Source organism: Pinus tabuliformis, chromosome J (genome assembly GCF_031772625.1).
Source record: "Pinus tabuliformis cultivar Carrire ecotype Pingquan chromosome J, CPIR1, whole genome shotgun sequence".
In the NCBI taxonomy this organism is placed as follows: Eukaryota; Viridiplantae; Streptophyta; class Pinopsida; order Pinales; family Pinaceae; genus Pinus; species Pinus tabuliformis.
The window spans coordinates 628721203-628793291 of NC_142295.1; the positions used below are offsets into that span (position 1 = coordinate 628721203).

The 72089-nt window shown below is 37.7% G+C and overlaps 1 protein-coding gene across 1 annotated transcript; it reads left to right on the forward strand.

The window, feature by feature from the left end:
• Window positions 1–880: 880 nt before the first annotated feature.
• On the forward strand, window positions 881–15904 carry LOC149228521 (ATP-dependent DNA helicase Q-like 5). The gene is made up of 4 exons (XM_089375696.1): window positions 881–945; window positions 15267–15291; window positions 15436–15551; window positions 15689–15904. Exons 1-4 carry the CDS (start codon window positions 893–895, stop codon window positions 15789–15791), a joined length of 297 nt encoding a protein of 98 aa, XP_089231822.1. The 5' UTR covers window positions 881–892; the 3' UTR covers window positions 15792–15904.
• Window positions 15905–72089: the final 56185 nt, after the last annotated feature.

Below are 72089 nucleotides of genomic sequence, written 5' to 3' on the forward strand. Positions count from 1 at the left end.
ACTCTTGCTAAATAAGTTATTGATGTATTTGGGTTATTAGCTATGAGATATACTCTCTGTTATAATGACAATTGGGATTTTTCATTATAAATATACTCCAATTATAATGATAATTGAAAAGTTTCATTGTAAACTTAGTAAATTACTTAAACAATTTACCAATTCATCATAATAAAAAATAAAATCCCTCTTTCAACTCATTTTTAAATCAATTTAAAATAAAATCCCCCTTTCAACTGATTTGTAAATCAATTTAAATTGAAATTTAAGATACAACTCATTTGTAAATTAATTTAAATTGAATTTTAAGATACAACTCATTTGTAAATCACCTTAAGTTTATAAATTTAAATTGAAGATATAAGGAAGGATTTATCAATTTGGGATGGAGTGCTAATCACATTAACGTGCATATAACATTCCTCTCTATCTGATTCAAGTTACAAATTCCAGGGCCTCCACCATGTGACCCTGCTCTTATTACCCTCCATCTCAATGCATTCACTAAAATCTCTCAGCATTTTGGCAGGATTTTTTTCCGCGGAGCCTCTGCGCTTGTTCGCTAAAAGCCATTCTTCCTGCAGTAAGAGTGAAGGCCAAAATGGTAGGCACAAATTCATCGAATTCTCATTCAAATAAAGCTACTCAGGAAGAGAACGAAGAGCTGATGAAACGCATCAGAAAGGAGCTTAAAGACTGGGAACGTAGCTTCCACAAAAGCAATGGTCTGCCGGCTCAAAAAGAAGATATCAGGGCCTTGCCTACAATTCGTGAGTGTGTTGCCCCAATAGATAATTTTCTTCCGTGGATGCCTAAATTGGATCTTTAATTATTGTTCTGTTTTTGTGTTTTTTGTCTTTGATTTCTTAATCAGATGTTCTGTACAAAGAATATGCAAGCCTCAAGACACAACAGAGTACACAGTGCCACATCCAACACAATGAAGTAAGATATTCATCCTTTCATTTCAATGAAGTAAGATATTCATCCTTTCATTTCAGTTCAAATGTATTATACACTCCAATTTTCTTTTACTCCTGTAAATGCGCCAGATATTCTACATTTCATTACCATACAAGAGAAAATTTTATCACAAATGACGCATCATTGAGCAAAAGCAAGGTCAAATATGTATCCCTTTATATAGGCGAATAGGTCAAGCATGACTGCTTTGGTACGTTTTTTCCTCTCTGGATTGTTATGGACAATTTGACATACCATACATGTATCCCGGGCTGATCTAGCGTGGGCTGAAGATTGATCTTTATCTTCATTAGGCAAACTTAAAAGCAAAACTATACACTATAACTTCATGCCATTATGCAATAAAAAATTGGTAATTTGTGTGCATGATTATTCTTTTAATTTTTTTCTCTTGGATATGTGCTTTGAATTTCGACGAGCTAATTGATCAATCAACTTGCTTTTGTTTCTTCAAATATGCTCTAGATCTGTTTTCTCAAGCTGAGTAAAGAGGCCTGTAATTTCCTAGAAAAGCTTTCAATTTCCATTATTTTTTTGTCCAGGTGCCTTTCATCAAGTTGACAAATATAAGGGGATTCCTCCACCACCAACTTTTTGATCCCCCAACAACAAGGCTCATTTCATTAAAGCAAGTTTTGTAATCTTTGCCTCATTGCCGGAGGCATTATTCAATCCTTCTCTACAGGCAATCACACTCCCTCCAAAATCTTAGTACTTGCAAATTTTTGAAAATTATTATTATTATTATTATTTTTATTTTTATTTATTTTTATTTTATTTTTTATATTTTATATTTTATATTTTTTTATTATTATTATTATTATTATTTTATTTTTTATTTTTTATTTTTTTATTATTTATTATTTATTTGATTTATTTTTTAATTTTTAATTTTTTTATTTTAATTTTTAATTTTTAATTTTAATTTTAATTTTATTTTTAATTTAATTTTAATTTTAATTTTAATTTTTTTTTAATTTTTTATTATATCTATCTATATATATATAATTTTATTTTATTATTTTATTTTTATTTTTATTTATTTTATTTTATTTTTATTTTTATTTATTTATTTATTTATTTATAATATTTTATTTTATTTATTATTATTATTATTATTATTTATTATATATATATTATTTATTTTTTTTTTATTTTTTTTTTTATTATTTTTTTGTAAGGCACAATTTGTGTTTAAACACTTTTCAATTCATGAAATTATGATTTTCATGGTTGTCACCCTCCATATACATTGGGACCTGGGTAACTATTAATTTTAGGTATGTTCTATGCTGAGAGTAAATTTACTTCAATTTTCCATATTAGCTCAATATCAATTCCAGATTAGCGATCACATTTAACATGATAGTAAAATGCAGATAGAACATAAACATAAATCGCAAAAAACGAGCCAAGACAAGAGGACACAAGATGTGGTGCCAGCCAAGGACAAACCCCAATGCGGGGAAACCCTTGATCAAATGTTCTTCAATAGTTCAACAGAGAGAGAGATAGTACATATACATCAGAAGTCAACATTTTGACTTGTCATAATAAGAGCAGAGATCTTCTCTAAGAAGATGACACATGAGGTCGCTGATCTGAACTCAGGTGAAGGCGAACTACTTCAATACTCCAACAACTAAGCTAACTAATTACAACTCAAATTACAACTCATCCTCATCTCCTTAACTAAGGGATAAATTCCTCAATCAATGGAGAAACTGTTGCATGTCTTCACATAGACTTCATGTTTGATTTTCTCCAATTAATTAACTCAAGATGAATTAATTAATTATTAATCAGACAACTCCTAAGAACAAATTCGAATTTTACTTCTCAATTTTAGTTCACAGAATAACTAAAATAGGAATCCATCCCGAGATTCTATTTATAGCAATGTTATTTTTAGCGCTTCCATTTTTTAATTCCTTGTTGCTATGTCCAACACTAGTACCCGAACTGCTATTTATAGCAATGCTATTTATAACATTCTTGTTGCCATTTTCAACACTCCCTCTCAACAAGAAAGGCATTCAACTCGAACCCGATCCTAAACCTTTGGAATGTTCTACATGCAACACTTCTCCCAAGTGTTATTGCTCCAGCAACTCTAGAAACAAAAAAAACTCCCAACTGACCTCTCTGTTGGGCTAGAAACATCCTCTGATGCTGAAGCTCCCTCTGCCGCTGACAAGTGCTCCCTCTCTGACCTCTGAGCTGCTGCAACACTCCATGCATCTTGCACTATTGCACACCTCTCTGTGCCATCTTGCACTGGTGCAACACTCCTGTGCCTCTCGCATTGCTGCAGCTTGCTAGCTCTGCACAGTCTTGGGACTCCTGCACTGTAGCTCTCTTTGCCGCTCCATCTGCATCTGTCTCTACCCACTCAGCCAGTCCTACTACTCCTCGTCGGGGCTCCCGTAGCAAGGTCTAATCCAAGAGGTTGGGTACCTTGAGGATCCTGCCCCTATTTCAGCCTTCATGAGACTATCTCGTCACATCACCCCACGTCACACCTAGAGGTATGGCTGCATTTCATCCCTCTGCCCACATGGCTTGAAATTTCCCCCTACTGGAGGTCTCTGCATGAGTGGATGCCTCCACTCTGTCTCCTCTCAGCTTCCCCAATTGTGGCTGCTCTACAACCTCCTAAAGCTGCTTCACCAATCATGGCTCCTCCACAATTGTCTGAGACTTCTTCTAGCGCTGCATGTTGAGAGGTAGTGTACTCTCCCTCTCAACCAACAAGTCTCTAACAGTTGCCTTGCTCCTCAAGGCTTTGCATGCATCTTGAACCTCAAGAGCATACAGGTTCTTGACTCGTGAACCGATCTGCTTCACTTGTCTAGTGGTGATTTGTCTAAGGAAAAACTTTCCCTTACTGAAGACTCCATCATAGCCCTTGTCTTCCAGCATTGCGATCGACACCAAATTTTTCCTCAGTCCTGGTACATGAGCTCCATGCTCCCTTTGAAAAACAACCGTGCCTACACCTAAGACACTATATCTTTCATCATTACCCATCACTATGAGCATCTGGAGATCTTTCTCCTCCAAGGTACTGAATAATCATGGAGAATATTTTTTAAATTAAAAAATTGTTTCTGGTTTTCATAATTAAACAAATAATAATTGATATATTAAATTTAAGCTATTTATTCTATTTTTTTTAATGTTTTTAAAATTTTATATATCTCCAAATCTTTTTGTATATCTTTATACTCATTTATGTTGATTTCTCAAGGTAACTAGATAATTATCTGATCTTTTTACTTAATTTACATATTATCTTTGCAAAACATAAATATAATTCTGGTTGCACAAAAAAGTGGGTTGACAAGCATTGTTGGAAGTAGTCGGGTTTGGCCTGAGTACAACAAGAACCAATATAGATTAAACATAATGTTGAACCTAAGTTTCAATTCTTGAAGTGGTGCATAATTGAAGGAAATAAGGAAATTTCTTAGCCTAAAAAAATATGGTCAAGAGATGGATCATGCTTCATAATTTAAAAGGGGGAAATAATTTTCATCCGATAAAAATATGAGAAAATTTTAAGTAATTTAGTTAATTATTATTATTATTTTAAGTAATTTAGTTAATAAATATTATTATTATCTATTTTTACGATCACGGTCAAGCCAACACCAAATTCAAATGGTGGCTCAGCTTTTGAGCCTGTGACCTCTTAGGAGGAAACACATGCTCTTAAGTATAAGGCCCAATAACATGTATTGTTTTCTTGACGCGATATTTCTACTTTTGATATTTTAAATGAATATATAAAAATGTATATTGGTTTAATAAATATTTAGAAGTGTATTAATATTTTTGAATGATATTGTTTTAATTGCGATTGATTAGAAAGTTTTTTTTTTTTTTAATGAAAAAAATAGATATTTATTTATTATTTTGTAAAATTGATAATAGTGTTAATAATATTTTTATATTATTTATAAAATTTAAAATTAAATATCATATTGAGAAATAGTATTAATAGCATGTCATTTATTTTTTTAAATTAAAATTAAAATTACTTATTATAACACAAGTCTATTTTCAAAATTAAAATTTGAGTTGTCTTTAGTGAAGACATTTTGGAAGCTTTTCCGGTGGGTAACTCTGGTTCCCCATCACTGCCATCAAACTCTTCGTTTATCTGGCCCCTTCATTGTGTGTAGTTCACTTCCTCGCTAAATCTTCTATCTAGGCCAATTCCCCTGCTCCTTTGACCATTGTATTCCTTGTTATTGTCACTAAGTCTTCCATCTCTATCAAACCCCTTGTTCCTTATTTGATCAATGAATTCCTCAATTGTAGATTTGAGGCTTCTGCGATCTTCATTTTGTGTAGTGTTATTTTTCGGAGTCATCACATTCATGATTTTATTGTATCGACGTTTCAAACCAACCTCTGTGGTTCATCATTAGGATCAAATGTGTGAAAAAGTCAGTGAATAATGGACAAATAAATAGAGGATAGGGTAGGGAAGATAATGAATGGAGTCGACAGGTTTGCTAATGCTCAGAAATAAATTTATTCTACTTTATTATTATTTTTTTAATTAAAATTATTTGAATGTAATTTTAATAAATTTATTTATTTTATTTTATTTTATTTATTTTTTTTTCGTTTTCAAATCTTTTATCTCTGGAGAATCCCCTGTTCCTTCTCTAACCACTGTAATCCTCAAAAGCGTTGCCAAATCTCTGGTCCTTCGCTGGTCCCCTGCTCCTCCGATCACTGGATTGCTCTTTAATGTTGCTAATTTTTCCTTCTCTGTCAAATCCCCTTCTCCTTCTTCGATCACTAGATTGATCCTTATTGTTGCTAATTTTTTCTTCTCTGTCAAATGTCCTACTATTTCTTCCGTCGTTGTATTCCTCCTTATTGTTAATAAATTTTCGATCTCTGTCGAATCCCCTGCTCCTTCTCCCATCACTGTATTCCTCCTTATCGTTACTAAATTTTCAGTCTCTGTCATTTCCCCCGCTCCTTTTCTTATCACTATATTCATCGTTAACGCTACTAAATCTTTGCTCCCTCCCAAATTCTCTGCTCCTCCTCTGACCACTGTATTCCTCGTCGCTAAACCTCCTACCTCTGTCCACTCCCGTGCTCCTTCCAGAGTGGGCTGTGAAACCTCTGGAAAATAAAATCGACCCTGAGCCATACTTTCTCTGACTGTATTTAAGGCTCCCCTTCAAAGAATCTTTCTCCTTATTCCATCTATGAACTTCTGCACTGTTTTTAGCTCCATCTCCATGAGAAGATGGTGGTGGTGGGGATGGATCGCTAGTCAGCGGTCCATCGTCTTCATTCCACAGATCTTCTGCACAAATCTTCATAAATCTATCAGAAAGTGCAGCAATTTGATCCTTGGGGGTCATGGGACCATGTGAAGGATCTTGTTTGGCAACGTTAATATTACGAGCGTTATCATCATCGTTTTCGAGTATCTTACCTTTAAGCTGGGACCTGATTCGAGCCAAGTAAACCTACCTATCTTGCTGCAAGAGCATTTTTTCTTTTTGTCTAGCCTTCTTCTCGTGCAATCTCTTGCATTCCCATTTGTTGAGCCCTCCCGGGAACGCCCTCGGTCCGCCTCCCATGTTCCGACATTGCTCCAATTGTCCACAAGTCAATGACAGAATACTAGAAGTGAGATAGATGGAGTCAAACTCGTGACCAAATCCATATGCATTTGGGCTTTTTATTAAACTGTGAGTCGATGATAAACAATTTCTAACCAAACATAGTGCCAGAAGACTTCCTGACATAGCAGGATTTCGATGAAATCTGCTACGAAAATATCAAACCGGAACAAAAATAACTAGGAATAAGGATTCTACAATCAGGTAGTGGCGGATTTAAAATGTAGGTTTTAGGGTTTAAGAAAGAATGTTGCATGGTGAACAAGAGTAGACGTGGTCTGTATTGAGCATTTCGGCTTTTCGATTATTAAGAATACGAGGGGAGGGAGCCGATTATAGATTAAACGCAAAAAGAGCTAACATTAAGAGACATATTTATCAGAGCCTTCCATCCTCTCCTTTTGAGGGATGGGACAACCTTAATTTTGATGGTGTGGCTTCTACTTTGGGCATTAGTTAATTGTGATGGTGTCATTAATTTGGAAAATTGGGAGATGTGCGTTAAATTGGTAGATTTTAATAATTTAAAAGGGAGTTTTTAAGATATTTATCTGAAAAAAAAATTGTTATTAATATAGTTCGCAAAAGTCTAAGATCTAACATATTTATTTTTACAAATGAAATGAGAAAAGACAAAATTACAAAGTGAGTATTACTTTTATATTACAAATTAATTTTATTATTTTTGCTCATATTTATGTGAGAATATCTATCCCTGAAGTTGTATGCCATTGTTCTACATAGGAAGCTCTCTAGTGACTTTGAGAAAAAATAACTTAGAGCTAGGGGATAGGCAGGTTTTCGTTCGACTCATCAGACCATTGACCACATCTTCACCCTTTGCGTCGTGATTGAGGAGGCACAACACCACTCTTCGAAAGTCTCTTGTTGTTTCGTAGATTTTCAAAACGCTTTCGACTTTGTTATGAGGGAAGCCTTACTCTAGAGACTCGAAGATATTGGCATCTTTGCTACCATAATAACAACTATTATGTGCATATATGAGTTTGTCCTTGCTCGTCTTCGCGTGGCTCATTGGATGTCTGATTTCATCCACAACACTATTGGGGTTAAACAGGGTTGTCCATTGTCCCCTACACTATTTGGGATCTATATTGATGAGTCGGAGGCATTTCTACACCGGCATATCCAGGACGTTGATGGCTGCCTTCTTCTCCAGGTTTCGATATCTATTCTACTCTTTGTTGACGATGTGGTCCTCCTCTCCTCATCCTCAGAAGGATTACAGAGACAGTTGAATGCCTTAGCTCTGTTTTGTGATCTTCGACAATTGATGGTCAACTTGGGTAAAACCAACTTACGATCTTCAATGGGGTGAAGAAAATATCAAACCTTCACTTCCTATTTAAAGGGGAGGATATTGAGGTCACCAACACGTATACTTACTTGGGGGTGCAATTCTCAGGTCCCTGCTTCAGTTTGCGACCAACAATTTAGCCTTAGATCAACAAAGGATATGGATCCTTAGCCCTTCTCAAGACACAGTGCTTTCGACGTCACTTCCAGGACATCTCTTCCAAGATGAACCTCATGGACACCTTGATATGTCCCATTGTTCTATATGGCTCAGAGATTTGGGGACTGTCTTTACTTGAGTCAGATTGGGCTTTAGCTGAGAGAGTCTAGATTCTTCTTCTCTGCCACGTCATTAGATGCAAACAGACAGTACCACAGCACATCATCCTTGTAGAGTTTGGAGCTCAGTGCTTTCGGCTTGAGACAGTCTTTGTTATGCTCTTAATCCTACAAAAAGATACCCAAATACAGAATATGCGAAGAAAGATACCCAGAACATAGAATAGTGAGAGACAATAGCAAATATTTTATTATTCAGAAAGCAATGTTCACTGGCCTCTTCGAGGGGGCAACCTCCAATAGAGCAGAGCTCGATACAAAAATAAGACATGATGCTCCTCCCAGGGAGTCTCTATCTCATACATGCAATACCATGGGTTTTATTAATACCATCTATCTAATACCATGGCCCATTTGCAACTAACTGTGGTCCCATCATTAATTGCGGGTTAACCACTTACAATTATTAATATGGGCTTTATTGACTCTTTACTATGACTCGATCCCACTACATAAATAAGGGGGTTAGGGTGGGACCCTAACATGCCCTCCCCCTTAAGAATAGCCTTGTCCTCAAGGCTGAAGCTGCGGAAACTGCTGAAGAATAGTGGCTAGTTCCCAAGTTGCATCTTTCAGCAAGGTGTCTTTCCACTTGACGAGAACTTCCCTAATCATGCGGCCATGCAGATGCCTTTCTCGTGTGTCTAGGACCTGTTCAGCTTGGAGCCAGATTGACCCTTCCTCGTCCAATTTAGGTAGACTGGTTTGAATTCTGCACATGTTCCCAATCACTTTCTTGAGGCATGAGACATGGAAAACTGGATGGATTTTTGCAGTAGGCGGCAAAGCCAGCTTGTAGGCGACTTCTCCAATGCGCAGAAGTACTTGATATGGTCCGTAGAATTTTGGAGATAGTTTTTGACAACCCTTGTCTTTGAGTGATGTTTGCTTATATGGTTGTAGCCTCAAAAAGACTTGATCCCCTTATTGAAATTGGCACTCTGAGCGATGCTGGTCTACCTGTTGCTTCATGCGGTTTTGAGCTTGATGAAGATTCTCTCTAAGATGGGCGAGCATGGTTGCGCGGTTTTGTAGGAGTTGATCCACTGCTTGTACCTTTGAGCCCCCTTTGATATAAGAAGTAGGGGAAGGAGGGAGTTGACCATATACTGCTTCATAGGGAGTCATTTTGGTGGTGGCATGATAGTTGGTGTTATACCACCATTCAGCCAGAGGTAACCATTGTACCCAAAGATGTTGCTTTTCTGAAGTGAAACACCTAAGGTAGGTTTCCAGACATTTGTTGACAGCTTTCGTTTGACCATCCGTTTGTGGATGATAAGAAGTACTGAGTTTTAGCTGGGTGCCTTGTAGCTTGAAGAGTTCCTGCCAAAAATTACTGGTGAAGATCGGGTCGCGATTGGACACAATAGAAGTGGGCATGCCATGCAATTTGAAGATCTGATCCATGAAAGATTGAGCAACCAAAGTCGGTGTAAACGGGTGGGGTAGGGTGCAGAAATGAGCATACTTCGAAAGTCTGTCCACAACCACCATGATGACTGACTTGTTTCCTGACTTTGTAAGACCTGTAATGAAATCCATAGAAACCTCCATCCATATTGCTGCCGGAATGGGCAACGATTGTAATGTGCCTGGTGCTTTGACAGTCTCCCCTTTGTGGCGTTGACAGACATCGCATTCTGCTACAAAAGTGTGGATGTCCTTTTTCATGCCTGTCCAAATAAATGATCTTCTGGTGCAAGGATACGTCTTCTGAAAGCCTGAATGTCTTGCAATGGGGGATGAGTGCAATTATGCCAAAATGCGACTTTTGAGGGTGGATGTTGGTGATATTACGACTCTATCCCTGTAGCGAAGAATCTCGTCCTACCACGAGTAGCCCTTGGTGGAATTTGGATCCACTTGCAATTGAGAAATGAGTTGAGAGAGCCCTGGATGTGAAAACCATTCCCTGCGAGCTTCTTCAATCCATTCTGGAATGGGAAGGGAAATTGCTAGCAGGGTAATTCCCTCCTCAAATTGGCGAGATAATGCATCTGCTACACTATTTTCTTGCCCTTTCTTGTAAATGATCTCATAATCATATCCCAACATTTTGGCGAGCCATTTATTTTGTTGTGGGGAGGATAGGCGTTGCTCCAAAAAATATTTAAGACTGTGATGGTCTGTGCGGATTTGGAAACGTTGCCCCAATAAGTAAGGTCGCCAGGTCTCTACTGCATGTAAAATGGCCATCATTTCCTTCTCATAGGTAGATTGGCCCAGATTATTCCCACTTAGTTGTTGGCTTGTGAAGGCCAAAGGTCGCCCTTCCTGCATTAAGACCGCCCCAATACCCGTACTCGAAGCATCACATTCAATGACAAAAGATTTGGTGAAGTTAGGTAGTGCTAAGACTGGAGTGGAACACATGGCATTTTTGAGAGCTGTAAATGCTTGTTGTGCGTCCTCATTCCAGAAGAATGAATTTTTCTTCAGGAGTTGAGTGAGGGGCTTCGCTATGCGACCATAATTGTGGACAAATTTGTGATAATAGCTTTTGAGACCCAAAAATCCTCTCAAGCTCTTCAAGGTCTTAGGTTGAGGCCAATCCTGCATTGCCTAGATATCTTTGGCGTCCACCTTGACACCTTCACGCCCCACAATGTGGCCCAAATACTCAACTTCTTCCATGCCAAACGAACATTTGGACATCTTGACAAATAATTTATGCTTGTGGAGCAGTTGCAAGAGTAGATCTACATGCTGAAGATGTGCGGCCCAAGTGCAACTATAGATGAGGATGTCATCGAAGAAGACAAGGACAAATTTCCTGAGATATGGTTTGAGAAGGCGGTTCATAAGGCTCTGAAAAGTAGAGGAGGAATTACAAAGACCGAATGGCATGACCAGGAACTCATAATGGCCTTCATGAGTTCTGAAAGCAGTCTTTGGAATGTCAACTTCCTTCATGCGAATTTGGTGGTAGCCCGAGCGAAGATCCAGCTTAGTGAAGAATTGAGCCCCATTGAGTTCATCCAGCAAATCGTCAACCACCGGGATGGGAAATTTATCTTTGACTGTCAACTTATTGAGGGCCCTGAAGTCTGGACACATACGCCACTCCCCATCTTTCTTGAGCACCATGACCACCGGTGATGAATAAGGACTAATGACACCTGCTTCCAAAAGCTCCTTGATTATTTTTTCTATTTCATTCTTTTGGGTGAACAGATTTCTGTATGGGTGCACATTTGGGGGTTGGGCCCCTGGAACCAAGGTGATGCTATGATCATGCTCCCCTCTCGAGGGTGGAAGCTCATGAGGCTTGTCAAAGATTGGCAGATGGTTATTTAAAATCTGTTGCATCTCAGGATGAATCAGCAGAGACTTGGTTTCGACTGCCTGGATGGCATTAAATTGAGCTTTAACTCCATGATGGCCTTTTTTTAGCAATTTTTCCATCCTATGCGAGCTGATGATAGAGGGAGCTCCCGCCTGGAGTCCACGGAGGGTATGTGTGGAGTTGTTCTGCTTAAAACTCATATATAACTCCTAGAAATCCATTGTGATTGGCCCAAGAGTGCGAAGCCATTCGAGGACAATGTCGCACCCTCCCATGTGTATGGAGTCCTCAAGAAACCAGGTCGGTACTTGACGCAGATACAGGATTGGAGTCCTTGAGTTTGGTGCCTCAAAATTGACAAGGTTGGAGCCTTGGAAGTCCAAGTCAGTGCTTGGCAAATATAGGTTGGAGCCTGGAAGATTGAGGATTGGTGTCCTTGGAGTTGGTGCTCCTAAACTCAAGATTGGTGCCTTGGATAAAATAGGGTCGAAGCCCTAGAGGTCGGAGCCTCACTAAAGTCCAAGTTGGAGCTTGGCAACAATTATTGTACTCATTCATTTGTACTTGATTCAATTAATAAAAGCATTTATTCTTATCATTGTTCATTTTGTGTTCTAAATATAAGTGATCTAACTGGTAAAAGTAACAATTGAAAAGAAACATTGATTCACCCCCTCTCAGTGTTTCCAACACGTGCTAGATATTTACCGCCTAAGCTAATGGCTGAAGCTATTAGCTGTGCATCATACATTCATAATAGAATTCCTCGTAAATCAATAAAGGGGATCACTTCTTTTGAGGCCTCGACAGGGAAGAAATTGAATGTTACTCCAAAGTTTGTGGTTCCTAGGCGTGGGCTAGTATTCCCTCTGATAGGAGGAAGGCTATGGAGCCTCACAACAGGGAGTGCATATATGTGGGATATTCAGAGGGAGTTAAAGGATAGGACTGCATATATGTGGGATATCCAGGGGGAGTTAAGGGATACAAGTTATTAGTCTCTTCATCAGACATTTTGTTCATCCAGAGAAGTGTTAGATTTGAAAAAGGTACCCTATAGGCACTTACAGAGCACCGTACTTCATCCTCCCCACCTCTGCTTGTGCTAGATCCTAGTTATACTTCTTCAAATCAGAAATCATGTTAGATTTTAGATTATGATATTTCAGAACAATGGCAAGAATTCGCAGGTCCATAGTAGATGCCTTGATGGGTGCAATAGACACTTCAGGCAGCTGGTGATCTAGTGGGTGATCCTATTGATCCACGGAGAACCTATTCATAGTTTGTGGAGCCTCTGCAAGCTCTAATTATCATGAATCTTTCATATCTTATTCTTTGTTATTTGATGCTTGGATTAGAGCATTAGACCTGTGCAAAGATTAAAGGGAACCCATCTTGGGAAGCATATATGAGAGAGGAGTACAATTCCCTCATGGAGAACAATTCTCGGGAATTGGTACCTCTTCCTCCTGATAGGTTTGCCATCCCTGATATGGGATTGTCATTCTTTCATGGCCTTGAGATTAGCTAGGATGATAATGGGATCAAGTTGACTAAGTCTAGATATGCCAAGGACATTCTTGACAGATTTTAGGAGTTAAGCTAGATGATGGTGATGCTCCAACATTGATGCACTCTACTAGGTATCGACAATTGATCGAGATTCTTTTATACCATACACATTGTATACCAGAAATCTCTTATGCAATTGGAGTAGTTTCTAGGTACATGCAGGAGCCACATGAGTTACACTAGAAAACAGCTAAGGGGATTTTTAGATATGTCAGGGGCATTACTAGCTATAGCTTACATTATGCAATAGGATCTTCCTTGGATCTTGTTGGTTATACTGTCTTAGATTGGGCTGGTGATGCACAGATTGCAAGTCCACATCAAGATATGTTCTCTACCTTGGTTTTGGTCCCATATGTTGGTTGAGAATGTAGGCAACTATTGCTCTTTCTTCAACAGAGGCAGAGTATAGGGGTGCAATGAACATTGTTTCTTAGAATATATGGTTGCAAAACATTTTGGCAGAGTTTGGTGTACGGATTCAATGCACTACACTGATATGATGTGATAACCAAAGTACACCCATGTTTTGTAGAGAGCTAGTTTAGAAGACAGTGGAGCAAGCACATTGAGGCTCACATGCACTACGTTAGAGAGCTGATCCATACAGGAGGCATTGATATGCAATATTGGTCTTCTGCACAAACTACAAACACCGAGAGTTTCACTCAACAAAGGCTCATAGCTTTGTAGAAGCTCTTCGGAGTAAAGGACAAAACTACTTAGTAGCTGAACTTCTTGGCATAAGCATTCTTATTTTGAGGGGGAGGGGGTTCTTCCCACTAGGTTTTACCTCTTTACCTCACTTTATTTTTTATTGATTTTGTACATGAGTACTTAACATGACTGAAAATTGTTGTGACTCATTAACTGGGATACTCGGTTGTGCTTCAAGGACCTTGCACTTGGTAGTTCATTGGGACCTTATCAAGACCTCTATTGTGGCCATTATTTGACCCTCTTCCATACATTATGGAGGGCCCATATATGATCACATTTCTTTCACTACTAGACAATTCTTACCATTTGAGATCATTTCCTATTTTCTACTTATAGTAGGGTGTGACACTTACGATGACATGTCGCAGTGATTGGACATTGATTGAGCTATGACATGTCAATTTCCTCTCCATTATTTCATCCCTAAGGTCCCTAACACAATTTCCCTCCCTTATTTCGGCAAACCTCCTTATCCACAACCTTGTCCACTCACCCACCAGCCTTTTTATTGTCTTTCAGTGCCATTTCTGGAGTTTGCATGGGCACTGATTGCACGTGAGAGTTGTTGCATCAGTTCTAACTGATTTTTATCTTCACTGACTTTCATTTAACTCTTACTAGATATTTTTCTAATTTAAGGGCCACCCACTTCAATTTTTGGTTTTCTGGCTAATTCTAGGAAACTACTCTAGTTATATGAGAGAGTGCATGAGGAAATCACAACCTAATCTGAACTGGTTCTTCCTCCTGGAGGGTCTATATATTGTATCCATGTTCTTCTTCCTAATCTGAACTGGTTCTCTCTCTTCTCTCTTGTTTTGCAGTAGCTAGTCTGGTATTTTTTCACACATAGATCTTGAGCTTGTGTCTAAAATCCTACATCTTATTTGATTTACCTATAATGGTTTTTGTTTATTCTCATTTCAATTTGAATCAGGGTCTTTACTTTGATTTAAAACGTTTTTAAAACATATTGTTTCTCATAGCAAAACTACAGAATCAAAACTAGCAGTTAGCAACACATGAAGACTGTCTCTTGTTGTAGTGTTTAAATTTTACGAGTCATTTATTTCTGTTCTTCACTATTGCTCGGAGGGTTAATCCTAGAAACTGACTCTTTTTATCCATATTCTCTATTTCTGTCTTTTTAGTTGTAAACATCTGCTATGCAATATTGACCAATATTAGATGTTTTTGGGAGCTGTGTTCAGCGTTTTCAAAGCATAAAAGGTGCCTTGTTTTTGGTCTAAGATTTTATTTACAAGTATGCCGCATGACCAATGCAATGAGTTTTACTATTGGCTGTTTTGTTTTGAAATTGTGCCTGTTTGGAAGAGGGGATTAAAGCGGGTCTAATCATCTGAACTTCTCTTTTATTGCAGTCCCTTTTTGCCAGCAGACATCAAGGTAAGGTTGTCATTGTGGATATTTAGAGGTTGTACAGCTTTTCTCATGCCCTGCAAGCGTGATCCGTTTTGCTGTTTGAATAGGAAACTACTCAGGTTACTGAAGTGTGACCAATCAGCTCTGTTATCGTTTGTCCTTACTCAGGTATTCTTACAGAGCAACACGGAGATGAACTTTACTCCCAGGGTTATTGCAAGAATTATGCATGGCATGTCAAACCCTGCATATCCAGCTGCAATTTGGTCCAAAAATCATTTCTGGTAAGTAAAACCATTTCACTTTGGATCATTTTGTGTTCATTAAAGAGCCTTTTGGTAGTTTATTCATGTGGTGAAGGCTCATTCACACTTAAGAGAGTGTTCTACTACATAATTTAGCATATTTTAACTTCTGACAGGGGGCGATATTGGAAAATTGACTTTAATATTGTCAAAGAGGCAGCTGCCTCAGAGCTTGTGGCATTTAGAGGCGGGTCAAAGATTTTACAGCCAATAAGTTAATTTCTTTCCTTTGTGATTAAAGTGATGCTTTCAATTGCTTAGTATAATTATTCAACACCTATACCACATTATGAATATGTTGTTTCGGAAGTCTGTCCTGATGGCTAAGCAGATATTCAGAATCTGTCAATTGGAACATTGTATGTTACTATGCCAACAGCCTATGTACAGATTTTTTGTACATTGTGCATTGTTCTTCGCTTTCCACAATCAAAGTGATCCAGTCGACTGCAGTGCTCAGATTTGAACACAATTTGGTGGAAGTTTCTAGTTGACTTGGATCTCTGCCTTTACTAAAATTCTTTTCAATTCCCTTTTAGTTATGGATGTAAATTTTGCCAGCTCTGATAAGGGGAAACACTTTTTCAGAGTGACTGTTCGAATGATCCAGACGGGTCAGCATCGTAAATCTTGAGAGGCACATTTATATTGTGAGTTAACCAGGCTATATCCATTTTAACTCCACATATGTCAATCATTGAGATGGATGAAATTGTTCATGGTTCAAACCTTTCTCAAATTTTGCACTCTACATTCAAGAAATAACATATATAAAGTGACTTAATTGAAGAACCCAGTTCCAATTTCAGTTAGCTTTTCAATTTGGTTCTCTGTTTAATTATTTTAGTTTTTCTTTTTTCAGTGGTTTAGTTCCCTATTCACCTAAGTTATTTAATGATTTTAAATTTTTCATATGTAGTTTCTTATATCTATTGAATTAATCTTAATTTTTTATATAGTTAATTTTTTTTTCAAAGAGAAAAATTCATAATTTTATTTATCGAAAACAAAATTACAAAGTTGTATGCCTCCTGGCATTCAAAAGAGTGCTCAAGAACCTGTTAGAGCAGATACCCTTTTCATATTTTTCCTATCTTGATACATATAACAGCAAGGTGTCTCTTTCCTCAAAAATTACATAGAACAGGTGCATATATCAGCAAGCTGTTTCTTTTCTCAAACAAAGTTACATTGATGGTTACATCAGAAAAAGAAAGGCTGTGATCGGTCCTTAATCAGAAAAAAAGAAAGTATTCCTTATATCCAGTGAGCATGTGCCAAAACTGTGGAGTGAGAAATTTGTCATCTGCATTTGTATATCATCATATAAGGGCTGTAAGGTGAAACTTCTGATTTGTGCTTCCTTTCTAATCCGTTTGATGTCTAGGACACAGTCACAACAATCTTGAATTTGTTGGAGACCATGTTCTTGTGCCAGCCGAAGAATTTGAGTGCCATTAGTGCACATAAATTGTTTGATTCTTGACCAATTTTTGCTTTGAAGGAGATGTGGTGGGTGGAGGATAGACATAGAATTCCTCTTGCACCTCCTTTAGGGGGATTTCCTGATAAAGCTCCATCAAAATTGCCTAGGGGAGAGCCTTTTTATTACCTCTTCTTTGAGTTCAGGTCTAGTTTGTTTTTCCTCCGCTTGTGGGTAAGCATTTGTGATATTGAGAGACTGAATCACACATTCGAGATGGAGAATATCCTTCAAATAAGCATAGATTCCTAGAAAGCCATACTCCCCAAGGGGAGGGCATTGATCTTCTGTGTCCTTATTGGAATACCAAGATCCTAAGGCTTCTTCCACATCTCCTTTCCATACGCTTTTATGTCTTATCGTGCTGATCCACTTCTTTCCAAACCTCTATAGTGAATGTAGATGAAAGAATTAGATGGCATATGGTTTCATTTGTTTGTTTACATAAACTACAACTTGGACCATTAAAATTATTTTTTTATTGGAGAACCTCCCATGTAGGAGCCTTGTCACCACACAAATATTTTATTTTTGAATGGGCACTTTACTTTCCAAATAATTCTCCACCACCAAGCTTGTTGTCCATCCAAGCCTTCCTTTGCCAGTGCTTTGTATCCTAAGTTAGGCACATGTGATCTAAAGCCTCTATATGTTTATATTTGCACATATGGAATACTTACTATTTTTGGAATGACTGCAAGTGATGTTAGTTCATAATTTGTATACATTCTTACAATGTTATTACGCAATATCATTCATGTCATTTTATGTGCCACTAATTACTATATATTTTGATGTAGGCAATAAGATTGATTAAAGTAGGACTCCACATAATAAACATGATGATCGATGAAATATGCTCAGAAGATAAATATTCAATATGCATCAATATTTGTGGTTGTAATAAAGAGGGTACAAGGCCGAATATATAATACAAAATAGGAAGGGTTGTGACTTTTTGGCCCACACTCAAGTTTATTATAATAATACTAATATTGATAATATACACACTATTGATTATTATAATATATCATAATAACAAGAAGATCTAAGTCGAAATTACACCAACATGATTTTTGTCAAATTGACATTGGAAAACATAATTTCTAAGCTCAATTGGATTTATAATGTGGTATGTGTAGGCATAAACTTGGGGTTTGACTATCATACTTGAAAGGTTCAATTAATTTCACAAGTATTTTGGTAAAGTAATTTGTTTAATATGAAGGATATGGTTTCAAACCTTTGCTAGATTTGAAATTTTTACTTCTTGACCCACTCTTCTTGCATCATGTAATGCATATTACCTTCCATTGAAGGTTGTGTTAGCTTTTGGGGTTGTTCCATAAGTGTTTTACTTTGCTAGGAGTACGTTGGGATTCCTAGCCCCTTGGTGATGCTTTATGGACATATGAATGGTTTAATGTAGGTGGTTGTGTGACTTTATAGTGCTAACATGGTGCCCTTACTTAGGAGGTTGTTACTTTGATCAACATATTGACTAACCCATTGGGTACACATAATGGGGGAGTTGGATGGTCAATTAAGAGAGGGACCTACCTAGGAAGGAGCATTGGCACTTAGAGGAGGGCACTTAGTCCCTAGAGCTTGGGACCATGTGATACACATCTGGGAAATTGGACACCTGACTTGAGGACACTTAGGTTGAGGAACATACTTGATTTAGGTTGGTGATGGATATAGACACATTTGTTGAGGAGGAACATTGGAGCTTTATGAACACACTAGCATACATGGGAGTGGCATTGGGCACATATGAGGGCATGCGCCACACAACTAAAGAAGTACCTTACATGAGAACATTTAGATTAAGTTGACCACCATAGAAAAGGGAGTGTTGGACTAACTTTTCTTTGAGAACACACCATCTTCGACGGCTCCTTTAGGTTTCAACTCATCTGCACCTTCTCAAGAACACAACTGTCCTCTTGTATTTCAATCACCATGAAATATTTGGTTCTGGCCACTTTTTCTTTCACTTCGAAAGTCTTACTAGTTTCCTTCATTACCTTGGCAATTCTACCCACATCCTTTGTGGAATTACCTTTGTGAGCTGCAACAATACCTCTGTAGTAACAAGTCTCCTCCTTGCTACATATGCTTCACTAAGCTTCTCTCCTCTGAGCTCAGTCTTTTAGCATTTCTCTGGTTCTTTCCTTTGGAACCAATTGAGCACTCCTTGCTCTAGGCTTGCTGCAATCTTCTCACCTCCTTATGCTGTCACCTGTGTGTCAATATAAAAAACCACAACTCTCCAGTATTCAAATCAAATTAAACAAAACATGTCATCTCACCTTCAAGATCTCTGCATGATCTTGTTCTACCATTTCCTGTACTTTGAATGGATTGTCCTTTGTCTTTTGCATCTGCAAGTTCTGCTCCACATCATCTCTGTGTGCCTACTATTTGTCAGATTAAAATATGATCTCCCTTGCCTGCATACACATCTTAAAACACAACTCTGTTCTAAGTCCTTTTCTACAGAATTCCCTTATTCTGTTCTGTTATCAATTGTTCCAATAACAATTATGCTCTGATACCAAATGACGTAGGGTTACCCCTGCTTTACCCACAGTATGCATATGTCTATGCATATAGCTGTTTGTCCTAGGAATTTTAACTCTCTAAGGAGTCAAATCTTCAACCATCAATGGTTTGGGCCCCTTTATCTCACAGCCCAAAATTATTTATAGACTAACAAAGTCTAACCTTTAATCCATCCTTTCATTACTATCGGAATTTTAAAACTCCTCATAACCTTCATTAAGGTTAATATCGGGACTCATTCACCCTTCTAAACCTTCATTAACTTTATGCCCGCATGTATAATTCTCCCCACTCTTTAACATTGGTTATATATGACTTAAACCACCAACCCTTCATATTGCTTTAATTCTATTATAATTCTTTTATAATAGAAATCACATAACCCATGCGTAACATACCTTTTCCGCTTATTCCTTAGCCTTTGCACAGTTCTCGAGATGTCCCTTTATCGCTATCGCTAATCGCTCCTCCGTGGGGTTTTGTTAACACATTCTCTGTCGCATCCGATATGCGATAACACAATATCGGATTCCAATATTATATAACTGTGCTTATAACCTTCTCGGGTCCGCTCCCTTCATCGCTTCATCGCTTCTATCGAAAGCGTTAACTGCGCTTTTGTAATAAAAACCCGAACAACAACCCTTTATCACAATACACAAGAATACGTGGAAACCCGACCGAAAGCCAAGGCTGGATCTCAAATAGATTCCACCCGCATCTATAACTCCTTCGGGTCCGCCCTTTATCGCAATCGCTTATCGGCTCATCTCCTCATCGCTATCGCCGATGCCCGATACCTCCGATCAGCGCTTCATCGGCGATCGGCGTATCGGCCCATCGCAACATCGCATTTCTATTGTCCGTTGTCGCTTGCCCTTGCGATCTCTGATTTGCGATTAGATCACGACTGTTGATCTGGTTCCGATCCAACGGTCAATCTCCTTTCCCGATCCAAAAGTCGCCCGATGATCTTCCACCGTAGATCTGCACTTAGCGGATCCGATGGCTGACAGCAAATTCGGGTGAGACACAAGCACGGAGGATAACCGCCCGATAAAGCGGTTTCCTCTCTCCTCTCGAGTGCTACGTGTCAAATGGTGTATGGAATCGGAGCCAATGGGGAAATTACCACTTACGGCCTTTCTTCCGCCCGATATCCACTTGTGGTTTTATAAATCCGCCTTTCTTCAATGTTCTTTTGGGGTTTTGGGTTTTCTTCAAAGGTTTCTCGTCCTCGCTATTCCGCTGCGCACTCCTCCTGGCTTAACTCTGTGAGTTCTTCACTCACGAACGATTCAACCATTACTTTGGTTCTGCAATCGTTCAACGCCCATTAAGATCCTCTGTCTCTTCTCCTCCTTTGTGTATTCGCCTCGACTCTGCCTGCACACATATTTATACTGAATTCCAATTCAGTCATCACTCATCATTCAACACTCGAAATACACATTCGAACTCAGAATTGAGTTGTTTGTATTAATAACCAAATATTTACATAAAAGACTCTCTTTGGCCTGATCTTCAATGTCAGTGGCCTCTGTTGCACACTCTGCCCGTAGGCTTACAATCAAACCTGTCACACCTATCTATCTAGCTTCTAACTTTCTAACCCTCTGTCTTTGCCTTTTAGGCTTACATTTATACAAAGGGATTCTAAAACCAATTCTGGTTTAGATCCATAAATTCCTTAACAAAATTCCTAAATCTCTTCCTCATTCCTAAAACTCCTCTCTAATCCATAAATTCATGAACTGACTCCTAATCTGAGTTTTACAATCAATTCTCAATCCCTCAATCTCTCAACTATCCTAATTCTCTCATGTTCTCCTACATTCGAGAACATTTACAAATATGCCTCACAATATTCAATTAATTCTCTATTCTAGCTTCTCTCATTAAAATAACTCAAAACATTAATAATTACATTTAATTCACTCTTAGGAAACCAACTTCATTGAAAACGCATGACCCCCTATGTCTACTAAAAGACAATGATTTTCCTTGAGTTGAATGCTCCTGCATCACATCTCCTTAACTAAGGGATAAATTCCTCAATCAATGGAGAAATTGTTGCATGTCTTCAAATAGACTTCATGTTTGATTTTCTCCAACTAATTAACTCAAGATGAATTAATTAATTATTAATCAAACAACTGCTTAGAACAAATTTGAATTTTACTTCTCAATTTTAGTTTAGGGACTAACTAAAATAGGAATCCATCCCGAAATGCTATTTATAGCAATGCTATTTTTAGCACTTCCATTTTTTCATTCCTTGTTGCTATGTCCAACACAGGTACCCAAACTGCTATTTATAGCAATGCTATTTTTAGCATTTCTTGTTGCCATTTTCAACATTTCCATGAATTTTTTTTGTAAATTTACTAAAAAAATACACAATCAAATATCTTTATATCTACTATATTTATAATACATATTTTTATATTGATTATTATTTATGTGAGACATTGTTTCACAAAAAAATTATATTAAAATTTTGTTCCATGTTAATACATTTCCTCTTCTTGCTCCTCATCACATTCATTTTTGACTTTCCACTTTTAATCACATTTTTTTATTATTAACTTTTTTATTTTTATGAAAAATGATAAAGGTTGTTACTACTACAATATTAAGCCATGTGGTACATAGTAAAATTTAGAGTGGTATGTCAACTTTATGTCAATGTAAACCATGTGGTTCATAGTAAAATTTGTGGGGGTGATATATCACTTTATGTCAATGATTTATTTAACATTGACTTTACAACTAGACTTTGTAATTGAGCATGGAGGTTTGAAGAGCATTGCTTGCATAAAGATTATCACATAGCAACATATATCATACACATGCATAAAGATTATCACATAGTAATATATATCATAGACATGCATGGTAGTAAGGCAAAACTTTATCTTTCCATAGTAAAAGTATCTATCCACAAACTTCTTCTATGCTATATATATATTTCTTTAAAAAATTGGATAAATCTATTGACAATTATTATGTTAACGAAAAGAGAGAGCAGTAAGCCTTATTAATATAATAGCTAATAACTAATTGGTTACAAGGTGGATATACCTATTACATGAATTTCCATTCCTTCGTATCTAAAAAAAAGCTACTAACAGATTATTTAATTTATTACTCAATTTATCTTTTTTAAGAGGTGGTTCACGGGTGGCCGCTACATCCATGGAAAATTTGTGCAGATCAACCCTGAAGGGAATATTTTAAAGCCCGTCAGCAAGACTAGCAGGGCCTACCCCCAAGGGCATCAAAGATACTTGACTGTGTGACCTCTCGATTGACGAGATACTTAACAAAGGGGACTCAACCAATTGAGCTAACCCTTGGGGCTATTACTCAATTGAATTATATATATATATATATATATATATATATATATATATATATAGATACAGAGAGAGAGAGAGAGAGAGAGAGATTTGTTTTTTAATTGATTTTAATTTTCGTAAAAGGATATATTGTTTATTGTGATAAGGTTCTACGAATAGGCCTCTCTTGGGATAGAGTCTATTTGGGTCTAGACTCTTGCTAAATAAGTTATTGATGTATTTGGGTTATTACCGATGAGATATACTCTCTGTTATAATGACAATTGGAATTTTTCATTATAAATATACTCCAATTATAATGATAATTGAAAATTTTCATTGTAAACTTAGTAAATTACTTAAACAATTTACTAATTCATCGTAATAAAAAAATAAAAATCCCCCTTTCAACTCATTTTTAAATCAATTTAAAATAAAATCCCCCTTTCAACTCATTTTTAAATCAATTTAAATTGAAATTTAAGATACAACTCATTTGTAAATCAATTTAAATTGAATTTTAAGATACAACTCATTTGTAAATCACCTTAAGTTTATAAATTTAAATTGAAGATATAAGGGAGGATTTATCAATTTGTGATGGAGTGATAATCACATTAATATGTAGATAGCATTCCTCTCTATATGATTCAAGTTACAAATTCCAGCGCCTCCACCATGTGACCCTGCTCTTATTACCTGCCATATCAATGCATTAACTAAAATCTCAACATTTTGGCAGGCTTTTTGTCCGTGGAGCCTCTGCACTTGTTCGCTAAAACCCATTCTTCCTATAGTATGAGTGAGGGCCAAAATGGCATGCACAAATTCATCGAATTCTCATGCAAATGAAGCTACTCAGGAAGAGAACGAAGAGCTGATTAAATGCATCAGAAAGGAGCTTAAAGACTAGGAACACAGCTTCCACAAAAGCAATGGTCACCCGCCTCAGAAAGAAGATATTATTGCCTCGCCTACAATTCATGAGTGTGTTGCCCCAATAAATAATTTTCGTCCGTGGATGCCTAAATTGGATCTTTAATTATTGTTTTGTTTATTTTGTCTTTTACTTCTAAATCAGATGTTCTGTACAAAGAATATGCAAGCCTCAAGACACAATAGAGTACACAGTGCCACATCCAACACAATGAAGTAAGATATTCATCCTTTCATTTTAGTTCAAATGTATTATACACTCCAATTTTCTTTTACTCTTGTAAATGGTCAGATATTCCACATTTCATTACCATACAAGAGAAAATTTTATCACGAATGACACATCATTGAGCAAAAGCAAGGTCAAATATGTATCCCTTTATACAGGCGAATAGGTGAAGCATGATTGCTTTGGTACGTTTTTTCCTCTCTGGATTGTTATGGACAATTTGACATACCATATATGTATCCCGGGCTGATCTAGCATGGGCTGAAGATTGATCCTTATCTTCATTAGGAAAACTTAAAAGCAAAACTATATACTATAACTTCACGCCATTATGCAATAAAAAATTGGTAATTTGTGTACAAGATTATTCTTTTAATTTTTTTCTCGTGTGGATATGAGCTCTGAATTTCGATGAGCTAATTGATCAACCAACTTGCTTTTGTTTCTTCAAATATTCTCTAGATTTGTTTTCTCAAGCTGTGTAAGGAGGCCTTTAATTTCCTCGAAAAGCTTTCGATTTCCACTATTTTTTGTCTAGGTGCCTTTCATCAAATTGACAAATATAAGGGGATTCCTCCACCACAAACTTCTTGATCCCCCAACAACAAGGCTCGTTTCATTAAAGCAAGTTTTGTGAGCTTTGCCTCATTGCTCGAGGCATGATTCAATCCTTCTCTACAGGTAATCACACTCCGTCCAAAATCTTAGTACTCCCAAGACCTAATCCCCTGTTTGGCCAGTGATACCTTTGGTTGCCCCCTCAAGATTTTCTTTATATAATGGAGGGATTACGGTATACTGTACTCGAAGTCTTCGATTACGTGGGCTCCTAAGGTTTGTTTTGCAATGAAAATTTTCCGTAGCATTGTTGTTTAGGCTTGTTCAAACTTCAAAGCTATTTTTGGATGTTAAATGTCTTTTGAAAACGGTTAAGGCCATGTGGTTACTTTTTTTTCTTCATTGAGAAATGATTAGATTTTTTCAACTGTAACTTGTTTAGTTCCTAAAGATAACCTATTTTCTTTCCATTTTGTTGTCTTAAATACGACGCTTCAGTTAATTGAAAATATCATCAGCTTACAAGCACAAATTCTTCTCTGTAGATTGCAAAGGGCCTAGGTAGGATATGCAGACTTACAAAAATGATAGACAGCCTACACTTAAAATTCTAAATTAGGAGTCAGCAAAGTCAACATACAGAAACGAAACGGACCCGTCTAAAAGCCATAATACAGAAAAAATATTGGATCAAAGGCACGAGTCTAAGATCATAAAAGAAATTTAGGCCCTTCAAAATATAAGTCGATAACAACTGTACTGCAAGAAGCAACTAATCATTTTGGGGGTGCAGGGTTATCCATATTGGGTCACGGGTGGTTTAATTCTCCACCCCTAGAGTCCCATCAGAGCTATGTCCTTATTCATACCCCCACCTTCCCGACCACCTGTATTTCCTTCCAATGCCGGGGAGATGGGTTAGTCATCAAAATGTTGAACTTCGGATCTTCTTGCTGTCGATTGTCACATGGTGCACTTTCCCACTTATTGACACATAATGGGCCTTTGCTGTTAAAGCGCATTCCTTAGGACTTTACCCCTCTGTCTGCTCTGTTATGTCACTTTTGCATCTGATTTCTTTCCGTCTTTTATTTTTTCTGGTGCCCGCGGTGCCCTGTGGGGTGGGGGGAGGCAGGGTGCTCGTTGATGGCTATCTGCTTGTGGAACAGGCTGATAAACTCCAATTCTCTAGGACTATACCAAATGGTTGAGCTCCAACCGTACTTTATTAGCCAGTGGCCTAGTGCACGCATTTGTAAAAGGCAAGAATGCATTACATCTTTTTGCATTCAACTGAAGGGATCCACAATTAAAAATGACGTTGTTGCAGTGCTTCTAAATGCAACACAGAATTCCACCCTCGAAAGTTGCCCATGAAAATGGGAAGTGATATAGATCAGTGCATCATGTCTCCTGAAAAGGCTACCAACCAGTATAGTTGATCATACAAGTGAGGCTTTTCAAGACTGGGTAGCCATGATTAGGCATATTTGGCAAGTGGGCAGAATTTAGAACAAATAGTCTTCTTCTCCTTATAACAGAGAGGACAATAAGGATTTTAGAGACCCATTGTAGACAACCTATCTTTGATTCCTAGTCCTCAGTGAATTAGAGACGATGCAAATGGTTCAAGAGGTGGCCCTCCAAATGACTTGAAATCTTATAGCCTACTTGCCAACAAGGGCCTAACATTTCCATCTTCGGTCGAGTTTCTTTGCCAGGCCCATGTGACTCTGAAAGCACTTATAAATATGAGCAATAGAGATGGGGAAAAGGGGTTTTGAAATCCTCTAATCTCACTACCTCCATCCATTAGCATAATTCATAATGGCCGGCTATGGGAAGATCTCATCAGAAAAGCTCACAAATTCTTTGAAATATATATATATATTTTTTTTTTTCAGCATGTTTGAGGCACAATTTGTGTTTAAACTCCTTTCAGTTCATGAAATTATGCTTTTGATGGTTGTCACCCATCCATACACATTGGGACCTGGGTAACTGTTAATTTTAGGTGTGTTCTATGCTGAGAGTAAATTTACTTCAATTTTCCATATTAGCTCAATATCAATTCCAGATTAGCAATCACATTTAGCATGATAGTAAAATGCAGATAGAACCTAAATATAAATCGCAAAAAACAAGCCAAGAAAAGAGGACATAAGATGTGGCGCTAGCCAAGGACAAACCCCAATGTGGGGAAACCCTTGATCAATTCTTTTTATCTTCTTCAATAGTTTAGCAGAGAGAGAGATAGTACATATACGTCAGAAATCAACATTTTGACTTGTCATAATAAGAGCAAAGATCTTCTCTAAGAAGATGACACATGAGGTAGCTGATCTGAACTCAGGTGAAGGAAAACTACTTCAATAGTCCAACAACTAAGCTAACTAATTATAACTCAAATTACAACTCATCCTCATCTCCTTATCTAAGGGATAAATTCCTCAATCAATGGAGAAATTGTTGCATGTCTTCACATAGACTTCATGTTTGATTTTCTCCAACTAATTAACTCAAGATGAATTAATTAATTATTAATTAAATAGCTGCTAAGAAAAAATTTGAATTTTACTTCTCAATTTTAGTTCAGGGAATAACTAAAATAGGAATCCATCCCAAAATGCTATTTATAACAAAGATATTTTTAGCACTTCCATTTTTTCATTCCTTGTTGCTATGTCCAACACTAGTACCTGAATTTCTATTTATATCAATGCTATTTTTAGCATTTCTTGTTGCCATTTTCAACACTCCCTCTCAACAAGAAATGCATTCAACTTGAACCTGATCATGAACGTTTGGAATGTTCTGCATGCAACACGTCGCCCAAGTGTTATTGCTCCAGCAACTCTAGAAACAAAAAAACTCCCAACTGACCTCTCTGTTGGGCTAGAAACATCCTCTGATGCTGAAGCTCCCTCTGCCGCTGACAAGTGCTCTCTCTCTGACCTCTGAGTTGTAGCAACACTCCATGCATCTCGCACCGTTGCACACGTCTTTGTGCCATCCTGCATTGGTGCAACACTCCTGTGCCTCTCGCATTGCTGCAACTTGCTAGCTCTGCATAGTCTTGGGACTCCTGCACTATAGCTCTCTCTGTCGCTCCATCTACATCTGTCTCTACCCACTCATCGAGTCTTGGTACTCCCTTGTCGGGGATCCTGTAGCAAGGTCTAATCCAAGAGGTTGGGTACCTCGAGGATCCTGCCCCTATTTCGGCCTTCATGAGACTATCTCGTCACATCGCCCCACCTCACACCTGGAGGTATGGCTGCATGTGATCCCTCTGCCCACTTGGCTCGAAATTTCCCCCTACTAGAGGTCTCTGCATGAGTGGATGCCTCCACTCTGTCTCCTGAAGCTGCTTCACCAATCGAGGCTCCTCTACAATTGTCTGAGACTTCTTCTAGTGCTGCATGTTGAGAGGTAGTGTACTCTCTGTCTCAACCACCAAGTCTCTAATAGTCGCCTTGCTCCTCAAGGCTTTGCATGCATCTTGAACCTCAAGAGCATACAGGTTCTTGACTCATGAACCGATCTGCTTCACCTGTCTAGTGGTGATGGGTCTAAGGAAAACCTTTCCCTTACTGAAGACTACATCATAGCCCTTATCTTCCAACATTGCAATCAACACCAAATTTTTCCTCAGTCTTGGTACATACTTGACATCGGTCAAGGTAATGCGAGCTCCATGCTCCCTCTAAAAAACAACCATGCCTACACCTGAGACACTATATTTTTCATCATTACCCATCACTATAAGTATCTGGAGATCTTTCTCCTCCAAGGTACTGAACAAACTCTTGTCGCCGGTCATGTGGAAAGAAGCTCCACTATCAAGAAACCAACCACATCCCACCATGGATGAAACCATGCATGCGATGAGTGTGAAATCCAACTCGAACTATGAGGCCAGTGTCTCATCTTCTGATCCTTCCAAGGATCCCTTCTTTGATTTCTTCAGTGGACAATTTGTATCAAATTGGCCCACCTCATGACAATGAAAGCATCGCACTTTCGATTTGTCAAACTTCTTCCCACCATGGAAAGAACTGGGTTTGGGATGAGAATCATTCTCCTTCCCTTTCTTCGCCTTACTCGCTAAGGCACAATTTTCTTCATCTTCCTTGGATGAAGAACCATCTCTGGTGCTTCTTATCTCCTCCTACATCGGATCCAACCAAAGTCGTTCCAAATCTGGCAGTTTCTCTCTTCCGTTTACCGAGTCTTGGTAGCTATGCTAGCTCTTAGGAAGACTGAGGAGAGCTAGACTCACCATGTCATCATTGGCTATCGTGATCCCTACACTTCCAAGCTCATCTCTGTAGGTGGTGAGCTTGTTAAGGAAAGTAGAGATTGTGTCGCCCTTTTCACACGATTTTCCGAAGCTTGTCTTTCAACGCCAACTTCCTCTGATTGTTGCTATTTTGATATAGATCCTTCAATGTTTTCCACATCGAAAACGGTGTCTCCTTCTCATGGAGGCTCGAGACAATGTGGTCTCGAACTCCCTCCAGGAGGATTCTCCTTACTCTAGCCACACATTTCTTCCCTTCCATTAATTCTTGGGCACTAGTTGCTGCAGGCTTGGGGACTTCTTGATCAATGAAGTCCTTCAAACCGTTATCCTCTAATACCGCTTCCATGCAAACCTTCTAGGCTATATAATTTGAGTTGCATCAAGGGCATACTCAAGTCTCAAATTGTTGACCGCCATTGATGAAATTGAGATGTGATAAGAACTCGATTTCTATAATCAGGAACTCTAAACTTCGTACTTCTCCCTTCTTTGTATACTGTTCTCCGCTTTGATCACCTTTGCTCCGATACCATGTAGAAATTTCACTTGTAGATCAACTGATAATGCAATGTACTAAAGCAATATACTAGATCTACTTCTACAACAAACTTTGCGGAAGCTTAATCGATTATGAGCAAGATCAAATGGAACACATATAACAGATGAAGAGAAAGCATACACACATGAACACAAAAGAATAATCCTGGGGAAAGTCTCAGCCTAAAACCCCAATCTTTGTATTATCATACAAGTGGAAAATAGTCCAGATTACACAAAGCCTTAGCTCGGAAGCTATACAGCTCTCAGTACAATCCCTCTGCTGCTCATAGACAGTCAAAGGCTTCTCACAAACCTTCTCCTTTGCCCTCCAAGCCTCCTATTTCCTTGCGCAATTTTTCCTGGGGTTCAGTGCTTCCACTTGTGTGAATTCCCACCTCACACTGCTCACTTGGGTCAGTAGTAACTGCGCAATCCTGAAGGAGATAATTCCTTTTGCATGGATGAGTTTCCTATATAGGAAAATTCCTCCAACTGATAGTACACTGTCCCATCCTTTGATCTCAACTGGGTATCTGACTGAACTGACATACATGAGTTATTTATGAGAGAATATTCAGTTATCTGGAGAGCAGCAGTTACATGCATGCAAGCATTAACTAACTGAACTCACAATTAATTCTACAAACTGTTAGAACTAATCTAACTGGACTTAACTCAGTTAACTAAGCTAACTAATTACAACTCATCCTCATCTCCTTAACTAAGGGATAAATTCCTCAATCAATGGAGAAATTGTTGCATGTCTTCACATAGACTTCATGTTTGATTTTCTCCAACTAATTAACTCAAGATGAATTAATTAATTATTAATCAAACAGCTACTAAGAACAAATTCGAATTTTACTTCTCAATTTTAGTTCAGGGACTAACTAAAATAGGAATCTATCCCGAAATGCTATTTATAGCAATGTTATTTTTAGCACTTCCATTTTTCATTCCTTGTTGCTATGTCCAACACTGGTACCCAAACTGCTATTTATAGCAATGCTATTTTTAGCATTTCTTGTTGCCATTTTCAACATTTCCATGAGAACTTTTTTGTTAATTTACTGAAAAAAAATACACAATCAAATATCTTTATATCTACTATATTTAGAATACATATTTTTATATTGATTATTATTTATGTGAGACATTGTTTCACAAAAAATTATATTAAAATTTTGTTCCATGTTAATACATCTCCTCTTCTTGCTCCTCATCACATTCACATTTTTTTATTATTAAACTTTTTTATTTTTATGAAAAATGATAAAGGTTGTTACTACTACAATATTAAGCCATGTGGTACATAGTAAAATTTAGAGTGGTATGTCAACTTTATGTCAATGTAAACCATGTGGTACATAGTAAAATTTGTGGGGGTGATATATCACTTTATGTCAATGTTTTATTTAACATTAACTTTACAATTAGACTTTGTAATTGAGCATGGAGGTTTGAAGAGCATTCCTTACATAAAGATTATCACATAGCAACATATATCATACACATGCATAAAGATTATCACATATTAATATATATCATAGACATGCATGGTAGTAAGGCACAACTTTATCTTTCCATAGTAAAAGTATCTATCCACAAACCTCTTCTATGCTACATATATTTATTTAAAAATTTAGATAAATCTATTGACAATTTTTATGTTAATGAAAAAAAGAGCAGTAAGTCTTATTAATATAATAGCTAATAACTAATTGGTTACAAGATGGATATACCTATTACTTGAATTTCCATCCTTTCTATCTAAAAAAAAGCTACTAACTTATTATTTAATTTATTACTCAATTGATTTTTTTTAGAGGTGGTTTACGGGTGGCTGCTACATCCACGGAAAATCTAGGTAGATCAACCCCGAAGGGAATCTTTTAACGCCCGTCGGCCAGACTAGTAGGACCTAACCCTAAGTGCATCAAAGATAATTGACCGTGTGACCTCCCGATTGACGAGATACTTAACAAAAGGAACTCAACCAATTGAGCTAACCCTTGGGGCTATTACTCAATTGAATTATTATTAAATTATATATATATATATATATATATATATATATATGGGGCTATTACTCAATTGAATTATTATTAATATATATATATATATATGGGGCTATTACTCAATTGAATTATTATTAAATTATATATATATATATATATATAGAGAGAGAGAGAGAGAGAGAGATTTGTATTTTAATTTTCGTAAAAGGATATATTGTTTATTGTGATAAGGTTCTAAGAATAGGCCTCTCTTGGGATAGAGTCTATTTGGGTCTAGACTCTTGCTAAATAAGTTATTGATGTATTTGGGTTATTAGCTATGAGATATACTCTCTGTTATAATGACAATTGGGATTTTTCATTATAAATATACTCCAATTATAATGATAATTGAAAAGTTTCATTGTAAACTTAGTAAATTACTTAAACAATTTACCAATTCATCATAATAAAAAATAAAATCCCTCTTTCAACTCATTTTTAAATCAATTTAAAATAAAATCCCCCTTTCAACTGATTTGTAAATCAATTTAAATTGAAATTTAAGATACAACTCATTTGTAAATTAATTTAAATTGAATTTTAAGATACAACTCATTTGTAAATCACCTTAAGTTTATAAATTTAAATTGAAGATATAAGGAAGGATTTATCAATTTGGGATGGAGTGCTAATCACATTAACGTGCATATAACATTCCTCTCTATCTGATTCAAGTTACAAATTCCAGGGCCTCCACCATGTGACCCTGCTCTTATTACCCTCCATCTCAATGCATTCACTAAAATCTCTCAGCATTTTGGCAGGATTTTTTTCCGCGGAGCCTCTGCGCTTGTTCGCTAAAAGCCATTCTTCCTGCAGTAAGAGTGAAGGCCAAAATGGTAGGCACAAATTCATCGAATTCTCATTCAAATAAAGCTACTCAGGAAGAGAACGAAGAGCTGATGAAACGCATCAGAAAGGAGCTTAAAGACTGGGAACGTAGCTTCCACAAAAGCAATGGTCTGCCGGCTCAAAAAGAAGATATCAGGGCCTTGCCTACAATTCGTGAGTGTGTTGCCCCAATAGATAATTTTCTTCCGTGGATGCCTAAATTGGATCTTTAATTATTGTTCTGTTTTTGTGTTTTTTGTCTTTGATTTCTTAATCAGATGTTCTGTACAAAGAATATGCAAGCCTCAAGACACAACAGAGTACACAGTGCCACATCCAACACAATGAAGTAAGATATTCATCCTTTCATTTCAATGAAGTAAGATATTCATCCTTTCATTTCAGTTCAAATGTATTATACACTCCAATTTTCTTTTACTCCTGTAAATGCGCCAGATATTCTACATTTCATTACCATACAAGAGAAAATTTTATCACAAATGACGCATCATTGAGCAAAAGCAAGGTCAAATATGTATCCCTTTATATAGGCGAATAGGTCAAGCATGACTGCTTTGGTACGTTTTTTCCTCTCTGGATTGTTATGGACAATTTGACATACCATACATGTATCCCGGGCTGATCTAGCGTGGGCTGAAGATTGATCTTTATCTTCATTAGGCAAACTTAAAAGCAAAACTATACACTATAACTTCATGCCATTATGCAATAAAAAATTGGTAATTTGTGTGCATGATTATTCTTTTAATTTTTTTCTCTTGGATATGTGCTTTGAATTTCGACGAGCTAATTGATCAATCAACTTGCTTTTGTTTCTTCAAATATGCTCTAGATCTGTTTTCTCAAGCTGAGTAAAGAGGCCTGTAATTTCCTAGAAAAGCTTTCAATTTCCATTATTTTTTTGTCCAGGTGCCTTTCATCAAGTTGACAAATATAAGGGGATTCCTCCACCACCAACTTTTTGATCCCCCAACAACAAGGCTCATTTCATTAAAGCAAGTTTTGTAATCTTTGCCTCATTGCCGGAGGCATTATTCAATCCTTCTCTACAGGCAATCACACTCCCTCCAAAATCTTAGTACTTGCAAATTTTTGAAAATTATTATTATTATTATTATTTTTATTTTTATTTATTTTTATTTTATTTTTTATATTTTATATTTTATATTTTTTTATTATTATTATTATTATTATTTTATTTTTTATTTTTTATTTTTTTATTATTTATTATTTATTTGATTTATTTTTTAATTTTTAATTTTTTTATTTTAATTTTTAATTTTTAATTTTAATTTTAATTTTATTTTTAATTTAATTTTAATTTTAATTTTAATTTTTTTTTAATTTTTTATTATATCTATCTATATATATATAATTTTATTTTATTATTTTATTTTTATTTTTATTTATTTTATTTTATTTTTATTTTTATTTATTTATTTATTTATTTATAATATTTTATTTTATTTATTATTATTATTATTATTATTTATTATATATATATTATTTATTTTTTTTTTATTTTTTTTTTTATTATTTTTTTTTAAGGCACAATTTGTGTTTAAACACTTTTCAATTCATGAAATTATGATTTTCATGGTTGTCACCCTCCATATACATTGGGACCTGGGTAACTATTAATTTTAGGTATGTTCTATGCTGAGAGTAAATTTACTTCAATTTTCCATATTAGCTCAATATCAATTCCAGATTAGCGATCACATTTAACATGATAGTAAAATGCAGATAGAACATAAACATAAATCGCAAAAAACGAGCCAAGACAAGAGGACACAAGATGTGGTGCCAGCCAAGGACAAACCCCAATGCGGGGAAACCCTTGATCAAATGTTCTTCAATAGTTCAACAGAGAGAGAGATAGTACATATACATCAGAAGTCAACATTTTGACTTGTCATAATAAGAGCAGAGATCTTCTCTAAGAAGATGACACATGAGGTCGCTGATCTGAACTCAGGTGAAGGCGAACTACTTCAATACTCCAACAACTAAGCTAACTAATTACAACTCAAATTACAACTCATCCTCATCTCCTTAACTAAGGGATAAATTCCTCAATCAATGGAGAAACTGTTGCATGTCTTCACATAGACTTCATGTTTGATTTTCTCCAATTAATTAACTCAAGATGAATTAATTAATTATTAATCAGACAACTCCTAAGAACAAATTCGAATTTTACTTCTCAATTTTAGTTCACAGAATAACTAAAATAGGAATCCATCCCGAGATTCTATTTATAGCAATGTTATTTTTAGCGCTTCCATTTTTTAATTCCTTGTTGCTATGTCCAACACTAGTACCCGAACTGCTATTTATAGCAATGCTATTTATAACATTCTTGTTGCCATTTTCAACACTCCCTCTCAACAATAAAGGCATTCAACTCGAACCCGATCCTAAACCTTTGGAATGTTCTACATGCAACACTTCTCCCAAGTGTTATTGCTCCAGCAACTCTAGAAACAAAAAAAACTCCCAACTGACCTCTCTGTTGGGCTAGAAACATCCTCTGATGCTGAAGCTCCCTCTGCCGCTGACAAGTGCTCCCTCTCTGACCTCTGAGCTGCTGCAACACTCCATGCATCTTGCACTATTGCACACCTCTCTGTGCCATCTTGCACTGGTGCAACACTCCTGTGCCTCTCGCATTGCTGGATCTTGCTAGCTCTGCACAGTCTTGGGACTCCTGCACTGTAGCTCTCTTTGCCGCTCCATCTGCATCTGTCTCTACCCACTCAGACAGTCCTACTATTCCCTCGTCGGGGCTCCCGTAGCAAGGTCTAATCCAAGAGGTTGGGTACCTTGAGGATCCTGCCCCTATTTCAGCCTTCATGAGACTATCTCGTCACATCACCCCACGTCACACCTAGAGGTATGGCTGCATTTCATCCCTCTGCCCACATGGCTTGAAATTTCCCCCTACTGGAGGTCTCTGCATGAGTGGATGCCTCCACTCTGTCTCCTCTTAGCTTCCCCAATTGTGGCTGCTCTACAACCTCCTAAAGCTGCTTCACCAATCATGGCTCCTCCACAATTGTCTGAGACTTCTTCTAGCGCTGCATGTTGAGAGGTAGTGTACTCTCCCTCTCAACCAACAAGTCTCTAACAGTTGCCTTGCTCCTCAAGGCTTTGCATGCATCTTGAACCTCAAGAGCATACAGGTTCTTGACTCGTGAACCGATCTGCTTCACTTGTCTAGTGGTGATTTGTCTAAGGAAAAACTTTCCCTTACTGAAGACTCCATCATAGCCCTTGTCTTCCAGCATTGCGATCGACACCAAATTTTTCCTCAGTCCTGGTACATGAGCTCCATGCTCCCTTTGGAAAACAACCGTGCCTACACCTAAGACACTATATCTTTCATCATTACCCATCACTATGAGCATCTGGAGATCTTTCTCCTCCAAGGTACTGAATAATCATGGAGAATATTTTTTAAATTAAAAAATTGTTTCTGGTTTTCATAATTAAACAAATAATAATTGATATATTAAATTTAAGCTATTTATTCTATTTTTTTTAATGTTTTTAAAATTTTATATATCTCCAAATCTTTTTGTATATCTTTATACTCATTTATGTTGATTTCTCAAGGTAACTAGATAATTATCTGATCTTTTTACTTAATTTACATATTATCTTTGCAAAACATAAATATAATTCTGGTTGCACAAAAAAGTGGGTTGACAAGCATTGTTGGAAGTAGTCGGGTTTGGCCTGAGTACAACAAGAACCAATATAGATTAAACATAATGTTGAACCTAAGTTTCAATTCTTGAAGTGGTGCATAATTGAAGGAAATAAGGAAATTTCTTAGCCTAAAAAAATATGGTCAAGAGATGGATCATGCTTCATAATTTAAAAGGGGGAAATAATTTTCATCCGATAAAAATATGAGAAAATTTTAAGTAATTTAGTTAATTATTATTATTATTTTAAGTAATTTAGTTAATAAATATTATTATTATCTATTTTTACGATCACGGTCAAGCCAACACCAAATTCAAATGGTGGCTCAGCTTTTGAGCCTGTGACCTCTTAGGAGGAAACACATGCTCTTAAGTATAAGGCCCAATAACATGTATTGTTTTCTTGACGCGATATTTCTACTTTTGATATTTTAAATGAATATATAAAAATGTATATTGGTTTAATAAATATTTAGAAGTGTATTAATATTTTTGAATGATATTGTTTTAATTGCGATTGATTAGAAAGTTTTTTTTTTTTTAATGAAAAAAATAGATATTTATTTATTATTTTGTAAAATTGATAATAGTGTTAATAATATTTTTATATTATTTATAAAATTTAAAATTAAATATCATATTGAGAAATAGTATTAATAGCATGTCATTTATTTTTTTAAATTAAAATTAAAATTACTTATTATAACACAAGTCTATTTTCAAAATTAAAATTTGAGTTGTCTTTAGTGAAGACATTTTGGAAGCTTTTCCGGTGGGTAACTCTGGTTCCCCATCACTGCCATCAAACTCTTCGTTTATCTGGCCCCTTCATTGTGTGTAGTTCACTTCCTCGCTAAATCTTCTATCTAGGCCAATTCCCCTGCTCCTTTGACCATTGTATTCCTTGTTATTGTCACTAAGTCTTCCATCTCTATCAAACCCCTTGTTCCTTATTTGATCAATGAATTCCTCAATTGTAGATTTGAGGCTTCTGCGATCTTCATTTTGTGTAGTGTTATTTTTCGGAGTCATCACATTCATGATTTTATTGTATCGACGTTTCAAACCAACCTCTGTGGTTCATCATTAGGATCAAATGTGTGAAAAAGTCAGTGAATAATGGACAAATAAATAGAGGATAGGGTAGGGAAGATAATGAATGGAGTCGACAGGTTTGCTAATGCTCAGAAATAAATTTATTCTACTTTATTATTATTTTTTTAATTAAAATTATTTGAATGTAATTTTAATAAATTTATTTATTTTATTTTATTTTATTTATTTTTTTTTCGTTTTCAAATCTTTTATCTCTGGAGAATCCCCTGTTCCTTCTCTAACCACTGTAATCCTCAAAAGCGTTGCCAAATCTCTGGTCCTTCGCTGGTCCCCTGCTCCTCCGATCACTGGATTGCTCTTTAATGTTGCTAATTTTTCCTTCTCTGTCAAATCCCCTTCTCCTTCTTCGATCACTAGATTGATCCTTATTGTTGCTAATTTTTTCTTCTCTGTCAAATGTCCTACTATTTCTTCCGTCGTTGTATTCCTCCTTATTGTTAATAAATTTTCGATCTCTGTCGAATCCCCTGCTCCTTCTCCCATCACTGTATTCCTCCTTATCGTTACTAAATTTTCAGTCTCTGTCATTTCCCCCGCTCCTTTTCTTATCACTATATTCATCGTTAACGCTACTAAATCTTTGCTCCCTCCCAAATTCTCTGCTCCTCCTCTGACCACTGTATTCCTCGTCGCTAAACCTCCTACCTCTGTCCACTCCCGTGCTCCTTCCAGAGTGGGCTGTGAAACCTCTGGAAAATAAAATCGACCCTGAGCCATACTTTCTCTGACTGTATTTAAGGCTCCCCTTCAAAGAATCTTTCTCCTTATTCCATCTATGAACTTCTGCACTGTTTTTAGCTCCATCTCCATGAGAAGATGGTGGTGGTGGGGATGGATCGCTAGTCAGCGGTCCATCGTCTTCATTCCACAGATCTTCTGCACAAATCTTCATAAATCTATCAGAAAGTGCAGCAATTTGATCCTTGGGGGTCATGGGACCATGTGAAGGATCTTGTTTGGCAACGTTAATATTACGAGCGTTATCATCATCGTTTTCGAGTATCTTACCTTTAAGCTGGGACCTGATTCGAGCCAAGTAAACCTACCTATCTTGCTGCAAGAGCATTTTTTCTTTTTGTCTAGCCTTCTTCTCGTGCAATCTCTTGCATTCCCATTTGTTGAGCCCTCCCGGGAACGCCCTCGGTCCGCCTCCCATGTTCCGACATTGCTCCAATTGTCCACAAGTCAATGACAGAATACTAGAAGTGAGATAGATGGAGTCAAACTCGTGACCAAATCCATATGCATTTGGGCTTTTTATTAAACTGTGAGTCGATGATAAACAATTTCTAACCAAACATAGTGCCAGAAGACTTCCTGACATAGCAGGATTTCGATGAAATCTGCTACGAAAATATCAAACCGGAACAAAAATAACTAGGAATAAGGATTCTACAATCAGGTAGTGGCGGATTTAAAATGTAGGTTTTAGGGTTTAAGAAAGAATGTTGCATGGTGAACAAGAGTAGACGTGGTCTGTATTGAGCATTTCGGCTTTTCGATTATTAAGAATACGAGGGGAGGGAGCCGATTATAGATTAAACGCAAAAAGAGCTAACATTAAGAGACATATTTATCAGAGCCTTCCATCCTCTCCTTTTGAGGGATGGGACAACCTTAATTTTGATGGTGTGGCTTCTACTTTGGGCATTAGTTAATTGTGATGGTGTCATTAATTTGGAAAATTGGGAGATGTGCGTTAAATTGGTAGATTTTAATAATTTAAAAGGGAGTTTTTAAGATATTTATCTGAAAAAAAAATTGTTATTAATATAGTTCGCAAAAGTCTAAGATCTAACATATTTATTTTTACAAATGAAATGAGAAAAGACAAAATTACAAAGTGAGTATTACTTTTATATTACAAATTAATTTTATTATTTTTGCTCATATTTATGTGAGAATATCTATCCCTGAAGTTGTATGCCATTGTTCTACATAGGAAGCTCTCTAGTGACTTTGAGAAAAAATAACTTAGAGCTAGGGGATAGGCAGGTTTTCGTTCGACTCATCAGACCATTGACCACATCTTCACCCTTTGCGTCGTGATTGAGGAGGCACAACACCACTCTTCGAAAGTCTCTTGTTGTTTCGTAGATTTTCAAAACGCTTTCGACTTTGTTATGAGGGAAGCCTTACTCTAGAGACTCGAAGATATTGGCATCTTTGCTACCATAATAACAACTATTATGTGCATATATGAGTTTGTCCTTGCTCGTCTTCGCGTGGCTCATTGGATGTCTGATTTCATTCACAACACTATTGGGGTTAAACAGGGTTGTCCATTGTCCCCTACACTATTTGGGATCTATATTGATGAGTCGGAGGCATTTCTACACCGGCATATCCAGGACGTTGATGGCTGCCTTCTTCTCCAGGTTTCGATATCTATTCTACTCTTTGTTGACGATGTGGTCCTCCTCTCCTCATCCTCAGAAGGATTACAGAGACAGTTGAATGCCTTAGCTCTGTTTTGTGATCTTCGACAATTGATGGTCAACTTGGGTAAAACCAACTTACGATCTTCAATGGGGTGAAGAAAATATCAAACCTTCACTTCCTATTTAAAGGGGAGGATATTGAGGTCACCAACACGTATACTTACTTGGGGGTGCAATTCTCAGGTCCCTGCTTCAGTTTGCGACCAACAATTTAGCCTTAGATCAACAAAGGATATGGATCCTTAGCCCTTCTCAAGACACAGTGCTTTCGACGTCACTTCCAGGACATCTCTTCCAAGATGAACCTCATGGACACCTTGATATGTCCCATTGTTCTATATGGCTCAGAGATTTGGGGACTGTCTTTACTTGAGTCAGATTGGGCTTTAGCTGAGAGAGTCTAGATTCTTCTTCTCTGCCACGTCATTAGATGCAAACAGACAGTACCACAGCACATCATCCTTGTAGAGTTTGGAGCTCAGTGCTTTCGGCTTGAGACAGTCTTTGTTATGCTCTTAATCCTACAAAAAGATACCCAAATACAGAATATGCGAAGAAAGATACCCAGAACATAGAATAGTGAGAGACAATAGCAAATATTTTATTATTCAGAAAGCAATGTTCACTGGCCTCTTCGAGGGGGCAACCTCCAATAGAGCAGAGCTCGATACAAAAATAAGACATGATGCTCCTCCCAGGGAGTCTCTATCTCATACATGCAATACCATGGGTTTTATTAATACCATCTATCTAATACCATGGCCCATTTGCAACTAACTGTGGTCCCATCATTAATTGCGGGTTAACCACTTACAATTATTAATATGGGCTTTATTGACTCTTTACTATGACTCGATCCCACTACATAAATAAGGGGGTTAGGGTGGGACCCTAACATGCCCTCCCCCTTAAGAATAGCCTTGTCCTCAAGGCTGAAGCTGCGGAAACTGCTGAAGAATAGTGGCTAGTTCCCAAGTTGCATCTTTCAGCAAGGTGTCTTTCCACTTGACGAGAACTTCCCTAATCATGCGGCCATGCAGATGCCTTTCTCGTGTGTCTAGGACCTGTTCAGCTTGGAGCCAGATTGACCCTTCCTCGTCCAATTTAGGTAGACTGGTTTGAATTCTGCACATGTTCCCAATCACTTTCTTGAGGCATGAGACATGGAAAACTGGATGGATTTTTGCAGTAGGCGGCAAAGCCAGCTTGTAGGCGACTTCTCCAATGCGCAGAAGTACTTGATATGGTCCGTAGAATTTTGGAGATAGTTTTTGACAACCCTTGTCTTTGAGTGATGTTTGCTTATATGGTTGTAGCCTCAAAAAGACTTGATCCCCTTATTGAAATTGGCACTCTGAGCGATGCTGGTCTACCTGTTGCTTCATGCGGTTTTGAGCTTGATGAAGATTCTCTCTAAGATGGGCGAGCATGGTTGCGCGGTTTTGTAGGAGTTGATCCACTGCTTGTACCTTTGAGCCCCCTTTGATATAAGAAGTAGGGGAAGGAGGGAGTTGACCATATACTGCTTCATAGGGAGTCATTTTGGTGGTGGCATGATAGTTGGTGTTATACCACCATTCAGCCAGAGGTAACCATTGTACCCAAAGATGTTGCTTTTCTGAAGTGAAACACCTAAGGTAGGTTTCCAGACATTTGTTGACAGCTTCCGTTTGACCATCCGTTTGTGGATGATAAGAAGTACTGAGTTTTAGCTGGGTGCCTTGTAGCTTGAAGAGTTCCTGCCAAAAATTACTGGTGAAGATCGGGTCGCGATTGGACACAATAGAAGTGGGCATGCCATGCAATTTGAAGATCTGATCCATGAAAGATTGAGCAACCAAAGTCGGTGTAAACGGGTGGGGTAGGGTGCAGAAATGAGCATACTTCGAAAGTCTGTCCACAACCACCATGATGACTGACTTGTTTCCTGACTTTGTAAGACCTGTAATGAAATCCATAGAAACCTCCATCCATATTGCTGCCGGAATGGGCAACGATTGTAATGTGCCTGGTGCTTTGACAGTCTCCCCTTTGTGGCGTTGACAGACATCGCATTCTGCTACAAAAGTGTGGATGTCCTTTTTCATGCCTGTCCAAATAAATGATCTTCTGGTGCAAGGATACGTCTTCTGAAAGCCTGAATGTCTTGCAATGGGGGATGAGTGCAATTATGCCAAAATGCGACTTTTGAGGGTGGATGTTGGTGATATTACGACTCTATCCCTGTAGCGAAGAATCTCGTCCTACCACGAGTAGCCCTTGGTGGAATTTGGATCCACTTGCAATTGAGAAATGAGTTGAGAGAGCCCTGGATGTGAAAACCATTCCCTGCGAGCTTCTTCAATCCATTCTGGAATGGGAAGGGAAATTGCTAGCAGGGTAATTCCCTCCTCAAATTGGCGAGATAATGCATCTGCTACACTATTTTCTTGCCCTTTCTTGTAAATGATCTCATAATCATATCCCAACATTTTGGCGAGCCATTTATTTTGTTGTGGGGAGGATAGGCGTTGCTCCAAAAAATATTTAAGACTGTGATGGTCTGTGCGGATTTGGAAACGTTGCCCCAATAAGTAAGGTCGCCAGGTCTCTACTGCATGTAAAATGGCCATCATTTCCTTCTCATAGGTAGATTGGCCCAGATTATTCCCACTTAGTTGTTGGCTTGTGAAGGCCAAAGGTCGCCCTTCCTGCATTAAGACCGCCCCAATACCCGTACTCGAAGCATCACATTCAATGACAAAAGATTTGGTGAAGTTAGGTAGTGCTAAGACTGGAGTGGAACACATGGCATTTTTGAGAGCTGTAAATGCTTGTTGTGCGTCCTCATTCCAGAAGAATGAATTTTTCTTCAGGAGTTGAGTGAGGGGCTTCGCTATGCGACCATAATTGTGGACAAATTTGTGATAATAGCTTTTGAGACCCAAAAATCCTCTCAAGCTCTTCAAGGTCTTAGGTTGAGGCCAATCCTGCATTGCCTAGATATCTTTGGCGTCCACCTTGACACCTTCACGCCCCACAATGTGGCCCAAATACTCAACTTCTTCCATGCCAAACGAACATTTGGACATCTTGACAAATAATTTATGCTTGTGGAGCAGTTGCAAGAGTAGATCTACATGCTGAAGATGTGCGGCCCAAGTGCAACTATAGATGAGGATGTCATCGAAGAAGACAAGGACAAATTTCCTGAGATATGGTTTGAGAAGGCGGTTCATAAGGCTCTGAAAAGTAGAGGAGGAATTACAAAGACCGAATGGCATGACCAGGAACTCATAATGGCCTTCATGAGTTCTGAAAGCAGTCTTTGGAATGTCAACTTCCTTCATGCGAATTTGGTGGTAGCCCGAGCGAAGATCCAGCTTAGTGAAGAATTGAGCCCCATTGAGTTCATCCAGCAAATCGTCAACCACCGGGATGGGAAATTTATCTTTGACTGTCAACTTATTGAGGGCCCTGAAGTCTGGACACATACGCCACTCCCCATCTTTCTTGAGCACCATGACCACCGGTGATGAATAAGGACTAATGACACCTGCTTCCAAAAGCTCCTTGATTATTTTTTCTATTTCATTCTTTTGGGTGAACAGATTTCTGTATGGGTGCACATTTGGGGGTTGGGCCCCTGGAACCAAGGTGATGCTATGATCATGCTCCCCTCTCGAGGGTGGAAGCTCATGAGGCTTGTCAAAGATTGGCAGATGGTTATTTAAAATCTGTTGCATCTCAGGATGAATCAGCAGAGACTTGGTTTCGACTGCCTGGATGGCATTAAATTGAGCTTTAACTCCATGATGGCCTTTTTTTAGCAATTTTTCCATCCTATGCGAGCTGATGATAGAGGGAGCTCCCGCCTGGAGTCCACGGAGGGTATGTGTGGAGTTGTTCTGCTTAAAACTCATATATAACTCCTAGAAATCCATTGTGATTGGCCCAAGAGTGCGAAGCCATTCGAGGACAATGTCGCACCCTCCCATGTGTATGGCAAACATGTGGGTATTCAAATGATAATCCCCCATTTGAAGTTTGACATTTTCACAACGGCCTTCACATTTCATTGTGCCCCCATCCACAATTTGGACTTGGAAGTTAGAAACTGCTCGTACAAGAAAATGCACTGCTTCCACGACTTTTTGATGGATGAAATTATGTGTACTTCCACTATCAATCAAGACTACTACTGGGCGATGTTTAATAAAACCTCTAATTTTGAGAGTTTGAGGTGAAGAAATCCTTGCCAAATCATGCATCGAAATAACTGGTTCGTCAGGGACATTGTCCTTTTGGTTGTCCTCTTCTACCGTCTCATGTTCCTCCAGTGGTGGATATTCCTTCAATGAGCTGTAATCAGTGGCATCAATTTGAAAAAATTTGGGCTCCTTGCATTTATGACCTGGGGAGTATTTTTCATCACAGTAGTAACATAATCCTTGCTTTCTTCTTTCGGCCATTTCTGCAGGTGACACCTTTTGGACCTTAAGTGTTTGAGTCGTGCTGTGAGCCTATGGGGGGCAACCCTTAGCGGTGAAATTTGGGCGACTGTACTGGACTGCTAACGCATGTTCCACGTTACGAGCTATCTTACAAGCCTTCGTCCATGTGGGAGGGTGGTGCAGTAAGACGTGGGCTTTTATGGCTTCTTTAAGACCGCTGATAAAACATTCCGTGTAGAACACATCTGAGAGACCCCTAGTGCGGAAGGCTAAGGCTTCAAAGGCTGTAATATATTCATCCACTGTGCCAGTCTGTCGGAGCTTAGTAAGACGACCCAAAAAAGAAGATTCCTGGTCAAAGCGTTCTGTAAGAGCTTTTTTGAAGGAGGTCCAAGTCCTAAAAGGTCCATTGCAACGTTGATGCCATTCCCACCATTGCCACCTTTCATTGTCCAAGTACATGCTCCCCACCATAAGCTGAGTCTCATTATCTAAGATGTTATTTAGATTGAAATACTGCTCCATTTGTGCTATCCATGCTGCCGGTGAGAACCATCAAATTTATGCATATCCAACTTGGGAGGTCGCAGACGGGATTGTTGGTGGGGGCCCTCGAGGTGAAGAGAGTGGCTAGACTCACCCTCACTGTGTCCATTTCCAATATACGCCTCCTCATGGGCTTCCTCCTTGCTCGTCGGGATTATGCTTGGGAACATGCTAGTTAGTCAGTCAAGCTGAATTTGGAGGGATTGCAGGGATTCTTCAAGTTTGTCCATCCTCTCACTGGCCATAGCTTGAGCTCTAGTTTCTACCATGCACCGACCTGATGTTCTTGAAAATCGGGACCGCCCAATTTTTTTATTTTTTATTTATTTTTCACTAAGAATTGAATGGTACCACCGTGCTCAGCTCGTCGTCCTGATTCTGATGGGTTAGATCACCAATAAGTGCCCCGGGAGAATTTTTATTTTTATTTTTATTTATTTATTTATTTTATTTTATTTATTTATTTTTATTTTCTCTGAAAACTCCATTTCCTAATACCACAGTAGCCGAATCCTCAAAATGTCAAAGCTACCAAAAGTCTTGCGAAAATCATGCCCCGGTATAGGAACCCCACACAACTACTCAGATCAGGTGGATCTGAGAGATCTGAATGGCAGATCGGATAGCTCTGAGCGGTGGAACAGATTGCTGCTGCGGATCTGATGGATTTAATAGATTGGAATGGCTGGTCTACTAACTCGGAACTGCGGGACTGATGTCTGCTGCTGCTGCACCCCTTTGCGCGAGTAGATCTGGTAGAGATGATGCATGATCCCCGGATAGAAAAGGGAACTATGGTCTCGAGGAGTGTCAGGTGCTACAGATCGCAATATACATAAGGGTCTGACAGTAGTACTCGACCCAATGTTTCAGGGTTCTAACTAAGGAGGATCAACCGTACCCTTAGTCGTAAAACCTGACTACCCTATCGTACGGGCGAGTAATCTCTCCGAATGCTGTTCTCGGTGTACTGTAGCAGCAAGACGACCGACGGTTTATTTATGGTGAGGTTGCAGAGGAGCTAAGGGGCTTCCGATATACCCAGAAGGTACTTGGAAGACAGTCCGTACGCGGTTCTGTCTAATGCGCTACTACTCGAAGGGGTACCCACAGGGGTTACAAGGGAGTCCAACAAGCGTGACCACCTCTTGTATTTCCTGCGTGCATGCCTCTCCAAATCCGTAGGTTTATGCGCTCAACGACAGATCTCGTGGTTTAAAGACGCCGGAACACGTCTCTAGCCAATTTTTTTTTTTTGCTAAGAAATGGAGATCCCACTGGCCTTGGAAAGTGCTCTGATACCACTTGTTATGCTCTTAACCTGCAAAAAGATACCCAAATACAGAATATGTGAAGAAAGATACCCAGAACATAGAATAGTGAGAGACAATAGCAAATATTTTATTATTCAGAAAGCAATGTTCACTGGCCTCTTCGAGGGGGCAACCTCCAATAGAGCAGAGCTCGATACAAAAATAAGACACGATGCTCCTCGCAGGGAGTCTCTATCCTTTATATATGACTCATACATGCAATACCATGGATCAATACCATGGGTTTTATTAATACCATCTATCTAATACCATGGCCCATTTGCAACTAACTGTGGTCCCGTCATTAATTGCGGGTTAACCACTTACAATTATTAATATGGGCTTTATTGACTCTTTACTATGACTCGATCCCACTACATAAATAAGGGGGTTAGGGTGGGACCCTAAAAGTCTTCAGAATGGTTTTTGTAACAACCCTGGTGAAAATTCCATGTAAAAATATATAAATACCACGGATGATGGGACACGTATTCCAAGCTGAATGATGGGCAGGACATCCTAGGGGTTGTTCATTTGGTTGTTTATGGCTAAGGAAATTGGCAAAGGCAATGGCTAAGGCATTAAAGAGGCAAAAATGTATTTTGACACATTTATTGTAGAAATTCTCCTATAGATTAAACTGATAATGCAATGTTCTAAAGCAATATACTTAATCTACTTCTACAATCAAACTAGAGAAGCTTAATCGATTTTGAGCAAGATCAAATAGAACACATATAAAATATGGAGAAGAAATCAATCACACATGAAACACATAAGCATACTCTGGGGAAAGCCTCAGCTAAAAACTCAGATATCTATATTATCATACAAGTGGAAATATCTCAGGATTACACAAAGCTTTAGCTCACAAGCTATCCAGCTCTAGTACAATCCCTCACTGCTGCTCATAGACAGAATAGACAACACATATGCCTTCCTTCAATCCTCCAAGCCTCCTATTTTCTTGCACAGTTTCTCTTGGGTCCTCTGGCTGCAACCTGTATGAATTCTCCTCTCACACATAACACTGTCCTCTAAAATAACTGCACAATCATAAAGGAGATAATTCCTTCTGCATGGATGAGTTTCCTATATGGGAAAATTCCTTCAAATGATAGTACACTGTCCCTTCCTTTAATCTCAATTGGGTCTTTCACTAAACTGACATGCATGAGTTATTTATGAAAGAATATTCAGTTATCTGGAGAACACTAGTTTCATGCATGCATGCATTAACTAACTGAACTCACAATTAGTTCCTCCAACTATTTGGAACTAATTTAGCTAGAATTAACTTAGTTAACTGAGCTAACTAATTACAACTCGAATACAACTCATCCTTATCTCCTTAGTTAAGGGATAACTTCCTCAATCAAAGGAATAACTGTTGCATGTCTTCACATAGACTTCATGTTTGATTTTCTCCAACTAATTAACTCAAGATGAATTAATTAATCATTTTTCAAACAGCTAGTGAGACTAAATTCGAATTTTAATTCTCAATTTCGATTCAGAGACTAATTAAAATTGGAATCTATCCTGAAATGATATCTATAGCAATGCTATTTTTAGCATTTTTATTTTTTGCATTCCTTGTTGCTATTTGCAGCACTCCCTCTCAACAAGAAAGGCATTCAACTCGAACCCGATCCTGAACCTTTGGAATGTTCTGCATGCAACATTTCTCACTAGTGTTGTTTCTCCAAAAACTTAGAAACAAAAAAAATATCCAACCTGAATTAGAATGATGCCTCTGTCATCAAAGTCTCTGACTGCTATTGCCTCTCTCGACTGAAAAAATCTGCACCTCTGTGCTCTTTAGTATCTGACTACTCTATCCTATGTCACCTTGATCTCTGACTGCATCAATCACACTGATTCCTCCTGTTGCATCCGTGCTGCTGCTAGTTCTATCTCCCAGCACTGAATCCGCACTGCACCTCCTCTCATCATGTTGCATTGTGCTGCCCACTGCTGCACTGCAACTCAGTTACTGAGAAGTAAGTAACTGATCTCCCAACTGACCTCCCTGTTGGGCTAGAAACACCCTCTGATGTTGACGCTCCCTCTGCCGCTGACAAGTGATCCCTCTCTAACCTCTGCGCTGCTGCAACACTCCCTGCATCTCGCACCATTGCACACATCTCTGTGCCATCCTGCACTGGTGCAACACTCCTCTGCCTCTCGCATTACTGTGGCCTGCTAGCTCTGCGCTATCTTGGGACTCCTGCACTGTAGCTCTCTCTGCTGCTCCATCCGCATCCGTCTCTACCCACTCAGCCAGTTCTGCTACTCCTTGTCGGGGCTCCCGTAGCAAGGTCTAATCAAAGAGTTTGGGTACCTCAAGGATCCTGCCCCTATTTCAGCCTTCTTGGGACTATCACTTCAAATCGCACCCCCTCATAGCTGGAGGTATGGATGCATGTGATCCCTCTGCCTACTTGGCTCGAAATTCCCCCCTGCTGGAGGTCTCTGCATGAGTGGATACCTCCACTCGGTCTCCTCTCGGCTTCTCCAGTTGTGGCTGTTCCATAACCTCCTAAATTGCTTCATCAATTGTGGCTCCTCCAAAATTGTCTGAGACTTCTTCTGGCACTGCATGTTAAGAGGTAATGTTACTCTCCCTCTCAACCACCAAGTCTCTAATAGTTTCCTTTCTCCTCAAGGCTTTGCATGCATCTTGAACCTCAAGAGCATACATGTTGTTGACTTGTGAACCGATCTGCTTCACCTGTCTTGTGGTGATGTGTCTAAGGAAAACCTTTCCCTTACTGAAGACTACATCATAGCCTTTATCCTCCAACATCGAGATCGATACCAAGTTCTTCTTCAGTCCAGGCACATACTTCACATTTGTCAAGGTGATGCAAGCTCCATGCTTCCTCTGAAAAGCAACCGTGCCCACTTCTGAAACACTATAATTTTCATCATTACCCATCTCTATGTGCATCTAGAGGTCTTTCTCCTCCAAGGTACTGAACAAACTCTTATCGCCGGTCATGTGGAATGAGGCTCCCCTGTCAAGAAACCAATCACAACCCATCATCGATGAAACCATGTATGCGATGAGGGTAAAATCCAATTTGAACTGTGAGGCCAGTGCCTCACCATCTAATCCATTCGAGGATCCCTTCTTGGATTTCTTCAATGGACAATTTGTTGCATAACGGCCCACCTCATGACAATTAAAGCATCACACTTTAGATTTGTCAATCTTCTTCCCACCATGAGAAGAACTCAATTTGGGATGGGAAGCCTTCCCTTTCCCCTTCTTAGCCTTACTGGCTAATGCTATATTTTCTTCATCGTCATGCTTAGATGAAGAACCATCTCTGGTGTTTCTCCAGATCTCCTCCTGCATCAGATCCGACCATAGTCGTTCCCAATCTGGTAGTTTCTCTCTTCCATTCACTAGGTCCTGGTAGCTATGCTAGCTCTTAGGAAGACAAAGGAGAGAAAGACTCATCATATCATCATCAATTACAATGATTCCTACACTTCCAAGCTCATCTTTGCAGGTGGTGAGCTTGTTCAAAAATGTAGAGATCATGTCGCCCTTTTCACACTTGATTTTTTGCAGCTTGTCCTTCAACGCCAACTTCCTCTGGTCATTGCTATTCTGATATAGATCCTTCAATGTTTTCCACATTGAAAACAATGTCTCCTTCCCATGGAGACTTGAGACAATATGGTCTCGAACTCCCTCCAGAAGAATCCTCCTCGCTCTAGCTAACATTTCTTCCATTCCGCCAATTCTGTAGCATTAGTTGCTATTGGCTTGGGGACTTCTTGATCAATAAAGTCCTTCAAACCATTGTCCTCTAATACTGCTTCCATGTGATCCTTCTAGGCTATGTAATTCGAGCTGCCATCCAAGGCATACTCGAGTCTCAAACCCTTGAATGCCATTGGTGAATTTTGAGATGTGATAAGAAATCGATTTTGTACCTACAATCAAGAACTTCAAAACTTCAAATTTCTCCCTTCACAGTATACTGTTCTCTACTTTGATCACCTTTGCTCTGATACCATGTAGAATTTTTCTACAGATCCAAATCCGATACCATGTAGAATTTTTCTACAGATCCAGCTTTGATACCATGTAGAAATTCTTACTGTAGATCAAACTGATAATGCAATGTTCTAAAGCAATATACTTAATCTACTTCTACAATCAAACTTGCGGAAGCTTAATCGATTTTGAGCAAGATCAAATAGAAAACATATAACAGATGAAGAAGAAATCAATCACACATGAAACACATAAGCATACTCTGGGGAAAACCTCAGCTAAAAAGCTCGATATATGTATTATTGTACAAGTGGAAATATCTCAGGATTACACAAAGCTTTAGCTCACAAGCTATCAAGCTCTTAGTACAATCCCTCACTGCTGCTCATAGACAAACTAGACAACACATATGCCTTCCTTCAGTCATCCAAGCCTCCTAATTCCTTGCGCAATTTCTCCTGGGTCCTCTGGCTGCAACCTGTGCGAATTCTCCTTTCACAAACAACACTGTCCTCTAAAATAAATGTGTAATCCTAAACGAGATAATTCCTTCTGCATGGATGAGTTTCCTATAGAGGAAAATTCCTCCAACTGATAGTACACTATCCCTTCCTTTAATCTCAATTGGATCTTTCTCTCAACTGACATGCATGAGTTATTTATGAGAGAATATTCAGTTCTCTGGAGAACACTAGTTGCATGCATGCATGCATTAACTGACTGAACTCAATTAGTTCCTCCAATTGTTTGGAACTAATTTAACTGGACTTAACTCAGTTAACTGAGCTAACTAATTACAACTCAAATACAACTCATCGTTATCTCCTTAATTAAGCGATAACTTCCTCAATCGTAGGAATAACTGTTGCATGTCTTCACATAGACTTCATGTTTGATTTTCTCCAACTAATTAACTCAAGATGAATTAATTAATTATTTTTCAAATAGCTAGTGAGACTAAATTCGAATTTTAATTCTTAATTTTAATTCAGGGACTAATTAAAATTGGAATCTATCCTGAAATTCTATCTATAGCAATGTTATTTTTAGCATTTTTATTTTTTGCATTCCTTGTTGCTATTTTCAACATTTATTTATGAAAATAACGGAAATTAGGATAAAAGGAAGGTGAAAGGTCACATGCTGCATGTGAGGAGGAAATTGAAGGAAAATAATGGAAAATGAAGAAAAAAGAGGCCTCATTAATAAAAACACTTATGAGGATCAGTGGGCAAGACTTGGTTAGTTTAGCTTTGGAGCTCTCTCATTATTCTCTCTCTCTCTCATACTCTTGGAGACTTATATTTTTCTTGGAACACTCTTGGAGGGTGTGGCATACTTGTATTCTTGGAGCAATAAGGCAAAGGAAGAACAGGAAAGCGCAAGAAGGCATCGACATCAACAACTAAATCAGATTTGCTTGCAAGTATTGAGTTGCATGTATGATTTATTCACTAGTTTTGGCATGCATGTGGTTTCTTGGTTGTGATCTATCATTGGCATGGAGGATTGCCTGGATTGACAGTGGATTGCATAGCCTTGCCATTTCCTGGATAGCCATGGTGATTGTGGGTTTACTTTCATTGCTTTGTTTTTGTTGGTTCTCATGTTTCCTTAACCTAGGTTGAGTTATTAGTCCTGGAAGTCCTGGTTGAGCAAACGCTCTAGAAGCCCTATAACAGCTTTGGTTGAGTTACTAGTCCTAAAAGCCTTGGTTGAACAAACGCTCTGGAAGCCTTGTAACGTCTTGGGTTGAGTTACTAGTCCTGGAAGCCCTGGTTGGACAAACATTATGGAACCCCTTGGTGGGTTGAGTTACTAGTCTTGGAAGCCTTGGTTGGACAAACACTCTGGAAGCCCTGTATAGGTTGTGGGTTGAGTTACTAGTTCTGGAAGCCTTGGTTGGACAAATGCTCTGGAAGCCATGTATAAGCTGTGCGTTGGAAAATAAAATCGACCCTGAGCCATACTTTTTCTGAATGTATTTAACGCTCCCCTTCAAAGACTCCTCCTTATTCCACATATGAACTTCTGCAGTGTTTTCAGCTCCATCACCAATAGCAGATGGTGGTGTGGGGATGGATCGCTAGTCAGCGGTCCATCGTCTTCATTCCACAGATCTTTGGCACCGATCTTCATAAATCTATCAAAAAGTGCAGCAATTTGATCCTTGGGGGTCATGGGACCATGTGAAGGATCTTGTTTGGCTACGTTAATATTATGAGTGTTATCATCATCATTTTCGAGTATCTTACCTCTAAGCTGGGACCTGATTCGGGCCAAGTAAACCTGCCTATCTTGCTGCAAGAACGTTTTTTCTTTATGTCTGGGCTTCTTCTCGTGCAATCTCTTTCATTGCCATTTGTTGAGCCTTCCCTGGAACGTCCTCGGTCTGCCTACCATGTTCCAACATTGCTCCAATCGTCCACAAGTCGATGACGAAATACTAGAAGTGGGATAAATGGAGTCGAACTTGCGACCAAATCCATGTGCATTTGGGATCTTTATTAAACTGTGAGTCGATGATAAATGATTTCTAACCAAACATAGTGCCGGAAGACTTCATGACATTGCAAGATTTCAATGAAATCTGCTGTGAAAATATCAAACCAGAACAAAAATAACCAGGAAGAAGGATTCTATAATCAGGTAGTGTCGGATTTAAACTGTAGGGTTTAGGGTTTAAGAAAGAATGCTGCATGGTGAACAAGAGCAGACGTGGTCTGTATTGAGCATTCTGGCTTTTTGATTATTAAGAACACGAGGGGCGGGAACTGATTATAGATTAAACGCAAAAAGAGTTAACACTAGCTATTGCCCCAAAAGATGCAAAGAGAGGCCGATAATATTTTTAAATTAAAAAATTGTATTTGGTTTTCATAATTAAACAAATAATAATTGATATATTAAATTTAAGCTATTTATTGTATTATTTTAATGTTTTTAAAATTTTATATATCTCCAAATCTTTTTGTATATCTTTATACTCATTTCTGTTGATTTCTCAAGGTAACAAATATAGATAATTATCTGATATTTTCACTTAATTTACATATTATATTTGCAAAACATAAATATAATTTTAGTTGCAAAAAAAGTGGGTTGACAAGCATTGTAGGAAGTAGTCGGGTTTGGCCTTAGTACAACAAGAACCAATAAAGATTAAACATAATGTTGAACCTAAGTTTCAAGTCTTGAAGTGGTGCATAATTGAAGGAAATAAGGAAATTTCTTAGCCTAAAAAAATATGGTCAAGAGAAGGATCATGCTTCATAATTTAAAAGGGGGAAACAATTTTCATATGATAAAAATATGAGAAATTTTAAGTAATTTAGTTAATTAATATTATTATTATCTATTTTTAAGATCACGGTGAAGCCAACACCAAATTCAAATGGTCGCTCAGCTTTTGAGCCTGTGACCCCTTAGGAGGAAACACATGCTCTTAAGTATAAGGCCCAATAACATGTATTGTTTTCTTGACGCGATATTTCTACTTTTGATATTTTAAATGAATATATAAAAAGGTATATTGGTTTAATAAATATTTAGAAGTGTTTTAATATTTTTGAATAATATTGTTTTAATTGTGATTGATTAGAAAGTTTTTTATTTTAAATAGATATTTATTTATTATTTTGTAAAATTGATAATAGTGTTAATAATATTTTTAGATTATTAATAAAATTTAAAATTAAATTTCATATTGAGAAATAGTATTAATAGCCTGTCATTTATTTTATTAAATTAAAATCAAAATTACTTATTATAACACAAGTCTATTATCAAAATTAAAATTTGAGTTGTCTTTAGTGAGACATTTTGGAAGCTTTTCCGATGGGTAACCTTGCACAATAAAAGTGTCGTTGGGGTTTTTCAAGGTGTTGAATCCATATATACAGTAAAAAAACCAGTTTAAATAACACAAATAAATATTTCACCTCAAATTTGTCGGTTGGATTCCGGAAAGTCCAAAAAGTCGCACTAAAGACATCTCCATTAAAATTACAACATCATGAGAAACATAGCATTGAAAATCAATATCTATGGATCAAACCATAAAAATCGCGCACAAATTTATTAATGTCATTCTCTCTTTTTGAATTTAAATTAAACCATTTTCAAACTCTTAACTTTGATATTATTTCCCAAAAAAAACTCCAAATTAAAAATAAATAATTCATATTTAAAATAAAATAAAGATAAAGGATATTATTACCATCCAATGAAAATAAAAATAAAAACCAAAAACTCAAAATTAAAAATAAATAATTCATTTTTTTTTAACTTTGATATTATTACCAAAAACAACCCCAGATTAAAAATAAATAATTCATATTTAAAATAAAATAAAGATAAAGATAGAGATAAATACCAAAAACTCCAAATTAAAAATAAATAATTCATAATTAAAATAAAATAAAATTAAAAATAAATAATTCATATTTAAAATAAAATAAAGATAAAGATAGAGATAAATGTAAGTAATTCATTTTAAAAATAAAAATATGTTTTTTTTTCTTAATTTAAAAAATTGGAAAACAAATTATAATATATTTAAAAGTCAATTTCCAAAAAAACTCCAAATTAAAAATAAATAATTCATATTTAAAATAAAATAAAGATAAAGATAGATAAATGTAAGCAATACATTTTAGAAATAAAAAATAAAAATATGGTTTTTTTAATCTAAAAATTGGAAAATAAATTATAATATATTTTAAAAGTCAATTTCCAAAAAAAATATTAATTTTTTTAATATATGTTAATTGTTGATATATAAAAAAATCATTATTATGATCATATTCATCCAAATTCCAATGCCTCACTGACACATTTAAGTCCTAATGAAATATTTCAACTATTAATAATACCCAATATACGTTTCCATACCATAATTATCAATAATACCATTTTCCGTACCAAAATTATGGATAAGGCTCCATACCATAATTATCAATGATACCATTTTCCATACCAAAATTATGGATAAGGCTTAATAGTATATGTTTCCATACCATAATTATCAATAATACCATTTTCCATACCAAAATTATGGATAAGGCGAGAGGTTTGGACTTCAAACTTTTAGCTTTCCACATTTTCTTCAAAGCCTCTAGCGACGACTGCTTTAATTGGTGTTAGCTACACGTATAGTTGGAGTGATAACGAGTACATTATTAACCCAAATGGATAGAGTAAAAACAAAAACTTTTGGCATAAAGGAAAATATATACGTAGATAATTTATTATTTTATCCTACATAGAAGAGTGGTTTTTTTACAAGCTAATTGTCAAATAATTATCAAACTTTACAAGATATAACTCTATAGGGTTCTGAAACTATAAAATAAAGAAAGCCCAAATTTGATTGGGTTCAATTTATAATGGCATTCCATGGAAAAATTTGGAGGGAGTGAGAACAAAAGATGTCAATTTGTAAAAGTGAAGAAACAAATAAAATTTATTGCTAGAGACTAGCAATGTCAATGTAGGTGTCTGAGATCAAACCTAAAGACTAAAGACTAAATACTAATAACTAATAACAACCGTGACTAAAGACTAATAACAACCATAGTTGTAAATTAGATAGCTTCCAATGACACGATTACCATACAAGAAATCTCAAAATAAAATGACTTACATGAGAAAATTGTACTTGTATGAACCACAAATAGATTTTTTAAAGAGAATGTATATATCTATATCTATATATATATATATATATATATATATATATAAATATGCAAAGTATAAAAAAGGATATGACAATAGTGACTAAACACTAATAACAACCATAGTTGTAAATTACACAACATCCAATGACACGATTACCCTGCGGAAGTTAACAATAAATCTCAAAATCAAACGGGTTACATGAGAAAATTGTTGGCAAATTGTAGCAATAGAAAAATATATAAATCTATATACAAACCCTGAAGAAGGAAATAACATCTTCAAGGAAAAAATTTCAATTTTCTTCAAAGCCTCTGGCGACGACTGCTTTAATTGGTCTCCTCTAGTAGTAACCTCTAAATCGTCCTTTGATTTGATCATCACTTTCGTAGGCATCTGTCTTCCATGTGACCTTGTTCATTGCAAATTTTTGAATGCTATCCATTTTTATTAATTAAATTTTCTTTGGAATTGGCTCCTTGATATCCACAAGAACGCATCTCCTTACATGTTTAGCCTAACGATCTTCTATTATTTTTTATGATTTGATAAATAGATTTTGTCTTCCATCTGTTTAAAGCTCCTGTCGTTTCAAATTTCGAATGAAAGATAGGGAAAGCGAACACACGAGTATCAATCCGGGGATGACTGGTTGTAAAGGCAGACATAGGGCTTGCTCTCGGAATTCTCAGGCTTTTGGGAATGACAATTGTGATAGTTACAAGTACTACAACATCTCTTGCTGCAATGGCAAGTGTATTAGCACATGAAACAAGTCTTGGGCATTCTGCTTCAAGTTTTGTCTTGGCCTCATCAAGGACTTTGAATACTCTCAACCCAATATTTGGATGTGCATTTCTCTCCGCAGACAAGCCACTGATCTAACACCGATCCATGACAACCTTGCAATTAGATGAATTCGAAGAAACGAAAACAATTATCTTCAGTAATCAGTCCGAGAGTGAGTGAGAATCATGCATCATTAAAGGTTAATTTAAGAAGAATAGTTGAGGTGAATTTACCTCAACAAAGCAATCGTGGAAGTGAAGCCTGAGACATCCGGGAGCAAGCCCTACGTCAACCTTTACATGGTCTTCTTCTCTTTTACAGGTCTCATGGATGATATGGAAAGCGAACCCATGACACATTCAAACCTTGCTCGACCTCCAGTTTTCATACAGGGACAGAGGTCGTGCACCAAAAAATTCGCTGGCAGAGTGATTCAAGTTGCAGAAAATAGAGATACTCTTCAAAAAATGGAGCCGTCGTGGTGTAAATGTGGACAAATGTAACTATAGAGTAAACTTGGGTAATACATAGATACGTGTAGCAAGTAAACTCGGGCAATACATATATACGTGTAGTAAAGGAGATGGGTGTTTAAATCCCAACGACATACCTGTTTTACAAATTGTCCGCCAATTGTCAAACAAAAAACAAAAGTGTAGACGATTAACTGATTCAAAAGAAGGCCTATCGACCTAATTAAGAGACATATTTATCAAAGCCTTCCATCCTCTCCTTTTGAGGAAGGGGACAACCTTAATTTTGATGGTGTGGCTTCTACTTTGGGTGTTAGTTAATTGTGATGGTGTCATTAATTTGGAAAATTGGGAGATGTGCATTAAATTAGCAGATTTATAATAATTTAAAAGGGAGTTTTTAAGATATTTATCCGAAAAGCATATTTTCTATTAATATGGTTCACAAAAGTCTAAGATCTAACATATTTATTTTTACAAATGAAATGAGAAAAGGTAAAATTACAAAGTGAGTATTACTTTTATATTACAATTTGCTTTTATTATTTTTACTCATATTTCTGTGAGAATATCTATCCTTGAAGTTGTATACCATTGTTCTACATAGGAAGCTCTCTAGTGACTTTGGGCAAAAATAACTCAGAGCTAGGGGACAGGCAGGTTTTCAATCAACTCATCAGACCATTGAACACATCTTCACCCTCTGCATCGTGATTGAGGAGGCACAACACCACTCTTCGAAATTCTATTGTTGTTTCGTAGATTTTCAAAAAGCTTTCGACTCTATTCTGAGGGAAGCCTTACTCCAACGACTCAGAGATATTGGCATGTTTGTGACCCTAATAACAACTATTATGTGCCTATATGAGTTTTTCCTTGGTCGTCTTTGCGCAGCTCATGGGATGTCTGATTTCATTCACAACACTAATGGGGTTAAACATGGTTGTCCATTGTCCCCTACACTATTTGGGATCTTTATTGATGAGTTGGAGGCATTTCCACACGAGCATATCCAGGACATTGATGCTGCATTCTTCACCAGGTTCTGATATCTATTCTACTCTTTGTTGACAATGTGGTCCTCCTCTCCTCATATTGAGAAGGATTACAAAGGCAGTTGAATGCCTTAGCTCTGTTTTTTTATCTTTGACAGTTGACGGTCAACTTGGGTAAAACTAACTTACGATATTCAATGGGGTGAAGAAAACCTTGAACCTTCACTTCCTATTTAAAGGGGAGGATATTGAGATCACCAGCACGTAAACTTACTTGGGGGTGCAATTCTCAGGTCCTTGCTTCAGTTTGCGACCAACACTTTAGCCTTAGATCAACAAAGGATATGGATCCTTATCCCTTCTCAAGAAATAGTGCTTTCGACGTCACTTCCAGGACATCTTGTCCAAGATGAACCTCATGGAAATCTTGATCTGTCCCATTGTTATATATGGCTCAAAGATTTGGGCATCGTCTTTACTTGAGTCAGATTTGGCTTTAGCTGAGAGAGTCCAGATTCTTCTTCTCTGTCGCGTCGTTAGATACAAACAGATAGCACCACAACACATAATCCTTGCAGAGTTTGGAGCTCAGCCCTTTCTGGTTGAGAATGACTTCATAATGGTTTCTGTAATAGCCCTGGTGAAAATTACATGTAAAAATATATAAATACCACGGATGATGGGACACGTATTCCAAGTTGAATGGTGGGCAGGACATCCTAGGGGGTGTTCATTTGGTTGTTTATGGCTAAGCAAATTGGCAAAGGAAATGGCTAAGGCATTAAAGAGGAAAAAAGGTATTTTGACACATTTATCAATGAAAATAATGGAAATTAGGAGAAAAGGTGAAAGGTCACATGGTGCACGTGAGGAGGAAACTGAAGGAAAATAATGGAAAATGAAGAAAATAGAGACCTCATTAATAAAAAGGTTTATGAGGATTAGTGGGAAAGACTTGGTTAGTTTAACTTCGAAACACTCTCATTATTCTCTCTCTCTCTCATACTCTTGGAGACTTAGAGTTTTCTTGGAACACTCTTGGATGGTGTGGCATACTTGGATTCTTGGAGCAATAAGGCAAAGGAAGAATAGGAAAGTGCAAAAAGGCATCAACATCAACAACTACATCAGATTTTCTTGTAAGTATCGAGTTGCATGTATGATTTATTCACTAGTTTTGGCATGCATGGAACATGCATGTGGTTTCTTGGTTGTGATCTATCATTGGCATGGAGGATTGCCTGGATCGACAATGGATTGCCTAGCCTTGCCATTTCCTGGATAGCCATGGTGATTGTGGGTTTACTTTCATTGCTTTGTTTTTGTTGGTTCTCATGTTTCCTTAGCTTGGGTTGAGTTATTAGTCCTGGAAGCCCTAGTTGAACAAACGCTTTGGAAGCCCTGTAACAGCTTTGGTTGAGTTATTAGTCCTGGAAGCCCTGGTTGAAAAAATGCTTTGGAAGCCTTGTAACGTCTTGGGTTGAGATACTAGTCTTGGAAGCCCTGCTTGGACAAACTCTATTGAAGCCCTTGGTGGGTTGAGTTACTAGTCTTGAAGCCTTGGTTGGACAAATGCTCTAGAAGCCCTGTATAAGTTGTGGGTTGAGTTACTAGTTCTGGAAGCCTTGGTTGGAAAAATTCTCTGGAAGCCCTGTATAAGTTGTGGGTTGAGTTACTAGTTATGGAAGCCTTGGTTGGACAAACACTCTGGAAGCCCTGGAAGGCTTGGATGGAGACCAACCTGATGATGGTTTTTTGGTGATGTCCGACCGTGAGGTGGAATCACTATTTAATGGGTTGAGGTGGGTGGCCTCTGGAAGCCCTGGATGAGTTTTGATTGATATGTTCCCTGAGATCCCACATTCATTCTTGGAATATGGCATGGGGGTGATTGGATGAAGAGATACTTGGCTCAACAATCTATGATTGGGTGGAACGTGGTAGTCCCATCTCCGGTTGGTTCATTGCATTTATTAATGAAAAAATCATTCTCTTGATTTTCATGTGAAAATGTACTGATGTATATATGGATTTTGATGGCTCATATGTTTATTGTATTTTTGTTCCTATTATGTTGTTTATATGCACATGTACCCTGGAGGGTGTTACAGTTTCACTCTTACATTGTGTCCGGGGCTTTTCATACTCAATAAAGAGTAGGGACCGATATCCTTACTTGGTATATTGCTCTTATGAGACGATGCTCGTTCTACTCCCTTGGGTCAAGCCAGGTGTTGGTTTATAGGGGTTTTAGATATCTTAGAGTCAGCGGGAATTCAATTGGACCCTGGGCATTCAATTGCTATTGGATCGAAGTTTCTGTTGTTGCTACTCAGTATTAGGTGATTTTGACCTCAAACTAAACATTGGCATACCAGCTTCATCCCTGGGTTGTCTAAACCTGTCATCCACTTCCTCCTCATCAAAACCTGTGAAAATTTCTCTTTTTAAACTCAAACTGGAAGAAACTGGCATAGAATCTTCCATTCTACTAATTTTAAGTCTAAATTCTGTCTTTTGATCCACATCAATGTTTCGTAATATCTTCCTCTTTGATATTGTGTAGTATGACAAGGATATCCCCCTTCTACCAGTTCTAGCCCATCCAAATTCCCTCTCGCCAGCCTTATCAAGACCTCTCGTAGATTGCCTCTTTAAGTTTGAACCAGAAAAGACTGGTACAGATGCACCAAACCTACCAGCTTTAGTGTTCCTAAAGCCTACCTCTTTATCAAAATCTACCAAAGATCTTCTCTTTGACCTGGACTCTCCCTTTCTACCAGAAAAAGATGATACAGGCCCACCAAACCTGCCAACTTTGGGGTTTCTAAAGCCTCCCTGGTCATCATCGATTACAGAATCGACCGACCATCTTCTCTTTGATTTGGACTCTCCATTTCTACCAGAAAACGCTGATACAGGCCCACCATTCCTACCATTTTTGGAGTTTCTAAAGCCTACCTCGCCATCATTATCGTCATCATCCTCGTCAGAATCCACCAGAGATCTTCTCTTTGATCTGGACTGTCCCATTCTACCAGGTTTAGGGCCTCTAAAATCCCTATTGTTACCCTTGTGAAAATCCCTATTGTTACCCTTGTGAAAATCCCTTGAATTCAACAACTCATTTTGAAATTTGAGGCCAACTGTCATCTCCTAATAAATTATACTATCTAACTCCATTTCATCGTCAATCAGGCTCTTTGGTGCAACAGTGCTCCTAGCATCACTCTGCTCTGATTCCCCATCACTGCCATCAAACTCTTCGTATATCTAGCCCCTTCGCTGCTTGTCATTCAATTCCTCACTAAATCTTCTATCTAGGCTAATTCCCCTGTTCCTTTGACCACTGTATTCCTTGTTATTGTCACTAAGTCTTCCATCTCTATCAAACCCCCTGTTCCTTTTCTAATCATTGAATTCCTCAATATCGTTGTCAAATCTTTTATCTCTAGAGAATCTCCCGTTCCTTCTCTGATCACTGTAATCCTCAAAATCGTTGCCAAATCTCCGGTCCTTGGCTGGTCCCCTGCTCCTTCTCCGATGACTGGATTTCTCTTTAATGTCGCTAATTTTTCCTTCTCTATCAAATCCCCTGCTCCTTCTTCAATCACTAGATTGATACTTATTGTCGTTAATTTTTTCTTCTTTGTCGAATCTCTTACTATTTCTTTCGTCACTGTGTTCCTCCTTATTGTCACTAAATTTTCGATCTCTGTCGAATCCCCTGCTCCTTCTCCCATCACTGTATTCCTCCTTATCGTTACTAAATTTTTAGTCTCTATCAATTCCCTCACTCCTTTTCTTATGACTATATTCATCATTATCACCACTAAATCTTTGCTCCCTCCCAAATTCTCTACTCCTCCTCTGACCACTGTATTCCTCGTCACTAAACCTCCTACCTCTATCCACTCCCGTGCTCCTTCCAGAGCGGGCTGTGAAACCTCTGGAAAATAAAATCGACTCTGAGCCATACTTTCTCTGACTGTTTTTAACGCTCCCCTTCTAAGATTCTTTCTCCTCACTCCATCTATGAATTTCTACAATGTTTTCAGCTCCATTGACATGAGCAGATGGTGGTGGTGGGGATGGAACGCTAGCCAGCGGTCCATCATCTTAATTCCACTGATCTTCAGCACCCATATTCATAAATCTATCAGAAAGTGAACCAATTTGATCCTTGGGGGTCATGGGACCATGTGAAGGATCTTGTTTAGCGACGTTAATATTACGAGTGTTATCATCATCATTTTCGAGTATCTTACCTCTAAGTTGGGACCTAATTCAGGAGAAATAAACCTACTTATCTTGCTGCAAGATCCTTTTTTCTTTCTGTCTAGCCTTCTTCTCGTGCAATCTCTTCAATTTCCATTTGCTGAACCCTCCCTGGAACGTGCTCGGTCCGCCTCCCATGTTCCGATATTGCTCCAATCATCCACAAGTCGATGATGGAATACTAGAAGTGGGATAGATGGAGTCGAACCCGCGACCAAATCCATGTGCATTTAGGCTTTTTATTAAACTGTGAGTTGATGGTAAATGATTTCTAACCAAACATAGTTCCAGAAGACTTCCTGACATTGTAGGATTTCAATGAAATCTGCTACGAAAATATCAAATCGGAACAAAAATAACCAGGAAGAAGGATTCTATAATCGGGTAGTGGCGGATTTAAAATGTAGGTTTTAGGGTTGAAGAAAGAATGATGGATGGTGAACAAGAGCAGACGTTGTCTGTATTGAGCATTCTAGCTTTTCGATTATTAAGAACACGAGGGGCGAGAACTGATTATAGATTAAACGCAAAAAGAGTTAACTTTAAGAGACATATTTATCAAAGCCTTCCATCCTCTCCTTTTGAGGGAGGAGACAACCTTAATTTTGATGGTGTGGCTTCTACTTTGGGCGTTAGTAATTGTGATGGTGTCATTAATTTGGCAAATTGGGAGATGTGCGTTAAATTGGCAGATTTATAATAATTTAAATGGGAGCTATTAAGATATTTATCTCAAAAACAAATTTGTTATTAATATGGTTCACAAAAGTCTAAGATCTCACATATTTATTTTTACAAATGAAATGAGAAAAGGTAAAATTACAAAATGAGTATTACTTTTATATTACAAATTAATTTTATTATTTTTACTCATATTTATGTGAGAATATCTATCCCTGAAGTTGTATGCCATTGTTCTACATAGGAAGCTCTCTAATGACTTTGAGAAAAAATAACTCAGAGCTATGGGGCTGGCAGGTTTTTAATCGACTCATCAGACCATTGACCACATCTTCACCCTCTCGGTCGTGATTGAGGAGGCACAACACCGCTCTTCGAAAGTCTATTGTTGTTTCGTATATTTTCAAAAAGCTTTCGACTCGTTTATGAGGGAAGCCTTACTCCAGAGACACAGAGATATTGGCATCTTTGTGACCCTAATAACAACTATTATGTGCCTATATGAGTTTGTCCTTGGTCGTCTTCACACGGCTCATGGGATGTATGATTTCATTTGAAACACTATTGGGGTTAAACAGGGTTGTCCATTGTCCCCTACACTATTTGGGATCTATATTGATGAGTCGGAGGCATTTCTACATGAGCATATCTAGGACACTGATGGCTGCCTTCTTCACCAGGTTCCGATATCTATTCTACTCTTTGTTGACGATGTGGTCCTCCTCTCCTCATCCTCAGAAGGATTACAGAGGCAGTTGAATGCCTTAGCTCTGTTTTGTGATCTTCGACAGTTGACGGTCAACTTGGGTAAAACCAACTTATGATCTTCAATGGGGTGAAGAAAACCTCAAACCTTCACTTCCTATTTAAAGGGGAGGATATTGAGATCACCAGCACATATACTTACTTGGGGGTGCAATTCTCAGGTCCCTGCTTCAGTTTGCGACCAACACTTCAGCCTTAGATCAACAAAGGATATGGAATCTTAGCGCTTCTCGAGAAATAATGGTTTCGACGTCCAGGACATCTCATCCAAGATGAAACTCATGGACACCTTGATATGTCCCATTGTTCTATATGGCTCAGAGGTTTGGGGACCATTTTTACTTGAGTCAGATTGGGCTTTAGCTGAGAGAGTCCAGATTCTTCTTCTCCATCACGTCATTAGATGCAAATAGATAGTACCGCAACACACCATCCTTGCAGAGTTTGGAGCTCATCCCTTTCGGCTTGAGACAGTCTCCATAATGGTTTCTGTAACAGCCCTGGTGAAAATTCCATGTAAAAATATATAAATACCATGGATGATGGGACATGTATTCCAAGTTGAATGGTGGGCAGGACAGCCTAGGGGGTGTTCATTTGGTTGTTTATGGCTAAGGAAATTGGCAAAGGCAATGGCTAAGGCATTAAAGAGGCAAAAAGGTATTTTGACACATTTATTGTAGAAATTCTCCTATAGATTAAACTGATAATGCAATGTTATAAAGAAATATACTTAATCTACTTCTACAATCAAACTCACGAAAGCTTAATCGATTTTGAGCAAGATCAAATAGAACACATATAATAAATGAAGAAGAAATCAATCACACATGAAAAACATAAGCATACTCTGGGGAAAGCCTCAGCTAAAAACCCCGATATCTGTATTATCATACGAGTGGAAATATCTCAGGATTACACAAAGCTTTAGCTCACAAGCTATCCAGCTCTTAGTACAATCCCTCACTGTTGTTCATAGACAGAATAGACAACACATATTCCTTCCTTTAGTCCTCCAAGCCTCCTATTTCCTTACGCAGTTTATCTTGGGTCCTCTGGCTGCAACCCGTGTGAATTCTCCTCTCACACACAACACTGTCCTCTGAAATAATTGCGCAATCCTGAAGGAGATAATTCCTTCTGCATGGATGAGTTTCCTATATAGGAAAATTCCTCCAACTGATAGTACACTATCCCTTCCTTTAATCTCAATTGGGTCTTTCTCTGAAATGACATACATGAGTTATTTATGAGAGAATATTCAATTATCTGGAGAACACTAGTTGCATGCATGCATGCATTAACTGATTGAACTCACAATTAGTTCCTCCAACTCTTTGGAAATAATTTAATTGGACTTAACTCAGTTAACTGAGCTAACTAATTACAACTCAAATACAACTCATCCCTATCTCCTTAATTAAAGGATAACTTCCTCAATCAAAGGAATAACTGTTGCATGTCTTCACATAGACTTCATGTTTGATTTTCTCCAACTAATTAACTCAAGATGAATTAATTAATTATTTTTCAAACAACTAGTGAGAGTAAATTTGAATTTGAATTCTCAATTTGAATTCAGGGACTAATTAAAATTGGAATCTATCTTGAAATGCTATCTATAGCAATGCTATTTTTAGCATTTTTATTTTTTGCATTCCTTGTTGCTATTTTCAACACTCCCTTTCAACAAGAAAGGCATTCAACTCGAACCCGATCTTGAACCTTTGGAATGTTCCGTATGCAACACTTCTCACTAGTGTTGTTGCTCCAACAACTCATAAACAAAAAAATATCCAACCTGAATCAGAATGATGCCTTTGTCATCAAAGTCGCTAACTGTTATTGCCTCTGTCGACTGAAAAACTCTACACCTCTGTGCTCTTCAGTGTCTGACTGCTCTAGCCTCTGTCACCTTGATCTCTGACTACATCAATCACACTGATTCCTCCTGCTGCATCCGTGCTGCTACTGGTCCTATCTCCCAACACTTCATCTGCATTGCGCCTCCTCTCATCATGTTGCATCGTGCTGCCCACTGCTGCACTGCAACTTAGTTACTGAGAAGAAAGTAACTGATCTCCCAATTGACCTCCCTGTTGGTCTAGAAACACCCTTTGATGCTGAAGCTCCCTCTGTCGCTGACAAGTGCTCCCTCTCTAGCGTTGCTACAACACTCCTTGCATCTCACACCATTTCACACCTCTCTATGCCATCCTGCACTGGTGCAACACTCCTGTGCCTCTCGCGTTGCTGCAGCCTGCTAGCTTTGCACTATCTTGGGACTCGTGCACTGTAGCTCTCTCTTCCGCTCCATTCGCATTCATCTCTACCCACTCAACCAGTCCTACTACTCCTCGTCGGGGTTCCCGTAGCAAGGTCTAATCAAAGAGGTTGGGTACCTCAAGGATCCTGCCCCTATTTCAGCCTTCTTAGGACTATCACTTCACATCGCACCACCTCACACTTGGAGGTATGGATGCATGTGATCCCTCTGCCCACTTGGCTCGAAATTTCCCCCTATTGGATGTCTCTGCATGAGTGGATGCCTTTGCTTGGTCTCCTCTCTGCTTCTCCAGTTGTGGCTGCTCCACAGCCTCCTGAAGCTGCTTCACCAATTGTGGCTCCTCCACAATTGTCTAAGATTTCTTCTGGTGCTGCATGTTGAGAGGTAATGTACTCTCCCTCTCAACCACCGAGTCTCCAACAGTTGCCTTTCTTCTCAAGGCTTTGCATGCATCTTGAACCTCAAGAGCATACAAGTTCTTGACTCGTGAACTGATCTGCTTCACCTGTCTCATGGTGATGTGTCTAAGGAAAACCTTTCCCTTACTGAAGACTACATCATAGCCTTTATCCTCCACAATCGTGATCAATACCAAGTTCTTCTTCAGTCCAGGCACATACTTCACATTTGTCAAGGTGATACGAGTTCCATGCTCCCTCTGAAAAGCAACTGTGCCCACTCCTAAAACACTATACTTTTCATCATTTCCCATCTCTATGCGCATCTGGAGGTCTTTCTTCTCCAAGGTACTGAACAAATTCTTATCGCCGGTCATGTGGGATGAGGCTCCATTGTCAAGAAACCAACCACAACCCACATCGATGAAACCATGCATGCGATGAGGGTAAAATCCAATTCGAACTGTGAGGCCAGTGCCTCACCATCTGATCCCTTCGAGGATCCCTTCTTGGATTTCTTCAATGGACAATTTGTTGCATAATGTCCCACCTCATGACAATTAAAGCATTACACTTTAGATTTGTCAATCTTCTTCCCACCATTAGAAGAACTCGATTTGGGATGGGAAGCCTTCCCTTTCTCCTTCTTAGTCTTACTGGCTAATGCTAGATTTTCTTCATCATCATACTTAGATGAAGAACCATCTTTGGTGTTTCTCCAGATCTCCTCCTCCATCAGATCTGACCATAGTCGTTCCCAATCTGGCAGTTTCTCTCTTCCATTCACTGAGTCCTAGTAGCTATGCTAGCTCTTAGGAAGACCGAGGAGAGCAAGAATCACCATATCATCATCAGCTACAATGATTGCTACACTTCCAATATCATCTTTGCAGGTGGTGAGCTTGTTCAGAAATGTAGAGATCGTGTCTCCCTTTTCACACTTGATTTTTCAAAGCTTGTCCTGCAGCGCCAGCTTCCTCTGGTCATTGCTGTTTTGATATAGATCCTTCAATGTTTTTCACATTGAAAATGGTGTCTCCTTCCCATGGAGACTTGAGACAATATGGTCCCGAACTCCCTCCAGAAGAATCCTCCTCGCTCTAGCACACATTTCTTCCATTCCGCCAATTCTGTAGCATTAGTTGTTGCTGGCTTGGGGACTTCTTGATCTTTGAAGTCCTTCAAACCATTTTCGTCTAATACTGCTTCCATGCAATCCTTCCAGGCTATATAATTCAAGTTGCCATCGAGGGCATACTTGAGTCTCAAACCATTGAATGCCATTGGTGAATTTTGAGATGTGACAAGAAATCGATTTTGTACCTACAATCAAGAACTTCAAAACTTCAACTTTCTCCCTTCACAGTATGCTGTTCTCTGCTTCGATTACCTTTGCTCTCATACCATGTAGAATTTTTCTACAGATCTAGCTCCGATACCATGTAGAATTTTTCTACAGATCCAGCTCTGATACCATGTAGAAATTCTTACTATAGATCAAATTGATAATGTAATGTTCTAAAGCAATATACTTAATCAACTTCTACAATCAAACTTGCGGAAGCTTATTCGATTTTTAGCAAGATCAAATAGAACACATATAACAGATGAAGAAGAAATCAATCACACATGAAACACGGAAGCATACTCTGGGGAAATCCTCAGCTAAAAACCCCAATATCTGTGTTATCATACAAGTGGAAATATCTCAGGATTACACAAAGATTTACCTCACAAGCTATCAAGCTCTCAGTATAATCCCTCACTACTGTTCATAGAAAGAATAGACAACACATATGCCTTCCTTTAGTCCTCCAAGCCTCCTTTTTCCTTGCGCAGTTTTTCCTGGGTTCTCTCGCTGCAACCTGTGTGAATTCTCCTCTCACACACGACATTGTCCTCTGAAATAACTGCACAATCCTGAAGGAGATAATTCCTTCTGCATGGATGAGTTTCCTATATAGGAAAATTACTCCCACTAATAGTACACTGTCCCTTCCTTTAATTTCAACTGGGTCTTTTTCTGAACTGACATGCATGAGTTATTTATGAGAGAATATTCAGTTCTCTGGAGAACACTAGTTGCATGCATGCATGCATTAACTGACTGAACTCACAATTAGTTCTTCCAATTGTTTGGAACTAATTTAACTAGACTTAACTCAGTTAACTGAGCTAACTAATTACAACTCAAATACAACTCATCCTTATCTCCTTAATTAAGGGATAACTTCCTCAATCAAAGGAATAACTGTTGCATGTCTTCACATAGACTTCATGTTTGATTTTCTCCAACTAATTAACTCAATATGAATTAATTAATTATTTTTCAAATAGCTAGTGAGACTAAATTCGAATTTTAATTCAAGGACTAACTAAAATTGGAATCTATCCTAAAATGCTATCTATAGCAATGTTGTTTTTAACATTTTTATTTTTTTCATTCCTTGTTTCTATTTTCAACATTTATTTATGAAAATAATGGAAATTAGGAGAAAAGAAAGGTGAAAGGTCACATGTTGCACATGAGAAGGAAATTGAAGGAAAATAATGGAAAATGAAGAAAATAGAGGCCTCATTAATAAAAAGGCTTATGATGATCAGTGGGCAAGACTTGGTTAGTTTAGCTTTGGAGCTCCCTCATTATTCTCTCTCTCTCTCATACTCTTGGAGACTTAGAGTTTTCTTGGAACACTCTTAGAGGGTGTGGCATACTTGGATTCTTGGAGCAATAAGGCAAAGGAAGAACAGGAAAGCACAAGAAGGCATTGGCATCAACAACTACATCAGATTTGCTTGCAGGTATCGAGTTGCATGTATGATTTATTCACTAGTTTTGGCATGCATGGCACATGTGGTTTCTTGGTTGTAATCTATCATTGGCATGGAGGATTGCCTGAATCAACAGTGGAATTCCTAGCCTTGCCATTTCTTGGATAGCCATGGTGATTGTGGGTTTACTTTCATTGCTTTTTTTTTGTTGGTTCTCATGTTTCCTTAGCTTGGGTTGAGTTATTAGTCCTGGAAGCCTTGGTTGAAAAAATGCTCTGGAAGCCCTGTAATAGCTTTGGTTGAGTTACTAATCCTGGAAGCCCTGTAATAACTTTGTTTGAGTTACTAATCCTGGAAGCCCTGTAACATCTTGGGTTGAGTTACTAGTCCTTGAAGCATTGGTTGAACAAATGCAATGGAAGCCCTTGGTGGGTTGAGTTACTAGTCTTGGAAGCCTTGGTTGGACAAACGCTTTGGAAGCCCTGTATAATTTGTGGGTTGAGTTACTAGTTCTGGAAGCCTTGGTTGGACAAACGCTCTGGAAGCCCTGTATAAGCTGTGGGTTGGAAAATAAAATCGACCTTGAGCCATACTTTCTCTAACTGTCTTTAACGCTCCCCTTCAAAGACTCTTTCTCCTTATTCCATCTATGAACTTCTGCAGTGTTTTCAGCTCCATCGCCATGAGTTGATGGTGGTGGTGGGGATGGATCGCTAGTCAATGGTCCATCGTCTTCATTCCACAGATCTTCAACATCCATCTTCATAAAGCTATCAGAAAGTGCAGCAATTTGATCCTTGGGGGTGATGGGATGATGTGAAGGATCTTGTTTGGCGATGTTAATATTATGAGTGTTATCATCATTGTTTTCGAATATCTTACCTCTAAGTTGGGACCTGATTCGGGCCAAGGAAACTTGCCTATCTTGCTGCAAGAGAGTTTTTTCTTTCTGTCTGGCCTTCTTCTCATGCAATATCTTCCATTTCCATTTGCTGAGCCCTCCTGGGAATGTCCTCGGTCTGCCTCCCATGTTCCGACATTTCTCCAATAGTCCACAAGTCGATGACAGAATACAAGAATTGGGATAGATGGAGTCGAACCCGCAACCAAATCCATGTGCATTTGGGATTTTTATTAAACTGTGAGTCAATGATAAACGATTTCTAACCAAACATAGTGGCAGAAGACTTCCTAACATTGCAGGATTTCGATGAAATCTACTACGAAAATATCAAATCGAAACAAAAATAACCAGGAAGAAGGATTCTATAATTGAGTAGTGGCAGATTTAAAATGTAGGGTTTAGGGTTTGAGAAAGAATGTTGCATGGTGAACAAGAGCTGATGTGGTCTGTATTGAGCATTCCGTCTTTTCGATTATTAAGAACACGAGGGGCATGAACCAGTTAGAGATTAAATGCAAAAAGAGTTAACACTAGCCATTGCCCGAAAAGGTGCAAAGAGAGGCCGATAATATTTTTAAATTAAAAAATTGTATTTGGTTTTCATAATTAAACAAATAATAATTGATAAATTAAATTTAAGTTATTTATTGTATTTTTTTAATGTTTTTAAAATTTTATATATCTCCAAATCTTTTTGTATATCTTTATACTCATTTATGTCGATTTCTCAAGGTAACAAATATAGATAATTATCCGATCTTTTTACTTAATTTACATATTATCTTTGCAAAACATAAATATAATTTTGGTTGCACAAAAAAGTGGGTTGACAAGCATTGTATGAAGTAGTCGGGTTTGGCCTTAGTACAACAAGAACCAATAAAGATTAAACATTATGTTGAACCTAAGTTTCAATTCTTGAAGTGGTGCATAATTGAAGGAAATAAGGAAATTTCTTAGCCTAAAAAAATATGGTCAAGAGAAGGATCATGCTTCATAATTTAAAAAGGGGAAACAATTTTCATGTGATAAAAATATGAGAAATTTTAAGTAATTTAGTTATTTATTATTATTATTATTTCAAGTAATTTAGTTAATTAATATTATTATTATCTATTTTTGAGATCACGGTCAAGCCAACACCAAATTCAAATGGTCGCTCAGCTTTTGAGCCTGTGACCTCTTAGGAGGAAACACATGCTCTTAAGTATAAGGCCCGAAACATGTATTGTTTTCTTGACGTGATATTTCTACTTTTGATATTTTAAATGAATATATACAAGTGTATGTTGGTTTAATAAATATTTAGAAATGTTTTAATATTTTTGAATAATATTGTTTTAATTGTGATTGATTAGAAAGTTTCTCTTTTTTTTTTTAATTAAAAAAATAGATATTTATTTATTATTTTGTAAAATTGATAATAGTGTTAATAATAATTTTATATTATTAATAAAATTTAAAATTAAATTTCATATTAGTATTAATAGCATGTCATTTGTTTTTTTAAATTAAAATTAAAATTACTTATTATAACATAAGTGTATTTTCAAAATTAAAATTTGAGTTGTCTTTAGTGAGACATTTTGGACTTTTCCGGTGGGTAACCCCTTCACAATAAAAGTGTCGTTGGGGGGTGTTAAATCCATATATACAGTAAAAAATCAGTTTAAATAACACAAATAAAGATTTCACCTCAAATTTTTCCACTGGATTCCAGAAAGCCCAAAAAGTAGCACTAAAGGCAACTCCATTAAAATTACAACATCATGAGAAACATAGCATTGAAAATCAATATCTATGGATCAAACTATAAAAATCGTCCACAAATTTATTAATGTCATTCTCTCTTTCTGAATTTAAATTAAACCATTTTCAAACTCGTAACTTTGATATTATTTCCCAAATAAAACTCCAAAATAAAAATAAATAATTCATATTTAAAATAAAATAAAGATAAAGATAGAGATAAATGTAAGCAATACAATATATATATATATATATATATATATTTATATATTCATTTAAAAAATTGGAAAATAAATTATA

Coding starts and splice junctions, on each gene's coding strand:
- LOC149228521 (XM_089375696.1), top strand. CDS start 893: ATGCAAGCCTCAAGACACAACAGAGTACACAGTGCCACATCCAACACA. Junction 946..15,266: donor GCCACATCCAACACAATGAA/GTAAGATATTCA, acceptor CTTTTATTGCAG/TCCCTTTTTGCCAGCAGACA. Junction 15,552..15,688: donor TGGTCCAAAAATCATTTCTG/GTAAGTAAAACC, acceptor AACTTCTGACAG/GGGGCGATATTGGAAAATTG.